The 72,089-nt window shown below is 36.8% G+C and overlaps 1 protein-coding gene, 1 long non-coding RNA gene and 1 pseudogene across 6 annotated transcripts; 1 reads left to right on the top strand and 2 right to left on the bottom strand.

Annotated features, from left to right (window-relative positions):
- Positions 1–772: 772 nt before the first annotated feature.
- ECHDC1 (ethylmalonyl-CoA decarboxylase 1) lies at positions 773–53,820 on the bottom strand. Of its 5 annotated transcripts, XM_077162843.1 has the most exons (8): positions 53,566–53,820; positions 52,032–52,134; positions 38,450–38,621; positions 37,537–37,758; positions 34,392–34,534; positions 24,607–24,659; positions 22,984–23,064; positions 773–1,702 (listed from the first exon to the last, which is right to left on the bottom strand). In XM_077162843.1, exons 4-8 carry the CDS (start codon positions 37,754–37,756, stop codon positions 1,294–1,296), a joined length of 906 nt encoding a protein of 301 aa, XP_077018958.1. In that variant the 5' UTR covers positions 37,757–37,758; positions 38,450–38,621; positions 52,032–52,134; positions 53,566–53,820; the 3' UTR covers positions 773–1,293. The 5 variants fall into 5 exon arrangements, with proteins under 5 accessions (XP_077018958.1, XP_077018960.1, XP_077018957.1 ...); XM_077162845.1 differs by lacking the exon at positions 52,032–52,134; XM_077162842.1 differs by lacking the exons at positions 38,450–38,621; positions 52,032–52,134 and having other exon boundaries at positions 53,566–53,819.
- LOC143685182 (uncharacterized) lies at positions 21,963–25,626 on the top strand. The gene is made up of 3 exons (XR_013176452.1): positions 21,963–22,405; positions 23,390–23,466; positions 25,514–25,626. It is a non-coding gene; the product is annotated as an uncharacterized LOC143685182 (long non-coding RNA).
- Positions 53,821–56,679: 2,859 nt separating the features above from the next.
- Positions 56,680–58,393, bottom strand: LOC143682537 (ubiquitin-fold modifier 1 pseudogene; annotated as a pseudogene).
- Positions 58,394–72,089: the final 13,696 nt, after the last annotated feature.

A 72,089-nucleotide genomic window follows, 5' to 3' on the forward strand; every position in this document is an offset into this window, starting at 1 on the left:
AAAGGGCACCAGGGGACAGTCAACATTCTTCTGAGAGAAATGTTAGCTACCGAAAAGTTCCTAGAAAGGCAACATCCCAGAATCCCAGAGACCCATTTAAGACTGAAGGTAGATAAAAATTGCCAGATCACTTAACTGTTCTCCTGCCAAATCAGAAATACATTTAATAAGCATAGCTTGGGGTAACCAAGTAGAGCAGAGGGGAATTTTGAGGCTTAATAAAAAGAGACTGGAAGACAAAGTGATTGGCATGTTGGGTGACAGAGAAATAGGGAGCAGAGGGCATATTAAAAAGTTAGAGGAGCATGCTGGAGGGAAGGTGGCGTGGCTGGTCTACAGCCAGTGAAAGAGCTTGGTTGGCTGGTTCTTAGCATGATTAGCTAGGTAGGGGTCAAAAAGGGAGAGGTCAGTGTTTCTATTGCAGACCCTGAGGGTGAGGTACAGAGGGGAGGGCAGCCCTGGGACCAGCCAATCAGGAGCACTTAGTAAGAGCCCACGTGGGCACTTGCAGCTCCAGCCTGAATGAAACTTCCTTTTAAAAAATGATTTTTGGTAATAGCCTAAGAGCCACTATAGGACTTGGGGATTTATAGTAACAACTTTAAACCAAAGGTATTGTATATTTTAGCCAAATATTTCAGGGAGCTTGGGGAATACACAGAAACAATGAAACAAGGCCTTGAGTTCAGGTATACAAAATATTAGAAACAGATTTGAATACTAGCTGTTTTGGTTTGCTAAAGCTGCTAGAATGCAACATATCAGAAATGGATTGGCTTTTATAAAGGGGATTTATTTAGTTACAAGTTACAATTCTAAGACCATGAAAATGTTCAAATTAAGGCATCAACAAAAGGATACCTTCTTAAATGAAAGGAATCCCAGTTCCTCTGTCACATGAGAAGGACATGGTGACATATCCTGCCCTCTCCCAACTTCTGGTTTCAAATGGCTCTCTCAGCTTCTGGCATCTGCTAAGCCACTTCCGTTCTGCATCTCCAAATGTCTGCATTCTCTCCAAAATGTCCCTCTCTTAAAGGAGTCCAGTAAGCTGATTAAGACCCACCTTGAACAGGCTGGGTCACATCTACATGGAAACAACCTATTCAAAAAGTCCCACCCACAAAAGGTCTGCCCACATAAGACTGGATTAGAAGAATAGGATTTTCTGGGGTACATAATATTTCAAATCAGCACACCAGCTTTCAAAATAATTCTGATGTTTATATTTAACACCATTTAACATTTATGCATATCAATCATTGGGCCCATGTAATAATTCACGTTTAAAAACTATTTATTAAATTTTTCTTTCCTAGCAATCGCCTCTAAATTTGCAGGTCCACCCCAAACAGTTCCTAAAAGATCTCTTTCCATTTGTAATGCTTCCTTGAAACACAGCTCTTTGCTTGAAGAAACAGATTTTTTCAAAGCTTTAATTACTTCTGGTGGCCCTTTGATAAACTGTTTTAGCCACTCCTTTGCCTCTTTTAGAGATTCGGTTTCATGTGAAGACTGCAAGATTTCTTCAACCAATCCAATTTTTAAAGCTTTTTCTGAATCCAGTTTCAGGGCCCCACTTAACACTTTGAGAGCTTCTCTGCTGCCAATTATTTCAACCAGCCTGGAAGCGCCACCCCAGCTTGGTATTATACCCATCTCCTTATGGACAAATCGGATCACGCTTTCTGAGGTCATTAACCTGCAAAAAGGAAAAAAAAAAAAAAGACATAATTGTAACTACATATACCATAGTCATAAAGTTACCCATTCATGATCTGGTCTTAAATTTCCACAGATCTTTAGATCTTTTTATGTACACGTTAAAAAATGAATGTTAGAAAAATCTGGCTGTTTAACACTAGAATTTAATTACTACACTGAATTTAACACCTTTGAAAGCACTACTTTTGCCATGATTGTTTATTCTTTATAAATAAATAGGAATCTAGCTTTTATTGTTTCTTTAAAAAAATCCCATGTGTGGATGCTTAATGAGAAAACCTGGATTAGTGAATTATGGATGTCCGGGAATGTTAGATATATGCCACCAAAAAAGAATGCATAGTAAATTAAGGTCCTCACTAGCTCACAGAAAAGTCTTTTCAACCTAGCATCATTCAACCTCCCAGGAAAGGGGCTGGGACTACAGTAAGGGTCAAAATGAAATCCTTGTGCTCAGGAGCTTACATTCCAGAGAGAGAAAGGCACAATAAACATATAACATTAGTGGGGATAAGTGCTATAAAAATAAAACAGGGCAAGGGACAAGAGAATAAGGATATATGTATTGGGGTTGTGTTATTTTGGATGGAGAAGTACTCTGAATATGTGAGCAGCAAATGGAAATGCAGGGGGAAAGTGTTCCAGGAAGAGGCAACTGCAAATACCAGGGCTTTAAAGTAGAACTCAGGACAGGCCAATGTTCACTCTGGGACAGAGTAAACAGGGAGAATGATGGGAGATGAAATCGGGTCTACAGTACTTAGTAAGGGGTTTAGTTTAGACTTTGTTTTTAAGTGTGAAGCAATTTAGGGGAGGACCGAGTAAGGGAGAAGCATCTGATTTGTTTTATACAGGTTGTTCTGATTGTGTGAAGATTTATTTAGCCATCTAAAAGCATTTATACCAGTTCCAGTTTGAGGAATTTTAGAAATGTTAACTAATCCTCAGAACAACTTGATGAGGGTAAGTATAGTACTATTATGCTCCTCATGTTATAGATGTTGAAATTGAGGCAACATACCCAGTTTCTAATGTACACCACCCTTGTGTTGTCCACACAATAGTTAGACAGAATGGATGCAGGGGTACCAGTACAAAAATTAATAGTGGCTTGGGTTGGGCTGATAGCAGTAATTTCCTATATAAGAGGCTCATTTTCCCCCAAATTCTAAGATTTTTATGGATAGAGTGATTAAGTACTAAGTGGGACAGGAGAGAGGAGTTAATGCAAAGAAATAGGAGGGCATAGCAACAGGCTTCACATGTGCCCATTAAGTGCTGGCATACCATCAACAGACTGAGCAAATCTATACTAAATGTTTAGGGAGTGCCACGTATCAGTTTCATTATGACTGCATATTTCAATGAGAAGCTTTCACTCCATTAAAACTTCTAATTTCAACCAAATGCACCATGGCTAATTATTTTTTTTAAGAACAGTTAATGCTTTAAAACTACTCATTACAAAAAAGAAGACCTTTAGTTATATGTTTGGCTTTCCAAACTGTTCAGTGTGTAACTGCAGATGGTTTGATCGGCACCAAGAGCGGCAGACTTTAGTCTCTGACCCTTCAATCAGTAGGAGGAATACACCAACGGAGAATTCTCATAGAAGCTTACCATCAACCCTCTGGAAAAAGAACTTTCCCTTTACCCCTATGAATTTGTATAAGGGAAATGCGCCTCAATTATGAATAGTTGCTTCTGGAGACATACTCACTGAAAATAGTTTTCAAAAAATACTAAATGCAGAGGAAGAAAGAAAAGTATAAAAATCTGAATCTGGGTCAAAATTATGAAAGGAATACTGCTCTGTTATAATAAACAGAAGACAATACCAAAAGTTAAGCAAGTGAAAGAGAATTACAGAAATGATGTCAAATATCACTGGAGATGAAAATATTGTTAATAATGAACCCACAATCCTAAAAACTTAACACAAAACAAATTAAATACATCGTGTTCTAAATCACATCCTGGAATTGATACTGATGTTGGATAAGAACTATGTCTACGAAAAGAAAATGATTATGTCAGGAATAAATTAATTTTTTAATAAGTCAAAACAAAAACTGGTTCAAATCCTAGATACTGGGATAATGTAGATGAGATTATGACAACAAAAATGATCAACTGTGTGAACATATTTATATTTAGGAACTCTTTGCTTCTAGAAAAGAACATCATCATCTTCATAATGTGTTTTTCCTTTGTTATATTTTACAAGGTAAGGTACTTAAGCGTTGAGGCGTTTTTAAATCATATTTCAGAACTCTAACAGATATCTTTGTAAAGATACCCATTGTGATCAAACTATGGCATCCAAACTTTATAAATCATATGTGGGTTTGCTTGGGTACTGATACAAATTTACTATGCATTGATAAAAATAAGTAAAAAATCTAATAGTGCAAAAAGAACACAATATAGCTCACTCTAAGAAGGAGAGAAATACAAAACATTCAAATCACAACTTTTCATAAGACTATTAACCTAAAAATTTAAGTTTAAATATGAAATTATAAATGACAAAAGTTATAAGAAAATAAAGATGAGGAAGGCTGAAATAATAAGAAAAGTACTTTACTTTTTTTCACTCATCAAGTTTTATGTATATAAATATAAGTTCAAAAATAAAAGCACTGAGTCCTGATAGACCTTAAAGGGTTTTTACACAAATTCCTTCTGGAGTTGCCTGGCACCACCTGTAATGCAATTTACTGCAAGTGAGACATCTACAGGGCACTGGAAAGGCCCAGCTCTTAAAACTCTTAAGATTTGGATAAGGTTTATCAAACGATATTAAACCGAAAGAAGTATCTTCTGACTTTATTTAGTATTATTAATGTTGATGTTTAAAATTTCCTGGGGCATCCTGGAAGACAAAAGATGAGGAAATTAATGTAGATATATTACATGTTACTGTATGGATGGAAGAGTTTAAGAAAAAAAAACTAATCCTAACTGGGCAAAGAACATTATGTTTGTGATGATACTATTCTCTAATGAGTTAGCTATGAATTGCATGTCTTTAAACAAGTTAAAGTAATTATCAATTTTTACTAAAATAGGAAGTTCTAGCAGAAAGTATGTAAGATGAAGTTGAAAAAAATGTTTATTAACAAGTAAGTTTACTCTTCAGAAACCTAAAACTAAAGTTTACACCTGTGAATTCATTGTAAGGGAAACTCTGAACCCAGAGGTGCCAGTATCTCCAAGAACATCAATTAATTCCATGCCCCATACCATACTGTCAACATCCCTTTCAAACATGAAAAATGTTTAGAATGGGCATAACCCAAATATCTCTAAAGATTAGGAGAAGGATCAAAGGAGAAGGAGTTATAACAGAGAAGTCAGGATTTAACAAGGGAGTGTGACTACTGAATCAATACACGGGTATTTCTTTTTGGCCTCCACTGTCTTGGAGCAGCTAGAAGGAAAAACCTGAAATTGTGGAACTGTAATGCATACCAAACTTTGAAATCAGTTCTACAACTGCTTGTTTAAATGTACTTTGAAATTTATTGTTTTTGTATATATGTTATATTTCACAGTAAAAAAATATATAGTAATGCAAAAAAATGAAAGGTAATTTCAGTGAACTATGTGATAAAGGATGAAAGACAATAATAACTGAGTTGAGAGCCAGAGTGCCTGGGCTGAAATGCTGGCACAGCCACTAGACTGGCTACAGTCTACACCCTATAAAATACAGCAAAGGAAAAACCCATGGGGTAAAGAGGCTGAGGAAGATTCCCAACTAGATCTCAGGAAGTCCCTTAACGTCTCAGGACCTCTATACAAAAGATATAATAATGGTACTTTTATTAGTATAGGTATAAAATATTATGAGTATTAAGAGTTAATATGTGAAAGGTGCGAAGAACATATATAATGCACAATTCTTAATATAATGCTAGAGGGACTGTGTCTATGTATGCAAAAAAAAAAAAGTGGTATCATTTGCTCAGCCGTATCTATAGTTGAACAAGTATGATTTGTCCCTTGACAAATAGTAAAAGTTTTATATATATTTTGTGGACTGACATACATTAAGCTCTATAAATGTTAGCTTTTATTATTTAAGTTGGATACATTATTGATTTCCTCTCCTGACAGGTAAGTCAATACAAATAATAGGAGTACTTCTACTAAAGAGAGAGTGTAATGTTTTCAGGACAAAAATCACTCAGTACCTAAACTATTCAAAGTAAAAAGAGCTATGCTCACCCAAAGACCAGCAAATGATGGTATATTATCTCTCCTCAATGCCTGTTATATAAAATGGAGACTACAAAATATATACAACTTTTATTTTCCCAAATAAGGGGACAAATAATACTGTGTCCAGACAGACAGAAACATCCTTCTAATGCCATCTTAAGGATAATTAAATAATATATTAATACAATATATGTGCAATATATATAAAAGCATATATATTTTAAAATTTTAAAGAAAGACATGTGTTACAAAATTAAATAATAAGAGGATGACAAAAATTTAAAGTTTGGGTTGTTAAGTAAGCTTTAGTTAAAGGCCAGAAACAGAAACTACTAATCCTTTTACATGGCACGTTATAAGCCAAACACAGCAAAAATTGTGCTGACCTGGGGAAATTATAGCATCTTGACATCTTCAACAATTTCTTAAAACCATACTTTGAACATAAACACTTGCTTGCACAAGTAATTTCCTGTCACCTTCTCCCCTCCCAATTTCTACCAGGCATCAAATCACAAGGCAAATTACGGTTTTAATAGAAGGAAAAAACCCAAAGATTCTCTCCATAATCTCACTTTCCTAATTTCCTATTCTCAAAGGCTTGGCTCCATGAAGCTCCACTAATTTTATGCAGAGACTGCTTGAGTAAGAAGGTATGACTGAATGAACGAAAATTTTTATTTTTGCTTATGTGGTTGCGGGCAGAGTGGGTGAGAAGCAGACAGGAAAATATTTAAAAGAGAGACAAATGAGTAATAATATTTCAGTGGTATGTCCAGTATCCCAAAAGGCAGAGCATGTTTAATCAACAATGGTCTTAAATTGATTAATATTACTTTAGCAGGTAATTTCTACATTGGAAACGAATTCATCAGACTGTCATTGCTTGATTACACTAGCCATTAAGACATAAATATTTAAATAAGTATTAAGAGGTAAAATGGCAAGTAAGCCACCTACTCTTAAATTTCTCAGAAAAAATAAGTAGTGAAATATATACATATAGGAAAGGCAGAATGAGAAATATAGCAAAATGTTTAAAGTGTGAATCTGAGTGAATGGTAAGGGGAAATTCTTTGTATTATTCTTGCACTTTTTCCGAAATTTTGTAATTATTTCAAAATTAAGATAAAAAATATAATTCTAGTTTCTCTTTTGCACTAAATTCAATACCAAGACAAATATTAGACATGTAGTTAAATATTTCCATGTGTTTTTGATTGCCAAGTTTATGTTAAAAGCTAAGCACTCAGTTTATTTTCTGTTTTCTGGAATAGCTCTGAGAATTTCTTCTCTGTGACCCCCACCCCCTTTACTGGACGATATGGAGTAATACAGAAGTAAAACTAAAGAATGAGGACTCCAAGTACCTCCTAAAAGGCACATTCTAGAATTGTGAGACTGAAACCAATCTAAGAAACCACTTAAAATAATCTGTATTGGTGGGCCCTTTATAAGTTCTGTATATTTGAGAATACTAATGCTTTCTAAAAAGTATCTCAACAAAAGTTAAGACAATAAAAACCATTTATGATGTTAACTTAGAACAAGATTACCACTTTACACTGGTGATCAAAAGGAATATAAAAGCTAGCAAAATATCTGGCAACTATATTCTCTACCATAAACTCATATGTGTGATAAATATGTGTGATAAGCAGAATAATGGGACCCCAAAGATGCCCTTGCCCTAATCCCTGGACCTTATATGACAAAAGGGACTCAGCAGATGACGTTAAATTCACATACCTTAAAGTAGGGAGATTATCCCAGATTATCTGCATGAACCAATCTAATCACAGGAGTCCTTACAAGCAGAGAACTTTCTCCGGCTAGAATCAGAGAGGTATACGGATGGGTAAGTGAGAAAAGACTGAAAGCATGAGAGGAATTCAAGCTGCCACTGCTGCAGACAGGACACACGGAGGGGATGAGAGATAACGCAGACAGCCTCTATGAGCAAATATTGGTCTCTACCTGATAGCCAGGCAAGGAAGAAGAGACTTCAGTCCTGCAACTGCAAGGAGCTCAATTCTGCCAACAGTGTGAACGATCCTGGAAGTGGACCTTTCCACCCCTCCCCACCCTTCAGCCCCGCCAAGATCTTCAGTGCTTAGGCCAACCAACACCTTAATTTTGGCCTCAAAAGACCAGGTGTAGAGAAAAGAGCTGAGCTCAGCTGGACTTCTAACCTACAGATCTGTGAGGTGATAAATCAGTGTGATTATTATCATCATTATTGCTTCCTAATATTTAAAATTTCTGTTGTCATAACATATACATATGTATTAAAACATTAAATTGCCATTTGAACCAATTTTACGGGTACACTTCAGTGACATTCATTATAACTGCATTGTACAGTCATAACCAAGAACCAAAACTTTCTCTTGCCCATTAAGCAATAATTTCTGATTCCTACCTCCCTCCCCATAGTAACCTGTAACCTACTTTCTGTCTATGAATTTGCCTATTCTAGTAGAATCACACAGTATTTGTCCTTTTGTGTCACTGAGTGTCACGGTGAGATTCATCTGTCAACTTGGCCAGGTGGTGGTGCCCGTCTGTCTAGTTGGGCAAGGGCTGGGCTGTCTGCTGCTATGAGGACATTTCATAGAATTAAATCACAATTACAGTGGCTGTATCCACTGCTGCTTACATTTGTAATCAGCTAAGGGGAGTGCCTTCTGCAATGAGTGATGCTTAATCTAATCACTGGAAGCCTTTTAAGGAGGGTTCAGAAGAGACAGGCTCTCTTCCTGCTTCAGCCAGCAAGCCTCTCCCGTGGAGTTGGTCCAGACCCTTCATCTCCGTCATACGCTTCACAGTCTGCCCTGCAGATTCTGAACTCTACGTTCCCATAGTTACATGAGACACTTTTGTAAACTTTGTATCTATGGATATTTCCTGCTGATTCTGTTTCTCTAGAGAACCCTAGCTAATACACTTAGTATAATTTTTTTTTGCATGTGTGCAGGCTCTGGGACTCAAACCTGGGTCTCTGGCATGGCAGGCAAGAATTCTGCCACTGAGCCACCATTGCATCACCCAGTATAATGTTTTTAAGGTTCATCCATGCTGTGGCACGTATCAGAATATCATTCTTTTTTGTGGTTGAATAATATTCCATTGTAGGTATATACCACATTTTCTTTATCCTTACAGCTATTGATAAACACTTTCGTTTTCAATTTTTGGCAATTATGAATGATGCTGCTATGAACATTGAACAAGTATCTTGGTGTTGTGGTAAGTCACTAAACTTGCAGTATTTGTTACAGCAGCAACAGAAAACTAACACACCCATACACATGTTCGCATGTTCTTTTTTTTTTTTACTTTTTAGAACCGTTTTATTTTTATTTTTTATTTTTATTAATAAAACCAATCAACATACAATATGAACATTTTTTATCACATAGTTGTATATTCATCATGATCATTTCTTAGAACATTTGCATCAATTCAGAAAGAGATAAAACACACAAAAAAATGCATACATACCATATCCCTTACCCCTCCCATTCATTGATCACTAGCATTTCAATCTACTAAATTTATTTTGACATTTGTTCCCCCTATTATTTATTTATTTTTAATCCATATGTTTTACTCATCTGTCCATAAGGCAGATAAAAGAAGTATCAGACACAAGGTTGTCACAATCACACAGCCACGCTGCGAGAGCTATACCATTATACAATCATTTCAAGAAACAAGGCTACTGGAACATAGCTCTACATTTTCAGGCAGTTCCCGCCAGCCTCTCTGTTATGACTTAACTATGATATCTATTTAATGCGTAAGAATAACCTCCAGGATAACGTCTCTACTCTGGAATCTCTCAGCCACTGACATTTTATTTTGTCTCATTTCTCTCATCCCCCTTTCAATTGAGAAGATTTTCTCAATCCCTTAGTGCTGAGTCCCAGCTCATTCTAGGATTTCTGTCCCATGTTGCCAGGAAGATCCACACCCCTGGGAGTCATGTCCCACATAGAGAGGAGGAAGGCAGTGAGTTTGCTTGCCATGATTGGGGTCAGTCTATTGCTTTGGTTGTCCACACTGCTTGTGAGAATATCAAGAATTCAACTTGGGGAAGTTAAATTTTCCCCCTTCCTCACCATTCCCAAGGGGACTTTGCAATTACTTTTTTATTCACTGTTCAAATTCTGGGATTTATCGAGGCATCACTCTGAACAAACCTACAAAATCTCATGCCCTACGCAAGGTTCCATGTACTTATGGTGTTCAATTAAGCTGTCCACATAAGTTATAATAGGAAATGCACTAGTCAAAATATAAATTTTATACCAAATAAACATTTTTTGCTTTAGTCTCACACATAAGTTTTAAATTATTAATTACCATCTGTTTTCAACACCCTGTATTACTGGCATTCTTTTGTTCTTCCTCATGCAAAACTATTTAAATTTGTACATTCAGTCACTATCATTATACACTCCAGGCATTCCTAGTTTATACCATCTCAGTCTTTATCACACATCTTTCCTTCTAATTTCATTGTGCCCCCAAGCCTCCTCCCTCTATTATTCTCACATTCAGCTTCATTCAGCGTTCTAACATTACACATACACAGGTTCTTAATTTATCTTTCATTCTAAATATTTTAATTAGTCAAGACATTAAAAATCAGAAGCAAAATATTTTATCACATTTATAGCTTTGTTTTCTCACATTAATTTTGCCACTAAAAGGGAAATTATAATACTTGATAACTAGAGTTTGAACATTAAGGGATGTCAACTTTTAATTCATAAGTCAATCTTTTGCTTTTAAAAATGTTTTTATAAAATCATTTTCTCTTGAAATGTTTTACGTGAGAAGGATGCTCAACTGAATGTAACTGAATATGAGGGTCTGGTTATGCCAAGTAGACCTGAGTGTTTCTGACATACTTATTCATTACATCTATTTATTAGCTGTTGCTTACAGTTTGGGGATTAGATTCTGGGGACAGAAGTGGGGCATGCTAGAATGCTGTATCTCATTTATTTTGGATTTTCATATTAAGTGTCTCTCTCAACTACTGAAGTACTTTTCATTGGTAATAAAAGAATAGTATGGATAAAAATGACATTTAGGTGAATTCCAGGCCAATTATCCAACGTAAGAAGTTAAAAATGCTAAAAGTGGGCTAACACGTGACTAAAGAAGAAATTAACCTTTTTACAGAACACTATGAAAGCTTTTGGTGTTATACTGCAACAAGCTGATATCTTCAGAATATAATTACAATAATCTGTCATAAATGATAACTGACAAGGCACTGATAAAACTGGGCAAAAATTAGCTCAAGTAATTTATATTATTTATTGCGTTCATGTACTCGGGCTACTCATGTAGTTCATTTGTTATGCAGCCCTCTCTGTTGACCTCTAAATTTGAAACACTATAGTTGCTTTAGGTATGGTTAAAAAGGGCTGAGCAAAAATAAAAACAACAACAACAAAAAACAAAAATAAGGGCTGAGCAATCTGAGACAGAGTGTCTTAAACTTTCATGGTGAACAGTCAGCTTCTTTTCAAAATTTTTATTTGGTATGAACCAATAATCCAAAATAAATTACTAGAAATATAAACCTAAAATCGAGATACACAAGTTTCCTGATGACAGTGCCTGGCATACATGGGTACCAAAAATATGCTTATGAATGAGGATACTACATCCAGAAAAAACAGGGCCACAGATGAGCATGCCTTACTGGAAAGCTGCTCTCAAATGCACCTGGCATATTACCAGAAATATCTAACAGTGGATGGTTCCCTCAGAGATAGCTCATAACCATTAAAATTAAATATTTACTGAGGCTCTAAGACACAGGACCCTTCCTTCATTTAGAGGACAATACAGCAAGCCCTTCTGATTATTTTTTCTGATTTTCCTTTTGTCCTAAACCCTCTCTAACTATCTCCAATGCAGATCAGGAATGAATATGAAGGAAAATGAAACAGCCCAATTAGTGCTTAAAGGTGAACACCAGACTGTGAAAGAGGGTTCCACTTTCTCCAAAGGACATCTATAAAGCCTTAACTTACCTTTACTTTTATGTAATAGTTTCTTAAGGGTAGTATTGAACACTAGCATATAGCTTAAAGTAGTTTAAATATACATAAATATTTTATATTTGTTATGTATATTATATATTACATAAATTATATTTAATTTCTATTTTTCACAAGTAACTGTATTTTAGGGCAAGTAAGGAAGGCTTATGATCCTTTCACACATAAAATACCTGATCTGTAGTCTCTCACCTCACTTATAATGCCAATAACAATACTTCCTCCTCAAGGAGTAAAATATGGCATCCCAATGTAATCTGCACCGAGGACAGCAGAGGGTGCTGTCAGATGAAATCAAAGTTTATCATTGTGTACAATGAGAATCCTTTCCAATAAAGAAGTAGTTAGTTTTTAAAGAGGCTAGGATCTCTGTAAATTATCTTATACATATACCAAAACTATGTTTAATCTCTAGTTAATATGAATACTAAGTGACATATTTTAACTGACAACTTGAAACCTGAAGTCACAAATTATAAAAAAGAAAAATTTAAAGTTTTACTATACTGTATGAATTAACTTACTGCAGCTTTCCTCATACTATTTCTATTTTCTTTACTTGTCTTTAAAATGCATTTGAAGGAATCTTCCATCTCTTCATCATCAAAATTATAAACATATTCCAACTTTGAGAATCGCATTAAAATCAAGAGATGAATTCTGGTAAAAGATCAGCATTTTTATCTCTGCAGGTCATAACTATATAATTTTTGCATGCTACCTCAGAACCCATCTTACTCTAACTAAGTCACTTGCCTTGACACTGACATTAGACCTGGTTAATAGTTTTTCGCCATTAGGGCCTAGACACCCCAGAGAACAAACCAACATCTGCAGCCACCACCCACACACGTTACTCAGAACCCACAGCTGGCCCCAAATGACAAGCTCACCATCCCCACTGCCACTGGGCCCCCAGTGCCTTTAACCAACCAGTCCCTGACTCCCATGAGAAATCAACTAGCTTCTACCCCTGATCCACAATAAAGGCACAAGCCCATGGTCCCTCTCACTCTGCTTGTGTGATCCCCACCTGTATTAGTTAGGGTTCTCTAGAGAAACAGAATCAACAGGGAACACTAGCAAAATATAAAATTTATGAAAGTGTCACATGTGACCATGGGAATGGAGAGTCCAAAATCCGAGGGCAGGCTGTGAAGCTGACAATTCTGATGGAAGGTCTGGATGAACTCCACAGGAGAAGCTCACTAGCCAAAGCAGGAAGAGAGCCTGTCTCTTCTGAATCCTCCTTAAAAGGCTTCCAGTGATTAGACTGAGCATCACTCATTGCAGAAGACACTACCCTTGGCTGATTACAAATGGAATCAGCTGTGGATGCAGCTGACATGATCATGATTTAATTCTATGAAATGTCCTCATCACAACAGACAGGCCAGCACTTGCCCAACCAGACAAACAAGTACCACCATTTGGCTAAGTTGACACATGAACATGACACCACGCAAGCTAACCGTGCCTCCCCTCAATCCATTACTGCTCCCTTTTCTCCCTGGGACCCAGGAGTAACAACTGTCTTTTCTCATGCACATGGTCTCAGTCTCTTAATGCGTCTCGCCTGACCTCCAATGAGAGACAAATTTAAAATCCTACTTAACTAACTGAAAACCAGACACAAATTTAAAATCTTACTTAACTAATTAAAAACACTGTACTATAGCAACTGAATTATATTCTCAAACTAAGCTTCTACATGTAGCATTGTCTATATGAATCCAGTTAATTCTATACATTAAATTTCTAGTGAGAAATGTTAGGACTGACACAACAAAAGAATAAATACTACATGATGGCATTTATATAAAGTTCAAAAATAGAATCTATTGGACATATAAACCATAATGAAATACAAGAAAGTAATTACCATAACATTCAGGGTAATAAACATTCCTAGGTGCAAGTGAAGAGGTTATCACAGAGATCAGGCAAACAGAGGGTGTTCTAGTTTGTCTGCTGCTGGAATGCAACACTACCAGAAACGGATTGGCTTTTAATAAAAGGGGATTGATTTAGTCAGTTCTTCAGAGGAAAGGCAGTTAACTTTCAACTGAGGTTCTTTCTTATGTGGGAAGGCACAGGATGGTCTCTGCTGGTCTTCTCTCCAGGTCTCTGGGTTCCAACAACTTTCCCCAGGGTGACTTCTTTCTGCATCTCCAAAGGCCTGGGCTGAGCTGCGAGTGCTGAGATGAGGTATGCTGAGCTGCTTAGGCTGTGCTATGCTGCACTCTCTCATTTAAGCACCAGCCAATTAAGTTAAACATCATTCATTGCAGCAGGCACACCTCCTAGCCGACTGCAGATGTAAATCAGCAACAGAGGAGGTTCACGTACCATTGGCTCATGTCCACAGCAACAGAACTAGATGCCTTCACCTGGCCAAGCTGACAAATGAATCTAACTAGCACATGTCCACCCGTTGCCAACTTGGCAACTACACCCATCATCTTAAACAATATTAAGGTGAAAAAATTCTCTTCTGGCTGTGGACCTGTGAATCTCAAAACAAGTTGTCTGGTCCCAATATGCAAAAGAAGGACAGTCACAGGATCCACAGGGAGAAAATGGAAGGAAAACCTGCAGGGCAAATACCACTGGATTTCAAGGTCTGAAAGTCATTTATCCTTCAGCTTTACAAAAGTGGCAGTCCCACCCTTTCCAAGGGCCTATGCAGTGGCTCACCTCTTTACAAATCAACCTTGGGGAACACTGAGGAGACCCCTTTTTCTAGGCTCCACTCTCTTCAGGCATCAGGGCCACCCCGGGCTCTCTGCCATTTCTGGGGCACACGCTCAACCTCTCCATGTGGTGGCACCCAGGCTCTCCGAGTCCCCAAGGAGTATGCTATACCTTTCCCAAGATCTGAGGCTGCACAACTGTTCCACTGCAACCAGATGGGAGACTCATCCTCTGCCCTCAGGGCAAACTCACCCTCTCCATGTATATGGGTGGGCCCACTCTCCTGGCCGAGGTTTCTTGGCTTCAGACCCGAGCTTCTACAGTTCTCATTCTGCAAACTCCAATTTGCCCCTTTTGTGTTCCCCTTTGTCCACATTGGCAGTGGTTCCGTTTACACCAACAGTCTCTTCAAACACTCCAGGACTTCTCCATCATTCTCTTCACAGTTCCTCCAAAATCTTTCCCTTAGCCATCCAAAAAACTGTTCCAACATATCTGGTATTTGCAACCGTAGCAGCACCCCACTCTCTGGTACCAGATCTGTTCTACTTTGCTAGTTGCTGGAATGCAACACACCAGAGACAGACTGGCTTTTAATAAAAGGGGATTTATTTCATTAGCTCTTCAGAGGAAAGGCAGCTAACTTTCCACTGAGGTTCTCTCTTGCATGGGAAGGCACAGGATGGTCTCTGCTGGCCTTCTCTCCAGGCCTCTGGGTTCCAACAACTTTCCTGGGGGTGATTCCTTTCTGCGTCTCCAAAGGCCTGGACTGAGCTGCGAGTGATGAGATGAGGTATGCTGAGCTGCCTAGGCTGTGCTACGTTGTGCTCTCTCATTTAAGCACCAGCCAATTAAGTCAAACGTCATTCACTGCAGCAGGAACGCCTCCTAGCCGACTGCAGATATAATCAGCAACAGATGAGGTTCACATGCCAATTGCTCATGTCCACAGCAACAGAACTAGGTGCCTTCACCTGGCCAAGTTGACACCTGAATCTAACTACCACAGAGGGTTTCAGGAATGCTAGCAATATTCCAGTCTTTGACTTGGGCCTTGATTACATAGGTTCCCATTTTATAACAAGTTATTAAACTGAGTATATTTTATATACATAAAACAAAAATATTAGAAGGCCTCAGAACTGGATGTAACCACACTGAAAAGAATTATCTGAAGACAAAAGATAATGAAAAATGTTATATACTTAGAAATATCTATTTCAAAAATTTATAATTATATATTTAGAAATATCTACTTCAAAAATTGGATTTCTTAAACAAGGGTCCATGGATGAGACTTTAGGTGATGTTTCCTCAGAAAGGGTTCCTAGCTTTCATTACATTTTCAAAAAACTAGATGAGCAATGTGAAAATATCATCCAGGAATTAATATTGGTCTGGCAATTTTAAAATTAGTTGAGTTTAAGTTCTAAAACTATTCAACCAACATAGAATAAAATATATCTGATAACCAGAGCTTCTGGCTAGGTGAAACCATTATCTTCATTCATGAATAAAAAAACTCAGATATGCTTAGACTTACTTCTTTCTGTAAAAATGTAAATAAAGACATTTTATTCTCATGTTTACTTCTTTAAAAGATGATTAATTAAAGTAAAAATATTAATAATAATTTGTGGACTTGTATACAGAAGCAAAATGTATGACAACAATAGCACAAAGACAGGTGAGGCCAGAGGGAAACAGAAGTGTATTGTAAGGTTCTTATATGTAGTTTGTAATATGTTTACAATGCATAGTTAACCCTAGACCAACCAGTAGAAAAAAGATACAGACACACACACGTACACACACTGTCTCTCAAAGAGACATTGTTAATGGTAGAGATAAAATGGAATCACAGGGTGGGCCACAGTGGCTTAGCAGAGTTCTTGCCTGCCATGCCAGAGACCTGGGTTCAATAGAGGTGGCCTAAGCAAACAACGACTGAGGGAAGAAGTGGGGAACTGTGGTGTATACATACAACAGACTACTGACCTGCAAGAATGAACGAAGTTGTGAGGCATGCAATTAGGCGAATGAACCTTAAGGGAAGTATGTTGAATGAAATATCAGAAACAAAAAGACAAATATTATCTTGCCTCACTCAAATGGACTAACCATAATATACAAACTTGGAGAACTAAAGTCGAAAGCCTGGGTTATCAGGTTGGGGTCTGTTGTAAACTGGCCCTATATTGTAAGCTCTTACAGCAATCATATATATTGAAGAGTTGTAATTGTTATTTCTAAATTCTGAGATACTGAGCTATTTGTGTATAACCTGATCATATTCTGAAACTCTGGGTATTTATGTGACACCTGAGACTCTGAGTTAGAACTCTGAAGCTAAGAAACTGAGCAGTACTCCTTAAAGGAACTGTTAAAAAAAGTTGAAAAAGGGATCAAACTTCAACTAGAGATATAAATGAAGCTGACATGGACAGGACTAAGGTAATCAGAGTACAGGGTAAAAGATGATATCACCCATATTTTAAAACGTCAATCTCTGTGTGAGACCAAAGGAGGGGATGTTCATTTAGTGCAAAATTTACATTTTGGGTAGCACATTATCTAATTTAACTTGCATGTTCAGTTCAGTTTATTACCATAAGTACATGGAATCTTGAATAGGGTGTGAGATCTCGTTCATTATTCCAGATTAGTGTGATGCTCTGATATATCGCAGAGTAATTTGGGCAGTGAAAAAATAAGTATTTGCAAGGGGCTGGAAAGAAAGGAGGAAATACTCAACTTTCCCATCTAGGGAATTCCTGATATTCCTGCAAACAGTGGGGACAACCCATTCAATAGGCTGTGCCCTCAATCTTGGGGTTTGCCCCCATGAAACCTATTCCTGCAAAGGAAAGGCTAAGCCTACTTATAATTATGTCTAAAAATTCACCCCCCAGGGAATGTTTTTTGTCACTCAGATGTGGCCTCTCTCTAAGCCAACTCAGTAGGTGACTCACTGCCCTCCCCACTCTTACGTGGGACATGACTTCCAGGGGTGTAAATCTCCCTGGCAATGTGGGACAGGACCCCCAGGATGAGCCAGGACTCAGCATCATGGGAATGAGAAACCCTTCTTGACCAAAAGGGGAAAGAGAGAAACAAGAAAAAATATAAAGTTTCAGTGGCTGAGTTATTTCAAACAGAGTAGAGAAGTTATCCTGGACATTATTCTTAACCATTATTTATATATATATATATATATATATCCCCATACAAGTTTGGATTTATTGTACACCCCAGAAAAGCCATGTCCTTTGATTGTCATTCAATATTGCTGGGTGGGAGTTTTCTGATTGTTTCCATGGAGATGTGACCCACCCAATTGTAAGTGGAAACTTTTGATTAGATGGCTTCCATGGAGATGTATCTCCACCCACTCAAGGTGGGGTTGCTTCCTATTAAGAGGAAACCATTTTGGAAAAAGAGCCACCAAAGCCACTGGAAGAGACAGAGCTCAGGGAAGCCTCTGAACAGAAAGCTAGCAGATCTTGCCATGTGCCTTTCCAGCTGAGAGAAAAACCCTGAACATCACTGGCCTTTTGAACCAAGGTATCTTTTCCTGGATGACTTAGATTGGCCATTTTTATAGCCTTCATTAATTTGGACATTTTCATGGCCTTAGAACTGTAAACTTACAACTTAATAATTTCCTCTTTTTTAAAGCTGTTCTGTTTCTGGTATATCACATTCCAGCAGCTTTCAAACTAAACAATCCCTTTTTAGTTTATGGTGTCTTGGAGTGGCTGGAGGGAAGTACCTGAAGCTGTTGAACTGTGTTCCCACAGCCTTGATTTAAAAGAAAACTCAGAAATAACATAGAAATTTCTTTAATCTAATTTTTAAAATCTATGAAAAAACTACAAATAACATTATACTTAACAGTGAAAGGCTCAATGTTTTCCCATAATTCTGGATACATGCTAAGATCATCTACTCTCACCATTTCTATTTAACATTACACCGAAGGCCCCGGCCAAGGAATGAACCCAAAGGAAAGAATTAAAATGCATACAAACTGGAAAGGAAAAATAATTATTTGCAGATGATCTGATTATATATATAGACCATCCTAAATGAGTTTAGCAAGGACAGAGGATAGAAAGTCAATACAGGAAAGTCAATTGTACTTCTACATATTAAAAATGAACTGGGAATTGTTCTAGTTTGCTAGCTGCCAGAATGCAATATACCAGAAACAGAATGGCTTTTAAAAAGGGGAATTTAATAAGTTGCTGGTTTACAGTTCTAAGGCCAAGAAAATGTCCCAATTAAAACAAGTCTACAGAAATGTCCAATCAAAGGCATCCATTAAGGGAATGATACCTTGGTTCAAGAAGGCTGATGAAGTTCAGGGTCTCTCTCTCTCATGTGAGAAGGCACATGGCAAACACAGTCAGGGCTTCTTTCTCATCTGGAAGGGCATATGATGAACACGGCGTCATCTGCTAGCTTTCTCTCCCAGCTTCTGATTTCATGAAGCTCCCCTGGAGGCGTTTTTGTTCTTCATTTCCAAAGGCTGCTGGCTATGGACTCTGCTTCTCATGGCTATGTCATTCTGCTCTACTCTCTGAATTGCTTTCATTCTCCAAAATGTTTATTCTTCTACAGGACTCCAGAAACTTAGACATGCTGTCACCTAATCCAGCTTAACCACTCTTGATTAAATCACATCCCCAGGGAGATGATCTGATTACAGTTTCAAACATAAAGTATTGAATAGGGATTATTCTACATTTATGAAATGGGATTTTGATTAAAACATGGCTTTTCTAGGGTACATGCATACTTTCAGACCAGCACAGGAATTGATATTTACATAATAACATTTCAATAGTACTCAAAATATGAAATAGAGTTTAGAAAAATAATTTACGACTTAGAGAAATTAAAGACCTAAACAACAAGGTATATAATGTTCATGAATAGAAGACAATATTTACCTATCAGTCCTTCTCAAATTTATCTATAATTTTAATGCAATCTCAATCAAGCGCAGCAGGCTTACTGTTGTAGAAACTGGTAAGTGGATTCTAAAATCAACGTTAATTTCCTGGCTTTGCGTAATCACACTATAGCTATATAAGATATTAACCTTGGAGGGATGTTGGAGATTAAATTATGTACCCCACAAAAGAAATGTTCAACTCTTAACCTATCTTTCTGTGGGTGTGAACCCATTTATAAACAGGACCTTTGGAAGATTTTGAAAGTTAGTTAAGGTCTGGGCAGAATGAATCAGGGTGGGCCTTAACCCATATGACTGGAGATCTTATAAAGAGAGTAGATTCACACAGTCAGAAGAAACCAAACAAAACTAGTAGAAATGAGAAATCAGAAGAAACCAGTAGAAGCAAGAAGTAAGAAGAAGCCAAAGAGGAACGAGAGATCACCATATCACCTAGGACTGCCATTCCCATTACTAGTGACCCCTGAAGAAAGCATGGCCATGTCAACATCTTGATTTTGGACTCTGGCCTCCAAAACTACGAGACATAAATGCTGTTGTTTAAGCCAACTCACTGTGCAGTATGTGTCACAGCAGCTCTGGTTAACTAGGACAGGCAGCCTGAGAGACAGGTATATGAGAAATATCTGTATGATTTTTGCAAGTTTCTCATAAGTTTCTAATTATTTCAAAATGAGAAGCTGAAAAAAAATTTTATTTAAAAATTTCTGCTCTTCAAAATACACTAATAATAAAATGGAAAGGCAAGCCAAAGCCTGGGAGAAAATATTCACAACAATGCTATTTGACAAAAATATATATACAGATTTATTTAACTAACATAAAGGATTTTACCCAGGATATATAAAGAACTCCTGCAACTCGATAATAAGACGGCAATTAATTTTTTTAAAATGCGCAATGGATTTGAACAGCAGAAAAGAAGACACACAATATGATCAATAATCACATGGCAAGATGTTCAAGATCGTAAGTCTTAAGGGAAATACAAATTAAAATCATAATAAATACAAATTAATATCACCCCTTAAAAGGCTAAAAGTAAAGAGACTATTAACAAGTGTTGACCCAGATATGATGCAACTGGACCTCTCACCTATTGCTGATGGGAGTGTAAAATTGTACAACCACTTTAAAAGTTTAAAGAAAGCAATTGGGTAGGCAGTTCCTTAAAAAATTTTGACTTACATTACCATACAAATCCACTCTTAAGTTTTACCCAAATGAAATGAAGACACATGTCCACAAACACTTGAACAAAAATATTTACAACAGCTTTATTCATAATAAAGCTTCCTTTATTTCCTAAACAGGAAATAGCTCATGAATCTATCAATATTCTATATTCATAGAACAAAATATTACTGAGCAACAAAAAGGAACACCTAGTGAAACACACAATAATACAAAAGAATCTCAAACACAGTGGTACATCCACACAATAAAATACTTCACTCAGAATTAAAAAGCAAGGAGGTATTGATACATGGTACAACAGGGATGCATATCAAAATAATTACACTTAGTAAAATAAGTCAGACACAAAAATGTACATACTGTATGTTTCCACTTACATGAAACTAACAACAAAAACAAAAAAATCTAATTTAGAGTCAAAAAAGGCATCAGTGGTTGTCTTAGGCTAGTGGTGGGAACTAACTAGAAAGGGGTATACACAAGCATACTGGAGTGATGAAAACGTTCTGTATCTTCATTGAGAAAGTGGTCACAATTCATCAAAATCATTCACACCATACAATCAAAATGGGTATACTCTATTGTATATAATGTATACCTCAGTAAAGTTGGTTTTAAAAATTGCTAAAGGTTAGAAGAGATAAGCCTTTGATTAAATAATAAATACCTTTTAACATCTATAATTCCAGGTCTTTCTTTTTCATTCTGGTATGTCTCTCTAATAATTATTTTTTGTACCATTTTAGTACAGTGGATAGAATTCAAAAGCTAGCTAATAGATTTTTAAAATACGAAAATTTATGTGAATCGAAGAAAAGTTGCTGAATCAGTCATCTGCTTCAACTGTTTTTTTCCCTACAATAGAGTAGGATTACAGAGCAGGTTGGCTTTCTCTTTAGTGTCTAAAAGAGAGTCAAAGTATAAACACTAGGGTGCATGGGTGGTTAAGTGGTAGAATGCTACCGTTCCATGTGGAAGGCCCGGGTTCGATTCCAGGAGCACGCATTTCCCCCCCATGCCCCGAAAAATTATAAACACTAAAAGTCTCCTCTTAATGTATGTGCTCCAATATTTTTATTTGCCAGGATCAAGTTATAATGAATGGAAATAAAGGAGTGAGGGATAGTCCTAACATTGAGAAGTAGCCCAAATGAAGTGAGAATTAATGAGTTTAAAAGTATGCCAGAACATTACCATATGAACACTTCTGCAGATGAGAGAGTAGGATAAGATGATCTTAAGACTCTAAGCAAAAATATTATTGATAACATTTATTATGCTAAAACTTATATATGCATTATCTCATTTAAATCTATTAATATTTAAGGAAATTATTTCTACTTTATACACAGAAATTTAGTGCAATGAAATAGTCATTTTCTCAAAGTCAAACAGACAAAAATGGCAAACTGGGATCGAACCAAAAGCCCCACAGAGGTACTACAAATCAGTAGTGTGAGGATATGAAATGGATCTCAGAAAACCTCCTTTTATGGTAAGAGGTCAGAAAGAGCAGTCTCTCTTTCTCTTGGTTTTTCTTTTTCTTGGTTTCGTTTTGTTTTTACAGTTGTTCACTTTTCTTTATATAGTTCTTTTGGATATTGAAGATACATACATTTCCTTAGCTTCCCTCCCATGTGGTTGTGCTAATAAAGATTTGATTTATTCAAAATAGTTTTGTTTTGTTCAAAATGTAATGGTATAAAAAAAAAAGTAACAGTATCCCCAGCCCATGCACTCCAAAAAACAAACAAGCAAAAAACCACTGTGAACAAAATTCTCTACGACATACAAATCACGTATTTGCCTCTGTGCATGTATGTTTAGATATAAAAATATATATGTGTAGGGAGACACATTTAAAAAAAAGCCAGCCCATTTCTGGTATATTTAAAAAATAACAACGTAATGTTATACTAGAATGATGGAAATTACCTACTTTAATGATTGGCGAAAGAAAAATATTTACTGATTACTCTGCTTAGAAATATACAAGTTATTGGTAAAAATAAAATAAATTTGAGAATATATTGACTACAGTTTTTGTAAGCAGTAATATGATTTTCATCCTACCTGAAATCACAGGCTGTAGTAAGTTCCGCTCCTCCACCTAATGCCCAACCTTGAACCAGTGCAACGCTTATTAAAGGAAGTCTGTGTATTGAAGAAAAAAATAGATGTTAATATTTTTTATTTCACTATTAATTCACAAATATTACAAAAGAACTTAAGATGTAATGGAAATTGAAATTATTGCACAGTGTTTATAAGAAACAAATGTCAAAGGGACAGTGAACCTTGAGCCTATGCACAATAAGGAGAAAAGCCATATAATACTGAAGATACAGACTAATAACTCACACCAACTGCCATGCAAGATTATCAAAATACCTCTTTGATTCATTATATATATTTTAAAACTACAGCCATATTGTAACTCTCTTCCAAATAATGGATGTTTTTTAATATTATTTTACAGTTCTTCAAACTTCTCAGAAGCTGGCCAACAGGAATAACTCAATGTGACAGTCCTAGTCCATTTTTACTGATAACAAGGTAAGGGTGAGAATATTAAGGGTACATCCAAAGGAAGGAAATACAGAGAAGGCTGAGCTCCAAAACTGCATTATGAAGTTACTATCAAAAATTTCCTTATTCCCTAAAATAACTCAAAGACTAATACCACATAAAAGGAATGGTCCCATGATAAAAATAAACCTCTTAACTTTTCATTTGCAAAGGCCCGCTTTGTTGGAGTTTGTGAAAATTAAAGAGAAATATAAAATGTTTTGAAAACAAGGAAATTTTTGAGGCTCTAATCAAAATGCAAAGCTGTAAGTCTAAAGTAACTGAAAACTCTTAATATACTGCAACCAAATAGAAAGGATTATTTAAAAAAAAATAACTTTCAAAATTTATCTAAGAAAAAAAATCAATTATAGTGAGGGGAAGGGAGATAAACAAGATAAAACAGTGAAAAAAGCATCTTAAAATACTAATGTTATAATTCTATTATTCTTCCTAGACTCTCAGATATCACGAGCACAAAAATGCAACGATGTCCAATAGGCATGCTAAATAAATAAGAATTTCCATAATAACCATAATTTTTAATATGTCTACATTCAGAATATGAGAGTAGAAAGCTAATTAACTAATTAGCCCACAGGTACCAGAGTTTGTAACTTCCAATGCAAGAGCAACAGGCCAGCAGAACTTTTTCCCTTCTGCTCCTCACCCAAGTGCAAAGTGAATCCATCTTCCTCAGAAAGCCTTAAAAGCCTTCTCCAAGCCACAGTTCTTTCTCTCTATCCTCTGAATATACACTTACTATACATTCTATTAATTTTGAATATTTGGTAATTCATGTCATTTCTTAATCACTATCTTTATATCAGTGATTAGCAATATTTAACTTTCCCCATGCCTATGCCTTAATATAGCTAGTTAATACACTTGATAAGAGAAAATGACTGTCTTAAATTTTACCTCCATTCCTCTTATTTCTTGAATAATTGTGCATACTTCACCTACACTTAATTATATGACTACCCTCCATTAAACAAAGAAACAGTTCATCATTAGAACAGTAATTATTTTTAAGTCAGCTATTAATTTTTCAGTGGTACAAATAATGGAATAATAAATACCTATTTTTGGTGATTTAAAAAACATTTTAAAACAATGATACATTACCTCATAAATCTTGTTAAGGTGTTTTGCATCAGCATACATAAGGCCATCCCATCCTTTTAATAAGAAAAAAAGCATTAAAAAAGGTATAATGTATATGTATTATGTAGAAAATTAAAAAACAAAAAGAGAAAACATTTTCAGGATTTAGATAGTCGTGCCAAAAATACAACTCACTTTTTAAATGAGCTTTCCATTTAAATATTGTTGATACTGTCTGAAACACAAATTCTGTTATATTTGATTTCCTTGCTCTCTTGAGGCTCCAAGAACTTACCTTTCCATGAGGTATTAACAAGATCTTAAGTGTGCAATCAGGTATGTAAGTCACACCCTCCTAGCAGTATACAGTTCTAGTCAGGGGAGAAAGAGGTATAAAACACAACTACCTATTATTATTACGTTACGGAGAAATTACGTTAAATTTTTATTCTTTGTACCTGTGTTAGTTTGAAAGCTGCCAGAATATAGTATTTCAGAAATGGAACAGCTTTTACAAAGGGAATTTAACGGGTTACAAATTTACAGTTCTAAATAAGTGAAAGTGTCCAAATTAAGGCACGAACAAGAGGTTACTTTCACTCAAGAAAGACTGATGGGTCAGGGACACTTTTGTCAGCTGCAGAGTAATGTAGCTGTCATCTGCTGGTCCCTTATCCCTATAAAATTTACAAGTTTATAGTTCTAAGCCTATAAAAATGTCCATACTAGGAACCAGCCTAAGGTTCCCTTCAGTCAAGAAAGGCTGACGGGTCAGGAACTCCTCTGTCAGCTGGGAAGGCACGTGGCTAGCATCTGCTGGTCCCTTGCTCCTAGGCTCCATTGCTTTCAGCTTCTGTTCCTGTGGGGTCCCTCACTCTGCTTCTCCAGGGCTGGCTTTCATCTCTTGGCTTCCCTTGGCTCTCTCCAGGTTCCGGCTTGCTTAACATTTCATGGCAACAGCTGCTGGGCTCCAAGCATCTCCAAACATCCATGTCTCTGTTCTCCATGTGTCCACATCTGTGTCAACTCTGCTCTGAAATTTGTTGGTTCTGAGACTTCTGTTATTCTGTGGTTTCTGAACCTCTCCAAAATGTTTCTTCTTTTAAAGATGTCAATAAATTAAGACCCACCTGAAATGGGTAAGTCACATTTCCATCTAATCAAACATCACACCCAAGACTGGGTGTGTCACTATCTCTCTAGGGATAATTTTATCAGAGGTTTCCGACCTATAGCACTGAATTAGGATTAAAAGAAAAGGCTGCCCCCACAAGACTGGATCAGGATTAAGACATGGCTTTTCCGGGGTACATAATACTTTCAAATTGGAACAGTACCCTTTGAAGCTTTTAACTTGGTATCTGCACAAATTGTACATTTCTTAAAGAAATTTCTTAATAGCAGTCTAAACTTACTGCCTCTCCTTTTTCTTTTTGCCTCACATACTTTCTTCCACTTGGTACAATGTGGCCCTTATCTTTCTTCCCAAAGACTCCCCTCTAAAGGTTTACAATAATCTCTTATTTGTCAAATAAAATGGCTTTTTCTTATTTTTTATCTTCCTCTATCTCTCCATAACATGTGGTATCTTTGACCAATTTCTTCATTTTGCTACTCTTCTGGATTTCTAATGACATCTCACATTCCTGGTTCTCCCTATTTCTTTTATTGTTCATTTCCAGTTTGTTCCTAGGCACTTTTTATTCAATGAATCCAATAAATGCATGCATTTCTCCTTCTTTTTTATCTACAATTTCTTCTTTGTAACTCTCATCTACTCCCACTGCTTTTATGTAGAGTCCCAAAACCTACTAAGCATTTCCACATTCTGCCTACAGCTCAACAGCAAAATCCAACTAGCAGTGAAAGGAGACGGATTTGAATCAGTTTTACTACACAAGAATAACATGGAAGGAACTTCAGCAACTCATAACTGTGAACTTCAATTTCTTCATCCAAAAAATAGAAAAATACCTGTTTTATTAGACTTAAAGGAAGGCTGGAAGGACGAACATGTACACAGACACTCGGTAAAAAAATATATAAATGTAAAAGCTGAGCTAGTTGAAAAAGATCTGCTGGCTCACAGTTTTGGTATAATCTTTGATCTTTCCTTTTACACAGTTCTCCCACACTTAACAAGTTAGCGCAATTCTTCCCTTGAAATATCTTAAATATTAATCCTTTCTTTTTCTATTTTCACTACTACTACCGTAGTTCAGACCTGTTAGTCATGCCTAGATTATTACAACAGCCTTGCTTCCAAGGCTTATAAGATGAGGAAACCTGGACATGGCAGAGGGAAGAATGCCATGTGACTGAGGCAGAGGGTGACAAAGATTGGGGGCCAAGGCTTTTATTCATTTTCTTTTCTGTCCTTAATCTATCCTGCATGTTACTGCCCAATAAACCTTTCTACAAAATGACTTCATATCACCAACAGAGTAAGTCTGAATTCCTTGGCAAGGCTCTATGGACCACCTGATCCCAAACTATGTTACTAACTTTGACTATCATATACTGCATCCAAGCATCCTTCAGCCACAAAAATGTTTTTGCCTGTAACACTTAATACTTATCCTTTTCCCTGTACTTTTGCTCACATCATTCCCACTATTTGCAACAGTCTCTCCTTTTCTCCACCTGTTTCCAAGAATACACAGATGAAATGTTTTTCCATGATGCTTTTCTAAATTCCCTACTATGAACTGAATGCATTCCCCAGCAACAGGTATGCTGAAGTCCTTATTCCCAGTTCCACCAAATTTTACCTTATTTGGAAGTAGGGTTGTTACAAGTGGAATTAGGCAAGTTAAAATGAGACCATCCTGTCCTTAATCTAGTATTACTGGGGCCCTTATAGGAAGAGGAAATCTGGACACGGCAGAGAGTGACATAGATGGGGGCAAGCCACCACTAGAAGCAAGAGGAGAGGATGGAGTAGATTCTTCCCTACACCTACAAGAAAGTATGGCCTGGTTGACACCTTGATTTCAGACTTCTAGGCTTCAAAACAGTGAGGTAAAAAATTTCTGTTGTTTTAAACCACCCAACTGATAGTATTTTGTTACAGCAGCCCTAGGACAATAAGACATTCCACAATAAGTATTTTCTTCTTTTCACTTCCATGGAATTTTTACTTTTGTACCTTAGTTATAGCAAGTAAGTATTACCTTGAATGAATTATGTGTTTAGATTCATTAGATATTTATTATGTCTGCAAATTGGCGGCAAGGGAACATAATAAACAAAATGTGAACATCCCAAGTCCTAGTCCTTAATCTTTCTAGTTCTTTCTAATTTTAAAATAATCTTGTAATCATATGTTCCACATGCTATGTTTCTTAAAATTATCCATAAAGGGACGCAGCAAAGGCAGTGCTAAGAGGGAAATTTATTGCCCTAAATGCCCATATCAAAAAAGAAGAAAGGGTAAAAATTCAGGAATTAACTGTCCACTTGGAAGAACTGGAGAAAGAACAGCAAACTAACCCCAAAGCAAGCAAAAGGAAAGAAATAACAAAGATTAGAGCAGAAATAAATGAAATTGAGAACATGAAAACAATTGAGAAAATCAATAAAACCAGAAGCTGGTTCTATGAGAAAATCAATAAGATTGATGAGCCCTTAGCAAGACTGACAAAAAGAAGAAGAGAGAGGATGCAAATAAATAAGATCAGAAATGGAAGAGGAGACATAACCACTGACCCCACAGAAATAAAGGAGGTAATAACAGGATACTATGAACAACTTTATGCTAATAAATTCAACAATGTAAATGAAATGGACAACTTCCTAGAAAGGCATGAACAACCAACTTTGACTCGAGAAGAAATAGACAACCTCAACAAACCAATCACAAGTAAAGAAATCAAATCAGTCATTAAAAAGCTTCCCAAAAAGAAAAGTCCAGGACCAGATGGCTTCACATGTGAATTCTACCAAACATTTCAGAAAGAATTAGTACCAATCCTGCTCAAACTTTTCCAAAAAATTGAAGAGGAGGGAAAGCTACCTAATTCATTCTATGAAGCCAACATCACCCTCATACCAAAACCAGGCAAAGATATTCCAAAAAAAAGAAAACTACAGACCAATCTCTCTAATGAATATAGATGCAAAAATCCTCAACAAAATTCTAGCAAATCGAATCCAGCAACACATTGAAAGAATTATACATCATGACCAAGTAGGAGTCATCACAGGTATGCAAGGATGGTTCAACATAAGAAAATCAATTAATGTGATACACCACATCAACAAATCAAAGCAGAAAAATCACATGATCATCTCAATTGATGCAGAGAAGGCATTTGACAAAATTCAACATCCTTTCCTGCTGAAAACACTTCAAAGGATAGGAATACAAGGGAACTTCCTTAAAACGATAAAGGGAATATATGAAAAACCCACAGCTAATATCATCCTTAATGGGGAAAAACTGAAAACGTTCCCCCTATGATCAGGAACAAGACAAGGATGTCCACTATCACCACTGTTATTCAACATTGTGTTGGAAGTTCTAGCCAGAGCAATTAGACAAGAAAAAGAAATACAAGCCATCAAAACTGGAAAGGAAGAAGTAAAACTCTCACTGTTTGCAGATGATATGATACTATATGTCGAAAACCCTGAAAAATCCACAGCAAAACTACTAGAGCTTATAAACGAGTACAGCAAAGTGGCAGGTTACAAGATCAGCATTCAAAAATCTGTAGTGTTTCTATACACTAGTAATGAACAATCTGAGAGGGAAATCAAGAAACGAATTCCATGTACAACTGCAACCAAAAGAATAAAATATTTAGGAACAAATTTAACTAAAGAGACAAAAGACCTATAGAAAGAAAACTACAAGAAATTGTGAAAAGAAATCACAGAAGACCTAAATAGATGGAAGGGCATACCATGTTCATGGATTGGAAGATTAAATATAGTTAAGATGTCAATTCTACCTAAATTGATTTACAGATTCAATGCAATACCAATCAAAATCCCAACAACTTACTTTTCAGAAATAGAAAAAACCAATAAACAAATTTATCTGGAAGGGCAGGATGCCCCGAATTGCTAAAAGTATCTTGAGGAAAAAAAAGAAGCTGGAGATCTCACGCTGCCTGACTTTAAGGCATATTATGAAGCCACAGTGGTCAAAACAGCATGGTACTGGCATAAAGATAGATATATTGACCAATGGAATCGAATAGAGTGTTCAGATAAAGACCTTCTCATCTATGGACATTTGATCTTTGATAAGGCAGTCAAGCCAACTCACCTGGGACAGAACAGTCTCTTCAATAAATGGTGCCTAGAGAACTGAATATCCATATGCAAAAGAATTAAAGAGGACCTGTATCTCACACCCTATACAAAAGTTAACTCAAAATGGATCAAAGATCTAAACATTAGGTCTAAGACCATGTAACAGTTAGAGGAAAATGCAGGGAAATATCTTATAAATCTTATAATTGGAGGGAGTTTTATAGACCTTACACCCAAAGCAAGAGCAGTGAAGAAATAAACACATAAATGGGAACTCCTCAAAATTAAACAATGCACATCAAAGAACTTCATCAAGAAAGTAAAAAGACAGCCTACACAATGGGAGACAATATTTGGAAACGACATATCAGATAAAGGTCTAGTATCCAGAATTTATGAAGAGATTGTTCAACTCAACAAGAAAAAGACAGCCAATCCAATTACAAAATGGAAAAAAGACTTGAACAGACACTTCTCAGAAGAGGAAATACAAATGGCCAAAAGACACATGAAGAGATGCTCAACGTCCCTGGCCATTAGAGAAATACAAATCAAAACCACAATGAGATATCATCTCACACCCACCAGAATGGTCATTATCAACAAAACAGAAAATGACAAGTGCTGGAGAGGATGCGGAGAAAGAGGCACACTTATTCACTGTTGGTGGGAACGTCAAATGGTGCAACGGCTGTGGAAGGCAGTTTGGTGGTTCTTCAAAAAGCTGAATATAGAATTGCCAGATGATCTGGCAGTACCACTGCTAGGTATCTACTCAAAGGACATAAGGGCAAAGACACAAACGGACATTTGCACACCAATGTTTATAGCAGCATTATTTACAAATGCAAAGAGATGGAAACAGCCAAAATGTCCAGCAACAGACAAGTGGCTAAACAAACTGTGGTATATACATACGATGGAATATTATGCAACTTTAAGACAGAATAAAGTTATGAAGTATGTAACAACACGGATGGACCTTCAGAACATTATGCTGAGCAGACTAGCCAAAAACAAAAGGACAAATATTGTATGGTCTCAATGATATGAACTGACATTAGTGAATAAATTTGGAATATTTTGTTGGTAACAGAGACCATCAGGAGATAGAAATAGGGTAAGATATTGGGTACTTGGAGTTGAAGGGATACAGACTGTGCAACAGGATGAATACAAAAACTCAGAAATGGACAGCACAATACTACCTAACTATAATACAATTATGTTAAAACACTGAATGAAGCTGCATGTGAGAATGATAGAGGGAGGAGGGCTGGGGGCATAAAGGCAATCAGAAAGAAAGATAGATGTTAAAGACTGAGATGGTATAATCAAGGAATTCCTACAGTGTATAATAATAGTGACTAAATGTACAAATTTAAAAAATGCTTTTGCATGAGGAAGAACAAAGGAATGTCATTATTGCAAGGTGTTGAAAATAGATGGTAATTAATATTTTAAAATGTTACCTTACGTGTGAGACTAAAGCAAAAAAAAAAAATTTTATATTTTGACTAGTGCATTTCCTAATATAACTTATGTAGATAGTTTGACTGAACACCATAAGTACTTGGAATCTCAGGTATAACATGAGATTTTGTTGGTTTGTCCAGAGTGGTGCCCCGATGAATGCCAGAGTGATTCGATCAGTGTGCTGGTTTGAAAGGAAGTATGCCCCCTAAGAAAAGTCATGTTTTAATCAAAATATCATTTTGTAAAGGTAGAATAATCTCTATTCAATACTGTATGTTTGAAACTGTAATCAGATCATCTCCTTGGATGATGTGATTTAGTCAAGAATGGTTGTTAAACGGGATGAGGTGATGACATGTCTCCACCCATTTGGGTGGGTCTTCATTGGTTTACTGGAGTCCTATAAAAGAGAAATATTTTGGACAATGAGAGATTCAGAGAGAGCAGAACAACGTAGCCATGAGATGCAGAGAATCCACGAGTCAGTAACCTTTAGAGATGAAGAAGGAAAACGGCTCCCGGGGAGCTTCATGAAACCAGAAGCCAGGAGAGAAAACTAGCAGATGAAGATGCCATGTTCGCCATGTGCCCTTTCAGCTGAAAGAGAAGCCCTGACTATGTTCGCCAGATGCCTTCTCACTTGAGAGAGAGACCCTGAACTTCATCAGCCTTCTTGAACCAAGGTATCTTTCCCTGGAAGCCTTTGATTGGACATTTCTATAGACTTGTTTTAATTGGGACATTTTCTCGGCCTTAGAACTGTAAACTTGCAACTCATTAAATTCTCCCTTTTAAAAGCCATTCCGTTTCTGGTATATTGCATTCCAGCAGCTAGGAAATCAGAACAATCACTGAGTGGAAAAGTATTTGCAAAGCCCCTTTTGGGGAATGGTGAGAACAGGGAGAAATTCAACTTCCCCAAGTTGAATTCTTGATATTCTCACAAGCAGTGTGGACAATCAAAGCTATAGGCTGAGCCCCCAGTCTTGGGGTTTGTTCACATGAAACTTAATCCCACAAAGGATAGGTCAAGTCTACTTAAAATTTAGGCCTAAGAGTCACCCCCAAGAGAGCCTCTTTTGTTGCTCAGATGTGGCCTCTCTCTCCAGCCAACACAACAAGCAATTTCACCACCCTTTCCCTATCTACATGGGACATGACTCTCAGGGGTGTGGACCTTCCTGGCAACGTGGGACAGAAATCCTAGAATGAGCTGAGACTCAGCATCAAGGGATTGAGAAAAATCCTAGAATGAGCTGAGACTTAGCATCAAGGGATTGAGAAAACCTTCTCGACCAAAAGGGAGAAGAGTGAAATGAGACAAAAGTGGCAATGGCTGAGAGATTCCAAACAGAGTCGAGAGGTTATCCTGGAGGTTATTCTTACGCATTAAGTAGGTATCACCTTGTTAGTCAAGATGTAATGGAGAAGCTGGAGGGAACTGCCTGAAGATGGAGAGCTGTGTTCCAGTAGCCATGTTTCTTGAGGATGATTGAATAATGATATAACTTTCACAATGTGACTGTGTGATTGTGAAAACCTTGTGTCTGATGCTCCTTGTCAACAGACGAGTAGAACATATGGAATAAAAATAAATAATAGGGGGAACAAATGTTAAAATAAATTTAGTTTGTAATGCTAGTGATCAATGAAAGCGAGGGGTAAGGGGTATGGTATGTATATTCTTTTTTTTCTGTTTTCCTTTTATTTCTTTTTCTGTTGTCTTTTGATTTCTTTTTCTGAATTGATGAAAATGTTCTAAGAAATGATGAATATGCAACTATGTGATGATTTTGAGAATTACTCATTTTATATGTAGAACAGAATGATCATATGTTAATGTTTTTCTTTGCTGTTATTGTTTTCTAATAAATAAATTAAAAAACATAAAAACAAATAAAAAAACAGCTGGAAGCTAAAAAAAAATTATTCATAAAAAAACTTTATTCAAATAATGTTTATGTTGTATAGTTACATGTACATGTAACATTATATATATGAGAATAAATATATGGTTATAAATATATATAAACTTTTTAAATTATGTAAGTATATATTTGTGTGTCTATGTGCGTGTCCATCTATGCCTGTATATAACAATTAGCATGTTTTGTTTTCTTGCTAAATTTAAGAAAAACAGCTTTCTCTGAGGACTGATATTAGAAGAGGATTAGGATTCCTATTCTATCAAGGTAATTAAAAAAAACTCTTTTTATCTTTTAATTGTTACCTATTGTTCTGGCCCACTATGTGCCAAAACTATGCTTAAGTACTTCATATAAACATCTTATTTAAAATTCCTTATCAAATAAATCCCAACTGAGGGGCATTCTACAGGATATCAGACCAACACTCCTCAAAATTCTCAAGGTTATGAAAAGCAAGGGAAGTATAAGCAACTGGTACATCACAGAGGAGCCTAATGAGATATGACTAAATGCAATATGGTATCCTGGATAGCTTCTGGAACAGATCAAGGACATTAGTGGAAAAACTAGTGAAATTCAAATAAAGTGTGGTGTTTAGGTCATTAAATCTGACAAATGTACAATAGGAGAAACTGGGTGTGGGGTACATAGGAACTCTCTGTACTATGTTTGCAACTCTTCTGTAAATCTAAACTTATTCTAAAGTAAAAATTTTATTTTTCAAAAAATTAATAAACCTGGGGGGTGGGGAGAAGAGAGAGGGGGAGGGAGGAAAAGGGAGAGAAAGTGAACACATAATACTGAAAAAGAAAAAGAGAATTTCACCCTTTAAAACAACAAACCAAACCAAACAATTGAAAGTGTTCTGCTAAACCACAACGAAAAGTAATTTCAAAGTTTTTACAGAAGTGCCCCATGGCAGACACCCTAATGGTAAAATCTTAAGGATCGCTTACCTCACCTCTGTTATTCCCCCTATAATTCTCTATAATTCCAAAAAAATCAAAAACCAAAAAAACTCTTATTCTTGGAAAGATATCAGCCGTCATCACAATAATCCTGTAAGTAAAATATGAAATTCTCCACCATAGATATCTGATACATATATACAATTTAATGCATAGTTCATACAACACTTGCCTCTGGGGATCCTAGTGCTTTCACAGCATTCAGATCAAATCCTGAAGAAAAAGTATTTTTTGCCCCACGGACAATAACACCTTTTCCCTCTGTCCAATTTTCCAATTCAATCACTTTTTCCAAAAGTTGTAGCATCATATCACCTGCCAGAAAAAAGAGAGAGAAATCACAAAGACGCATATGATAATATAAGAAAGAAATGTCAAAAAAGGTCACATATTCCACAAGTATTTACTGAATGTCTATCAAATGCCCACTGTGCTGGCACTATGGAGTAAACAAAAGAAATATATATATGACAGTCCTGCTTCAGAAAAATTTTTAATTTATATCTCTATCTCTCAAGTTAAAGAATCACAGAAATATATGATTTGGTAGAAAAATGAGAATACATCATACATATCCTAGGATAGGAAAATTGGAATGGACAATACAGGATTTGGGGGAAAGAAAAATTATTCTTTAGGGTAAAGATAAACTATAGAGAACTGATTTCACAGTGTTTTAAAGACATTAAGTAGCTTAGCCAACAGCTTAATAATAGTTCTGGATAGAATATATGACTATGAGATCACATGATACATTAATGGATATATGGTACACAGAAAAAAGGAGAAATTCTTACCCAACTCTTATCAGAACTAGTTTAACAGGATCAAGAAAGGTAGAATAAATATTATATTGTACCATGATTGATAACTTATGCTTTGAGGAACCTGAAGCATATTATGAAGTGCTTTAGGGACTGCCAATAAGGTGCTTATCAACCATCAATTCTATGATTTCTAGATTAGACTGTTATCGTGATATGATTCTAAAATTCTATTGGAGGTTCTTTAATGGTTGAGTTTAAAACAGAAACAGTAGGAACCATTGTTTTAATATCTTCTAATCAGTAACTTTTAGATATGCATATCTTTGATGATCTGCTGAGTTAATAAAGTTTATAAAGCTCTCAACATAATTAATTATACTTTTTCCATTACCTAAGAAAATGCTTTAGAGGCCACTATAAAGATTCCAGCAAAAGGTTAAAACTGATAGAAAAGCTGTACCCCAAGGTTTCAAACTTACTATATATGCCCCATTAAACCACATACAATTCTTTGGAATAACTGGATTATAAACCTACACAATGTCGAGAACTATTATTTTCTTTGCCATTTCTGAAGTAATCCATAAGGAGATGGTTTGATAATAAATGTTAAGTAACATTATTGACTCACACACAAAAAAATGCAGTTATCTTTTCTAACTGCTAATTCTGGCCTAATTAAAACAGTAATCTTTCCCAAGGATATCCTAGATCCTTCAGAAATATAGTTCCTGATCTCAAAGAATTTACAGTCTAAAGGGAACACCCCAACTCCCACCTCCATGAAAACCACACACTGAGGTAAGAATAAATTTGTTTGGGTAAATATGGACCTTTGACCAGTTATAACACATAAACTTCTAAAAAAATAATGCCGGCCTTAAGTATGAAAACTCTATACCAGTAGTTAATCTTAAACTCATTTTTATGACTTTGTAAAATAAGCCTTTTTAAAAGTTAGAGGGGACCTTAAAGGATATCTGGTTAGGTGATTTTCAAATAAAGGCCTTGGGGGTTGTAGGGAGTGTCAGGCTCACTCTTCATCTCCCAACTCAAACCAAACCCATTACCCAAATCAAAGCAGTTCTGCTTTCATTAGTTTTATATATTATGCAAATTAAAATAGTTTTTATTTGAATAAAAGGTTCTGCTACTGCAAACTATTATCTGTAGCTATACAGCTGTCTGGCCCCCTAGAGGAATTTTTCTTTCTAATTTTATCTTTTGTAAGCCAATATTATTTTTATTGTCTGAAATGTACTGTCCCATATAGTAATCAGTAGCCACTGAGCACCTGAAAAGTGGCTGGTCCAAACTGAAATGTATGAGTAAGTGTAAAATACACACCAGATTTCAAAGAGTATGAAAAAAAAGAGCAGAAAAATTTTATTACTACTATTAATTTAGTACAAGTATTAATTTGCACCTTACATTTTATCTAATTGTCAGCACTGGTACAGAGACAGTCCTAAACTCTTCTGGGGAGAAAGAAAAGTTATCTTGAGTTTAAAGAACCAACATACATAATTTACAAAGTTTATAGTCCACTGAATTGTTGTCCATAGGTATGCAGTAGACACATAATAACTAATTGAGATTTTTTTAGCTAACATATCAAATGCCCTAAAGTACATATTTATCTTCGATGAAGTAGAGACGAACAAAATCACCTTGATATGAATGCTGGGTAGTCATCATGGCTACTCGATAGCTCTTGCTATTCTTGGCAGCATAATTCAAATTTGAGGTTCGGCAAAAATTTTAAATTACCACACGTTCTGACCTTCAGATCTCTTACACATAAAATTCTTACATGACAAGAGTCTTGTCTAGCAAACAGCAGGTATGTACCAGTATATAAAAGTTAGGAAAGAGCAAACAAATATGCGAGAACAGTGTTTTCATTGATTACCAGAATTACATGGTTAAAAACTAATGACAGGAGTACAAAGGCAGTTCAGTGGTAGAATTCTCACCTGCCATGTGGGAGGACTGAGTCTGACTCCTGGCGCACACACTTCCCAAACAAGCAAAACAAACAAAAACTCAAACAAGCAAAAATTCAACAAATGGTGCTGCAATAAGGGGATATTACATGGAAAAAAGAATGAAATGTGATCCCCAACTCATAGCCTACAATGAAAAAAAAACTAATGACAGTCTTATCTAATTTAGACAAAAAAATTCACGCTAGTAAAAATAACTTTCTTCATTATAGGGTTTTCTCTAGTTTCTTAAAATGGTTGAAATCTTTTTCTCCTTCACTCCTGGTGACATTAGCTGGAAAAAAACACAATTAATTTGAAGGTTTCCTTTCTATCATCCTCTATGTGCATGTATATTTTTATACATTAAAATACTTATACTTCATAAGAATGTTCCTAATTCATGCGACAGAGTTTAATAATTTGTTTTTATTTTGTTGTTGTTCTACAAAGAGTATCACAACTTTCAAGAGCTTTGTCATCTGAGCAAGGGTAAAAACCACACGATAGCAGGTTAAGTTAAACCAGTGTGATTCTTTAACCAGTGAAAGAAAGACTTTTATACCTGAAAAGGCATTCAGTTTACTTGGATTGTTTAGAGTAAGGATGCCAATGCCACTGTCTTCCTTCTGAAGGTCAATGGATCCACCAGGAAACTGTCGAAGCTTTTTTTTCACTTCTTCCTCATGGAAACCATGAGATGTATTATAAAGTGACAATCCCGTTTGATGTAGCAATTTTGTCCTTACGGACAGAGATGGTGTCTTCAGAAGACTTGCTGCCATTTCTGGAAAAAAGAGATTAAGTCCAGATGAACTGACAGCCACATAATCATTTCTGTTCAACTGGGAGCACCTCCTCACTTCCAAAAGCAGATTTTTGGGAGACAGTATTTCCTTTCCTTTAATCCACGTTTTCAAACCATATAATTTACAACACATATTTTCTCAATATATCACTGAAAGATCATGACATAATTAAAGTACATTTATTAGGATCCAATACACTAAGAGGTTTAGAACATGTCGCTATTCTGCATTTATTACCGTCTACTGCCTTCAGGTACTTTTTTCCCTCATCACAGCACTTCTCTAACCCTTTAACTTATCCAGAATATAAATTTAGTCCAAATGTTCTCCCCCAACACACAGAAATAGTTTCTATGCAGAAATACCACAAAAAGCAATCCCACTTTCTAACATCTTTTATTCTTAGCTTCTGCAATGCTTTCATAGAAAAGACAGAAAGGGGTCCTGTGGAAAACGGGGATGGATGTAGGAACATGGATGTGGTTTTGTCATCCATCCCCGCCCCCTGCCCCCAGGATTCTGATACCCTTCTTGTCTTCTTACTTTATATAAATATCCTCGAAAACATTCACTTAGAAAAGTATACAAGTCATAAGTCATAGCTTAATGAACTCCCACAAGGTAATGCACCAAGGTAAAGAACACAGAGATGAGGATAAATAACCTTACCTGACCCCAGGAGGCTTCTCGTGCCACCTTCCAATTGCTACCACTCAACTAAGAGTGATGACTATCTTCACTTCTAAGACTCAAAATTAGCTTGCCTGCTTTTCAACTTTATATAAATCAAATAAGATAACATGTATTCTTTTGTGTCTGGTTTCAATTCTGTTTGTGACATCTAGAAATAAAATAAGAAATTTGAGTCTGAACTGCCCATTATCCTCACTGCTATATTCTGGTATATGAATAGACTGCCATTTATCCAATTTACCTACTGTTAATAGACATTTGGGCTGGTTTCAGTTTTTGGCATTACAAATAGTTTCACTATAAACATCTTAGTACAAGTCTTTTACCAACATGTACACATTTCTGTTGGGCATATACCTAGAAAGAGATTTCTTGGGTTGGTGTGTTAACAGCCTAACTCATACTGATTATTAAACATTCAAGAATTGTAATGATTAAGCATTAAAATTAAGCATTAATTAAGCATTAATGTTGGTAGTTTGAAACCATCCATAATGGGAATATCGAACCTGTTCTTTTTCTCTGAGCACTAGTAAGCCAATATACACTAACATAACTACCCTTCTACCCTTGCACCCCACCCCTTCAACCGGTATTTTTTTTTTCCATTTCAGATTTTCTAGTGGGTGGTGTCTCATTGTGGTCTCATCTTACATTTCTATGATTCTAATAAAAGCCCCCTTTTCATAAATTTATTGTCATTTGGATATCTTCTTTTGTGATATGTCCATTCAAGCTTTTTACCTGTTTTCTCTATTTATTTTCTCTATTTCTTATTGATTTATTGGAGTCTTTTACCCTTCTGCCTTTAGCTTTGACCAAAGCCTTTAGACAATAATCTCATATTTCCATCTCTACTTCAGACCTTATACTTATACTCCTAATTAAAAAAAAGTAGTGCTTACTAGAAATGTGCTTCCTCTATCTCTCACCTCTAGATGTGCCACAGGCTTCTCAAATTCATGTCTAAACCAGAACTAAAACTTCTCTCCAAACCTATTATTCTTTCTTTATTACCTTTTCAAACTACTTGTAGCATCACCTACCAGGTAATCCACACCAGAAAAGATCTAGGTCAAACTAACCTCCTTCCCTCCCTCACTTCCCACAAGCAATATACCTCTAAAACGGTTTCTTCTGTCTTATCTTTCCCATCCTCTATTCTTTCTAATACAACCACAGTTCGAACCTCATTACAGGCACCTGGACTAATACAGTAGTTATCAATTAGTTTTATACTCCTCCTTAAGGTTAAAGCAATTTTTATAATCCCATTTTTTTCTTTGTAATCCAAATTTAAGACTTTTTAATAGTTTCTTTACTGACAAAAGGATCATGCACAAAGCTTTTTTATTTGACTCTTCCTTAAATCTTCAATCTTATCTTTCATGGTATCATCTCTACACCCAATCTACATGGGACACCAAACAACCAGACTTCCATGAATTTACTTTGCTATTTTATACTGTCACCTCCCCTTAGAAAGTCCTTTCTTTCTTCATCATTTTCAAAAATCAAATTCCTAAGCTTCCTCTTAGTAGTGATTCTCTAAGCAAAGAAAATCACTCCCTTAATTATCCTAGCCCAGTATTTGTAATATATTATTCTATTTTAACATATTTCACATATCGCTTGTTTTTTCATTTGAATTTCTCATAGGCAAGGAGTTTCTTGAGAACAGTTTTCTGAAGTATACAGCCTGTGTCACTAGAACCTATCATTGCACTTAATTAAATGATACTTAAATATTAATGAAGTGCGGGGAAAGGAAGAAATAAATCATCAGTTAGCCCAACGGAACACCACAAACTTTGTTTTATAGCTTTAAATGTCTCTAATATGTGAGTTATAAAACAGATACAAAACATGGCATCATAAAGGTCATAATACATTCAATCTCTCTTCACTGCACTTTAAACAGCTTCATCCTCAAGTGACATTTCTGTCAAAGTGTCTTTGCACAGCACTTGGTACTTAAAAGTATCTAAAAATGAGTACACAGCAGAATGAGGTTACACTAAAATATATTTTAAGAATCCGGGGTTAGTATTACAAAATTTCTTCCACTAAGGTAACTTACATATTAAGCTTGAGGGAGTTTATAAGTCTAACCTCAGTATTTTTGTATAACTTTATGAATTCATGTGTATCACCTCAGTATGACTGTTGTATAACTTTATGAATTCATGTGTATTCATGAGCATCATTTTATGAATTTATGTATGAAATTATGTACTTCTAAAGTATGTAAAAAGCAGGGAGTAAAACAAAATGTCTGTGGCCATCTGTTTGCCCTTGGTCACATCTGTGGACCCTGCCTCGGGACACGTCCGCAGCACAGGGTCCTCCGCACACGTCCCATCTGAGACAAAAGAAACTGTATACCCTTCCAGTTTACCACCCGTTCCCACAGTGACTCCCCCCTTGCTTACTCGGCCATATAATCTGGAACCCAAGAATATTTGGGGCTCAGACTTTGGACAAAGAGTTTTCTGGGTCTGCCAGCAACAAAGTTTTGGCCACGTCTCAGAGGCTTTCTTGGGAAAACAGTTTTCACTATTTCAAGGTGACCAAGATGTTTTTTAAATCTCATCAAGGAGACCAAAATATTACTAATATTAGATAATGTGTAACCTAATATGCCATAAGATTTTACAGCAAGACAAAAAAAAAAAAGTAGTGACCTGTTTGTTGTCTTGAAGAACTATATCCAAGAATAAAAACTTGACATTATTTTTTCAAATGAAAATGGTACTCTAACTTGCCATCACATGGCCGGGACCATAACTTTGTCTATACCTTAACATCAACCTCCTTATGGTGTCCCTCTTTACTCCACAGTAAATCTTCTTCTTTCTTCCTAGAAAATGCACCAGTTAGTAAATAGCAAGGTCAACAAATTGACATTTCTTCCATGTTATGAGCTTAATTTTATTACAAGAAAATTTGGTTACCCAAGATTTAATATCTCATGGCTGAAGGAACAATTTTTTTTAAACTTTAATTCTGAAATGTCCTAAATTTTTTTTTTTAAATACAGAAAATGATAGTTACCCATCTCTCAGCTACAACGGCTGCTAGCATTCTTATTTCCTTTAGCACCCTCTTTTTAAAAACTTTTCACTTCTGAAGTCTTCTAATTCACAAAAGTAGAGAGGAGAGCATGGAAAATTTCCATCCCCTAGGTGTAACGATTATCAACATCTCTGTAATGATGTTTCATCTAACCACCATCCACACACTCCACAGACTCTACTTTTGCTTCCTTGAGTAACTTAAAGAAAATTTGTAAGATAACTTCTAAGTGTCTGAACATGCAAAACTGAGATCCAGGACCTGTGGCAAAGTAAATGAGAAGAAGCCCTCTGAAGTAACACCTAAAACACATTAAGAGCTTTCTCTCACCACCTTAACTATAACAATATCTGAGACGCCACAAGTTAAGTTACTTATTCCATAGCTGGAGCTTAACACCCTGAGGAACAGCCAGTAACATTTCTTCAGAACACCTCTCATCCATGTTCACTTTTGTGGGGAGGATATGGTTAAAGCATCTCTAAGTTTGCTCTGTGTTTGAATATCCTCAAACAGTGGAAAACAACTGAGCTTCTCGGTCTGTGTGCCAAGCAGAAGGAAGCTTAAGATGTGTGTCTACTTTGTCTATCTGTGCTATTTGCTTATCCATCTGCTTTGCATTTGCTTATCTGGAACATATCTTCCTACTCATGGGGAAATTCCTGCTTTGTTCTTAAAATTAAAGATAACTCCTCAAGGAAAACATGAACCTTCCCCTGGTGTTCGATGGATAGTTTAACTTCAAATGGCCCCTTTACCTGTTAAACAGCTTATAAAAAATAAACTCCGGCTCTGGCAGAGTTTTGGGTCAGAGACTTTTGCTTTCTGACTTTGTGTCATAGGTTTTTTTCTTCCTGCACCGATTCTTTGCTGGACAAAGAATAACTGCCATATCTGGTGTCATCCACACAATTTGTACATACATCAGTCACTACAACAGTTTCCAGATATTTCTGACAACTACTGGGGTTGTTCTGTAAGGTTGTTCTTAACCTACTGAGGTTAAGAATTCAAGGATCCTATGCTGAAGCAAATTCTTTAGGCTTTTATTCCTTCATTCCTAAAAGCTATAGGAAAAAAGAAATGCAGAAAGAAGTTGTATTGTAGTTTAAATTGCAGTAGACCAAGGTAATGTTTACCTATTCTGGAATAAAAATAACTAGAAATTAAGAAGAAAAAATATGAGCAAAATGTTAAAAGAAAAAAAAAAAGGGCAAGTGCTTCCATGTTCCGGGTAAGCAGACAAGTGTTATTTAGAACAGAACACGTTCTTCTCCCCACTCCAAAGAGTTACCAACTGCCTGTGGCTACAGCTGTGGGAAATGATGATGAAAGCGTTGGGTGACACACTTATGGACTGCAATTTATACTGGCCTTGGTCAATGTGGTAAGCAGAATAAACAACCAAGGTGTCATGGTTAGGGACAGGTGTCAACTTGGCCAAGTTGTGGTACCTGTTCATCTGATTGAGCAAGCGCTGGCCTGTCTGTTGCAATGAGGACATTTCATAGGATTAGGTCATAATCACGTCAGCTACATCCACAGCTGATTCCATTTGTAATCAGCCAAAGGGGAGTGTCTTCTGCAATTAGTGATGCTAAATCCAATCATGGGAAGCCTTTTAAGGAGGACTCAGAGGAGACAGTTCCTATTCCTGCTTTGGCTGGTGAGCCTCTCCTGTGGAGTTCGTCCAGGCCATCCATTGGAGTCATCGGCTTCGCAGCCTGCCCTGTGGATTTTGGACTCTGCGTTCCTACGGTCACGTGAGACACTTTCATAAATTTTATATTTGCAAGTGTTCCCTGTTGGTTCTGTTTCTCTAGAGAACCCTAACTAATACATCTTGGTACCAGGAGTGGTTCTTAAGGAACAGAATCTTAAAAATGGGTTTTTATGAATGGTTTTCTACTCTGACTGGGCTCAGAGACACTAAGGACTCTGATTCCCGTAATCAGAATGACACTCCCAATCCATGGACTGAGTTGGCAAAGGAGATAGTCAAAATATCATCATTCGATTCTCCTAATGCTTCGCTTGTACGAAGCCAGACTCTGGGGGATGTTTTTGACACCTTTACAGAGTTTTGTAGGAATAAGAGTTATAGAGATGTTGGTTGGTTATTGTTAGATACACTGTCTACATTAAAGGGTGAAAGGGATGGGCTTAAGGCTTCAAACAAGAAGCTTAAGTGCCGTCTGAAAGATGTAGAGGTTTCTATGAGTATCCTGAAGGAAAATTTTATTTCCTGTAGCCGTAGACTTGAGATCTCTGAAAATCAGATTCAGAATCTTATTGTTAGAGTAGCAACTTTACAACGTAAACTGAAATCTCAGTCTTGCATGGTGTCTGCCGTTAAAGTGAGGGCATTGATTGGAAAGGAGTGGGACCCTGAAAAATGGGGTGGTGACATATGGATTGATAATGATGTTGGGGGTGAGGTTGAAACCCTAGACCATGCTGAGCCTTCTTTAGATAACTCTGTAATAGTCTGCCCTGAGGACATAGCTGCCCCACCTCCAGCCTGCCTTGAGGAATTGGCCACCCAACCTCCCCCTGAAGGGATTAGCCCTAAAGTTATTAATCCTGTTTCACCAGATGAAACTGCAAATGAAAGCCCTGAAGCAAATAGCTTAGAAGATATTTCTAATTCTTTTCATGACCCACCCCCACCACCCCTCATTTCTTCTAGACCTATAACTAGACTAAAGTCCCAACAGGCCCCTAAAGGTGAGGTACAAAGTATCACACATGAGGAGGTACGTTATACTCCAAAAGAACTGTGTGAGTTTTCCAATTTATATAGACAGAAATCAGGGGAATATGTGTGGCAATGGATTTTAAGAGTGTGGGATAATGGTGGGAGGAATATAAGGCTGGATCAGGCTGAATTTATTGATATAGGCCCACTAAGCAGAGATTCTGCATTCAATGTTATAGCTAGAGCAGTTAGAAAAGGTGTTAATAGCTTGTTTGGGTGGTTGGTTGAAACATGGATCAAAAGGTGGCCAACATTACCTGAGGTTGAAATGCCAGAACTGCCCTGGTATAATGTAGATGAGGGGATCCAGAGGCTTAGAGAGATTGGGATGTTAGAGTGGATTTATCATGCAAAGCCTGCTCTTACACCCCAGGAATGTCCAGAGGATGCACCTTTTACCAGAACAGTGAGAAATAAGTTTGTGAGACTAGCACCATCATCCCTCAAAAGCTCTGTGGTTGCACTTCTCTGTAGGTCAGATATTACTGTAGGAACTGCTGTCACTGAGCTGGAATCCTTAAACACAATGGGGATGACAGGATCCCGAGTTGGCAGAAGCCAGGTGGCAGCACTTAATCACCAAAGACAGGGTAGACGTGGGTATTATAATAGACAACAAACTCAAAGGAGGCATCAAAATTATATGACACGCAGAGATTTGTGGCATTGGCTAGTAAATCATGGGGTGCCTAGAAATACAATAGAAGGGCAGCCTACTAAATTCTTGTTGGAGCTGTATAAACAAAAGAGTTCTAGGTCAAGGGAACAGAAGTCTAACCTGAATTACAAAAACACAGAGTCACGGCCCCTTAACCAATTTCCAGACTTGAAACAGTTTACAGACCCTGAGCCCCTTGAATGAAGGGGAGGCCAGGTCCCTATGGGGAAGAAACCTGTTACACTGCCATAAATTTATACTGTTAACCTTCCTCTAAGTCTTCCCCAAGGAGACCGACGGCCTTTTACCAGGGTAACTGTGCATTGGGGAAAAGGAAATGATCAGATATTTCGGGGATTATTAGACACTGGTTCAGAAGTTACATTAATTCCAGGGGACCCAAAACGTCACTCTGGACCACCAGTCAGAGTGGGGGCTTATGGAGGCCAGGTGATCAATGGAGTTTTAGCTCAGGTCCGTCTTACAGTGGGTCCAGTGGGCCCCCGGACCCATCCTGTAGTTATTTCCCCAGTTCCGGAATGTATAATTGGCATAGACATACTGAGCAACTGGCAGAATCCCCACGTTGGTTCTCTAACTCGTGCAGTGAGAGCTATTATGGTGGGAAAGGCCAAGTAGAAGCCACTAGAACTGCCCCTACCAAGTAAAATAGTAAATCAAAAGCAATACCGTATTCCTGGAGGGATTGCAGAGATTACTGCCACTCTTAAGGACTTGAAAGATGCAGGGGTGGTGATTCCCACCACATCCCCATTCAACTCTCCTATTTGGCCTGTGTAGAAAACAGATGGGTCTTGGAGAATGACAGTGGATTATCGTAAACTCAACCAGGTGGTAACTCCAATTGCAGCTGCTGTTCCAGATGTAGTATCATTGCTTGAGCAAATCAATACATCCCCTGGTACCTGGTATGCAGCTATTGATCTGGCAAATGCTTTTTTCTCAATAGCTATTAGTAAGGACCACCAGAAACAGTTTGCTTTCAGCTGGCAAGGTCAGCAATATACTTTCACTGTCATACCTCAGGGGTATATCAACTCTCCAGCCCTATGTCATAATCCTGTTCGCAGAGACCTTGATCGTTTCTCCCTCCCACAAGACATCACACTGGTCCATTATATTGATGATATCATGTTGATTGGACCTAGTGAGCAAGAAGTAGCAACTACTCTAGATTTACTGGTAAGGCATTTGCGTGTCAGAGGATGGGAGATAAATCCAACAAAAATACAGGGGCCTTCCACCTCAGTAAAATTTCTAGGTGTCCAGTGGTGTGGGGCATGTCGAGATATCCCTTCTAAGGTGAAGGATAAATTGCTGCATCTGGCCCCTCCCACAACCAAAAAAGAGGCACAACGCCTAGTGGGTCTTTTTGGATTTTGGCGACAACATATTCCTCATTTGGGTGTGCTACTCCAGCCCATTTACCGAGTGACCAGAAAAGCTGCTAATTTTGAGTGGGGACCTGAACAAGAGGAGGCTCTGCGACAGGTCCAGGCTGCTGTGCAAGCTGCTCTGCCACTTGGGCCATATGATCCAGCAGATCCAATGGTGCTGGAAGTGTCAGTGGCAAATAGAGATGCTGTCTGGAGCCTTTGGCAGGCCCCTATAGGAGAATCACAACGCAGACCCTTAGGATTTTGGAGCAAAGCCTTACCATCTGCTGCAGATAACTACTCTCCTTTTGAGAAACAGCTTTTGGCCTGCTACTGGGCCTTAGTAGAGACTGAACGCTTAACCATGGGCCACCAAGTTAGGTCATGATCACGTCAGCTACATCCACAGCTGATTCCATTTGTAATCAGCCAAAGGGGCGTGTCTTCTGCAATTAGTGATGCTAAATCCAATCATGGGAAGCCTTTTAAGGAGGACTCAGAGGAGACAGTTCCTATTCCTGCTTTGGCTGGTGAGCCTCTCCTGTGGAGTTCGTCCAGGCCATCCATTGGAGTCATCGGCTTCGCAGCCTGCCCTGTGGATTTTGGACTCTGCGTTCCTACGGTCACGTGAGACACTTTCATAAATTTTATATTTGCAAGTGTTCCCTGTTGGTTCTGTTTCTCTAGAGAACCCTAACTAATACACAAGGTAAGAGGTCAAATGTTACAAGCTACAAAATAAAAATAAAATTAAATATCCACATATTTAAAGCCTAGCTTTAATATCCTGATCTGCTTGGTGCCAATTCCATACTACTTTTCCAATATCCTTACTTGTGCACCACTTTCTACCCCACCACCAGTCCTAGCTATCAAATTAGAAAATGATACAATTAAGGTGATAGATTCTATAGTATTAACTAATTTTAAGGCATCTAAGTCCTCTTGAAGACCTAAAAAGCTAAAAGAATGATTATCAAACATGATTTTGCAATATCCAGGATGTTTTCAATTAATTCGATATATTGCAAGACTTTTGAAATACATTTCAAAGTGAACAAAATTCGATTAAAACACAGGAATTTCTAATTACATCGAAAAGGTGAGAAAAAAATGTTTTATATTACAGGTTGTTCCTATCCCCCAAATTAGGGTAATAATAGGTACTTTACTGGTTCTACATTAAATTATTGGGCAAGTTGGAGGGAATTAGAGGATACTGTAAAAAACAAGTACAGGAAGTCAACTTCTAAATGTCAAAAATTACGACCATATATTTGAATAATAAATTATTTAATTTTAATCTAATCATTTGAAATTTTTTTCTACAAATATTACTATCGTTAGTCACTGAACACTATGCCCTATATTTGCTTCATCGCTTTCCCTTCAGAGCCCCAGTTCCCAAACCTCCAACTTGGTTCAAAGACATAGTCCCCCTACTTTCCCAAAGGGGAGTAAAATTTCTATCTATGGAAAAGAGCCATTTCTGAAATTATGGTCATTAATTAGCTACGATGCTGGTGAAAGAGCTATTCTGGTCAACAGCTCTTTAAATGAAAGAAAAATTATCCTGGGCAAAAACAAATCATTTTGTTGGGAACTCTTTTTACTCTCAAGCACACAGGAATGTATTGATAAATATTTCAATTAATTTTAAAATATTTCATTTATTTTTAGACACTATACATTCCTAACCATATATCCCAAATATATGCCCCTAAAAGTAGAAACTTTGAAACTATAGAAAAGTTGAAACCTATATTCAAACTTCCAAAGAAATAAAATAAGGTGGACTCTCAGGAACTGAGCAATACCCTGAAGGGAAAATAAAGTGAGAAATGTAGAAAATCTAGGTCTATGAGAAATGGATGGGAGTGAAAAAACTTCAAAAATAAAATATATTAAAACTAATTAAGAAGTATGCAATGGTTGTAAAACAAATGCAAGAATTGTGGCATCTTCCTAAGTTATCACCCAAAATCAATAACAAGTTGCCTCAAGGTCTCTTAGCTAGAACAAACTGAAACTAAAAATTTCAGAAGTTACTGAGAAATGGCAAGCAGTGGGGCTTGAAACAAGTAAGATAAGCTAACTATATTTTCATAACAAGAATGGACCTCTTCTGAAGTTTAAGTATGTACATACCCCTCAGGTATGTTTATAATTCTCCCATTCCCAACCAATAATTCCTTCTTTTTCACCACCAATCACCATCCCTAGACATTCAGTAATCAAACTCTGGGGAGAAACAGGGAAATATACCTAAATATGTCATTCAATTGACTTCTAAAGCTGTCTTTGTTTTTATAAGTGCAAATTTTGAGAAATATATATGATGGCTAGATTAGCAATTAAGATAAATATTTTAAAACACAGTATTCTTTATTAGATTATTTAAAGTAAATAATAGCTCTAATTTTTTTTTTTAATTTGATTATTTTCTGGTTATGGGCCTTTAAGGAAACTACACTTGCGTGGACGCTTTTAGCATCAAGAAATACATAAAATAGAATTCTAGTGTATAGACAGACATGTAATTTGGTGGCAAGATAGTAGGTATTTCCTGAGTTCCTACTAAGGGTTCTGATTGTTAGCTATTTTGGGGAGAAACATAGTATCTTTATGCTCAAAAAGTTTTCAGTTTCATCAGAGAAACAATACACACACACATAAAGCAAAAATAATTCAAATATCTAATTGAAAACTGAGCAAATCCCTCCTTTTACTAAACTCTGTTAGAGATCTGCATTAAGTTTAAAATATAATCCTAATGTAACAAAAGGATATCTTGTTTTACTTTTATTTTTGCTTTCACCAGTAAAATGTTTATCATAAAATCTAAGGATACTCTATAGACGTGAATGGTCCACCCAAAGACATTAATTACATCAGTGTATCGGATAATGTTACTGTATTTACCTTCTAAATTTTAAAATTCTAAGCAGAAGTACCACAACAATAAAACAATACACTAACTCTGTTGCAGAATAAACCAAATTAAAACAGGACTCAGATCAGCTTTTCTTTGTAGTTCTTATGGTCAAGCTATTGGTAGAGGGAGACACCCCTAAAATGCTATAGTTTTATGAATGCTAGGGTATCATTTTTTCAAAAGAGTATGTCAGTGCTAATCTATTTCAGTTTGAAAATTTTATAGTTCTACTCCCTTCCCCAAAACAAATGTAGAAAATAAGGCCCATGTTTCCATTTTACAATTAATCGGAGCTTACCTTTGTGCAGTTTTCAGATGAAGATAATGGTTTTCAGCCCAAGACAAGAAATTCACCCCACTATAGCTTGGACAAATAGTTAATTTGCATCCACCAGAAATGCCCAGTTTGAATTCCCTTAGTTCTGTGCTCTCTTTGTCATGAGACCAGTGTGGAAAAACAAACTACCTAAGTTGCCTTCAACCTGGGCAGTGACCCATTTTAAGATCAAATAAAATAGGGCTCAAGGGTTCTTTGGGCCTCAACCTGGGGCTACTTTCAGCTTGGAAATTGTCACATTCTAAGATCTAACAGATAAAATTAGTCTAGGTGTGCTGGTTTGAAATGATGTATGTAACCTAGAAAAACCACGTTTTAATCCTAATCCCATTTTGTAAAGGCAGCCACTTCTTATCCTTATTCAGCACTGCATGTTTGAAAATGTAATTAGATCATCCCCCTGGAGATGTGATTTAATCAAGAGTGGACATTAGGCTGGATTAGGTGGAGGCGTGTCTCTGCCCATTTGGGTGGGTCTTGATTAGTTTACTGGACTCCTGTAAAAGAGGAAACATTTTGGAGAGAGACTCAGAGAGAGCAGAGCAGAACAACATAGCCATGAGAAGGAGAGTTCACCAGCCAGTGACCTTTGGAGGTGAAGAAGGAAAATGCCTCCCAGGGAGCTTCATGAAACAGGAAGCCAGGAGAAGAAGTCAGCAGATGATGTGTTCACCATGTGCCCTTCCAGATGAGAGAGAACCCTGACCATGTTCACCATGTGCCTTTCGAGACGAGAGAGCAACTCCGACTGTGTTCACTATGTGCCCTTCCACTTGAGAAACAAATTCTGAACTTCACTGGCCCTTGTGAATCAAGGTATCCTTCCCTGGATGCCTTAGATTAGACATTTCTATAGACTTGCTTTAATTGGGACATTTTCTTGGCCTTAGATTTGTAAACTAGCAACTTATTAAATTCCCCTTTTTCAAAGCCATTCTGTTTCTGGTATATTGCACTCCGGCAGCTAGCAAACTAGAACATTAGGGCTGTTTAAGCTTGTTTCTAGGCCAGAGGGAAAAAAAAAACTTCTCAAGGACACTTCCCAATTCAGCTCATAAAGCTGGGAGACATTGACAGAGATTCAGAGGCCGGAACGCTTATTTCTATACCCCCAGAATCTAGTGCAATAACTGACATATAACAGCCTCTCAGATCTGGAACTGAGAAAAGAACAGAGCAGGAGAGGGTAAAGCAGATGTTCTCCCTAGGAGTTTGCCAGGAATAGTGTTGTGTGTGTTTTGCCTTGGGAATAAGGCAGACAGAGGAAAGGCAACTGAGCAGAGAAAAACAATGGGCAGAGGTCCTGATCTGCTCCACACTCACTGTGACCCTGGTATAGAAGAAAGGTACTAAAGAAATTTGATAAGGAATTAGATGGTTATTATTTAAAAATAAATTTGCCTACGTTTTCCACAACAGTGTTTAGGAAAAAGAATAAGGACTTAAAATAGAAAATAACAGGGAATAAAGGCTTATAAAATTAATATTTTTAATTACTATTGTGTGATAACAAAAATCAATAAACAATATTTGTGCTCTCACTGTAAGGGGTCTTTCTCCTCTGACTTGAACTTCCAACAATACAAGGGCAACGGGTACAGAGGCCATCAGATCTACCCCTTTATTCTTTTTTTTGCAGGGCAGACATCAGAAAGCAAATCTGGGTCTCCCACATGGCAGGCAAGAAATCTGCCGCTGAGCCACCTTCGCAACACCCATTCCCTTATTCTTATAGGTCATTAAGGGTCAAAATATTTATGAAACAGTAATGTCGTTGCCTTATTAGACATCTTTGTTCTAGGTTTGAAGCGCAGATTTTTCCAAGGAAATCCTCTAATACCTTTTCTCTATTAAATCCATTTTTTTCTATTAAATCTTTTTCTCTATTAAATAGTTTTCTCCCTCTCCTCCCCATTCCTCTAGCCCCTTCCCCTAACTTTCCCCTCTTTTCTTTCTTTTCCTCACACTCCCTTGTTTGTGCCACAGAGTAGCATCAGAAAAACAAGGACACTGCTTAAGCTGAGCCCAAGTTCAGATTCCAATTCTAGAATTCACTAAGTCTAATTCACTAAGTCTATTATATATACTTTATTCCAATTTCCACACTAAATTCAGAGACTAAATTAGACAAGAGTTCACTGATAAGACAACAAAAGTTTTACTAGTACTAATCTACTAGAGTATCTGAAAGCACCAGTGAACCAGTATTTAGGTTCTGTATAAGCATGTAATTAAAATGTAACCCAGTAAACAAGCAATATTTTGGATTAGTTCCAGAATCATAAGGCAGTGGGAAAGTTCTGAGGCATTTACGATTGTATTAACTTTCTTCAGGGCAAAACTTATGTTTTAAAACTTGTTATGCTGGATGCCTTATTGTACTTTCATAAGCACTTACAGTCAGCTGAGTGAGCTTCTTGCCAAGCCACTGTAAAAAGGGAAGAGAGCTCCTACGACCACCAGAAATTAAGGGTATTACCCTTTCCAATTTTTTCAGATTCCTGAAAGATGATCAAATAAATTCAAAACATCATCTTAAAAGTGTAGGTCCCCTCAGTGCATAGGAAATTAGCCAGATGTTCTCTCAAAAGTTTTTACCTGTTTTACATAAGTCACTAAATCCAGAAAAGTAATACAAACCCATAACTTAATAAGAAAACAATTAGCTCAAGGCAGGTAGTAAAGAAACAGCAGAAATAATTTATTTTAGACTGTTATATAAGTTACCTTTCAAGTTTCATTATACAGCAGCCATACCTTCCTTCTTCACACAGCCAAAACGAACTTCAGTTCAAGTCCTTCAGGTTTTCTCTTCATTTGTATATGTGATCCACCTGTTACACTTTTTTCTTCCCCAGGGTAATTTCAAGTTACCTCCTCTGACACCTGGGATTACATAAAGTTCCCTTGCTATCTGTTCTCAAGTCTCCTGTTCTGGTAACCTTCACTCATGCTAGATATTGTACCAAGAGAGCATTTGCAGGGCCCAGAACAGTGCCTGACAAATAGTAACTGTCAAAAATGATTTTTTTTCCAAGAGAGCATTTGCAGGGCCCAGAACAGTGCCTGACAAATAGTAACTGTCAAAAATGATTTTCTTCAAGACTAAATTCCACACAAGGGCTTCCAATTCTCCCACTACCCCTTTTAATATTCCCCAAACTCACCCTTCCTCAACTCCATGCCTCTTCACAAGCTGGCTTTCCTTGCAGGAATGCTGATCACTGCCTACGCCTCAACTCATTATATATTCATCCCTCAGGTGAGAACCTCGTAAAGCGTCACTGTCATGCTCCTCCCTTCCCCTGTAAAGTATCACAATTATACCCTCTCCTACCCTTCCTCTTGCAAAAGAGTCCCAGGCCTTCAAAAAATGAGTCCTCGTTTATTCCTGCCCATCTTTATCTCTGTACCTCCAGGACCTAGTGCAACGGCTGATACATAATAGGCTCTCGGAGTTGGAACTGAGAAAAGGACAGAGGAGGAGAGGTTGAGGCAGATGTTCTCCCAAAGTCATCAGCTTTTTTCAACCTCTTCTTATCTAGTAAACTTGTATTAAAACCACTGATTTTACAATCATGAACCCTTAAAAAGATTATTGAAGCTCAACTGCGAAGAATTCTGGAAAGAAAGAAACCGTATCAAACTGAGTTGGCCATTTCTGTATCTAAAAGTTGGCTGCATGAAACAAAAGACGCAAGAAAAGTTTTAGTTAACTAAAATAACTGAACATAAGGTAGCGGAAAGACGATTACACAAGTCCCAGGGACCCTAACCTACTTGGCACAGGGTCTTGAAAGTATTTAGAAGTTGTATTAGTGCGTGGAAATCAGCCCTCCCTCATTCCTTTGAAAATTTTAACGTCGGTTTTGCGTCCAGGTTCTCACGCAAGTTTTACTCATCTTTTGCTACTCCCCCGTTCGAGCACCAACCTAGGCTCTATTATCGCGACTGCCAACAGTTAACGCCTCCTTCAACTCAAAACCTCGGTCCGCGGCGTCCAGCTGCTGCCTTCCCACGTCCGGGAGGCAGTCAGGGCGAGGGGCCGACTGGAATTCTTTGGAGGCAGCGCTGAAGTCCCTCCCTGGGGACAGTCGAGACCTCCAAGCCGTGCCACAACACTCTGCAGGCGCAGCGCGGCTGCGCAGCGCAGGAAGTCGACGCGGCGACTTTCCCCTTCCGCTCTGCGCGTCCCGCTTCCGCTTCCGGACAGCTCCCGCTTCCGGACCGCTCCCTTCCCGCGCTCCCCCGCACCCAGCCCACGGACGTCCCTGACCCGGAAGTCGCGCCCCCGCCGGAAGGCCCCTCGCCCCGCGCCCGGAGCCGTTTCCTGCTGGTGGGTCGCGAGCGTCCCGGCCTGATGTGCTGTGGTGTGATTTCTTTGCGTCTTTATTGCACAGGCATTGCACCTTCGGTTTTGCGTAACCGGCTTAGGGCCGGTGAAGGGACACCTCTGAACCCGGGTTCTTTCCGTGCTCGGACGTAAACGAGGGGACTTGGGGAAAGGGAGTAGGAGAGAAAGCCAGATTAAGGGGCTATCACGAGGGGAGAGAAGATACCGAAGGCTGTCCCCTGTTAGACATCTGTGGTGGTGAGTGAGGAGGGGTGTTTTAACTTAAAAATGTTTTACCTGATATTCAGTGTAAGTCCTGTGTGCGACGTGCTCTTTATAAAAACCAGCAAGCTTAACATTGTGTGCCAGTATTTGTTCTGTGGCCCACAGAGGAAGTGCTTTGGAAGACATCTGAAAGGGGCGGTGGTTTGTCTAAGTGGAGGCTGACTGTAGGTCTTAGGGTGTGGGAGGGTTTGAAAAAGGAAAGGGAATAATCTAGGGGGAGGAACGGAATGTTGCAAAGCACTGGTGCAGGGATGATAGCCATATTTTAGAGTACAGAGATATGTGTGATAGGAAGGGGAGAAATGGAAATCAAGTTTGGACTGGTAGGGAGAAGTCATTTTTTTAAAAACATTTGAGTACCACTAAACATGTAATGGACAACCTAAGCAGTTACACTGCTGAGCAGAGTAAGTTGTACAGTTAAAGGTGATTTGGGAGAATTAATCTATCAGCAGGATGGTGACAGTGACAAATGTAATTATGCTAAAGTTCTGTATGTGGATATTTGGTATGGCAACCTTCCGAGGTTGCAAGTGTCTGTAGCTGAGAGGCTTGAACTTTGGACATTGTTTCATACATCCCTGATAAAATCTGTTAGGGTTCTCCAGAGAAACAGAACTGACAGGTACACGTGTATATAGAGAGATTTATTATATAAATATCGGCTCGTTCCATGTAGGGATTGACAAATCTGAATTCTGTTGGGGAGGCCACAAGCTGGAAACTCCAATGAAGGTGAAATTGTATTTTACAGGAGAAAACATAAATTTATTCTGAAGCGAAGCACAAATTCTTTCTGACTTCTGAAATCTACGGTTCAGTCTTTAAGTTCTGCAGCTAATTGGATGAGGAGATGCCCCTCATTGTCCAGGTCAATCATTGTACATTGTAAATGTAATCAGCTATCGATGCTATCAACCAACGTTAGATGCATATCCAGCTACAAAATACCTTGCCATCAGGCTTTTGCTTCCTTGACCAAACAACTGGGCATCATAACCTAGCCAAAATAGCACATGAAATTAACCACCACAGTATCTTCTTTGTATCTACCAAAAAAATATCTACCAAAGTGTATCATTTGGAAATTCTCTCAAGAACGTAGTTACTTGCCAGGTCTCAAAGAATTTACAAACAAGTGGAGATAAAATATGTAGTTACACAAGACTTCTCAAAAGAGGTCGAAAGCATTTTATGAATTTGGAGATTGGGGAAGAAGCATGGCAGTTGGTGAAGATTCAAGGAAGTCAACACAAAGGAAGGCATTCATTTACAGTACTATGACTGCAATACCTAAACACATAAAACAGCTTTGCTTTTCTCTACTCCCACTTAAGTAGTGCCTATTCACTCACAGCCATGAAAGTGTAACTGGAACAGATGGAAATTTGTAATGAGGTGTTGAGTTGTTAGGTAGTGGACTAAAATAATGAATTCTATTTAATTTGTTTTCATTTCTTAGGCAGTTCTTGTCGTATCCCTATGTATACATTCGTAATTAGCCCTGATATGTTGGAATCAACTTGGTGACTAAACCATAAACAGACGATATTTTGACATTTTAGTGTTCTGAGAGAAGAGAAAGGTGGAAAGCAGGGAGGGCTGAGACCAAAATATCTGGCACTTGCTCCCTATAACCTGTAGACAAATGTTCCCTGTAACCTGTAGACAAATTGTAGACAAAATATTTTCTATCCCAAGCCTTCCTCTCTCAGTTTTTCTTTTCCAGTAATATTCTGATTGCTCAGCTATCTGTATGACATTTCAGTGTATTTACCCATGAAGCTCAGTATAAAAATACTTTTTACTGGAAAATCCACAGTACTAAACTACAAACTATAGATCAATGCACTGTAATATTAGCATCGCAATACCTAGCTACCCTTTAACTGCTGGCCCTACAATAAAATATCACCATTTATGTTTCTTTAACGTTTGAATTTTCATAAAATACATATCCAATTATAAATTTGTTTCCCTATCCCATTTGCGTCATTTAACTGCTAACATTAAGCATTCTTTCCTTTCCTTACCCATATTCAGTTATAATTGTATTCCCCTATCCCACTTGAGTCATTGTTAAATTGTTTACATTGTTAAACCTTTTTTCTCCCTTACCCATATTATGTTCTGCAGTCAGAACTTTTCAATATCCACTCTTCCTGACAGATTAACTCAAAGTAGCTTTCAATCTTGAGGCATGTAATATTTTCTTTTCCATATCACACTTCATTATAATTTTTTTTTTTTTGCCTTTTATAACAATTCCAAAAGAATTTGTTAACCTCAAAATGTATTTTTAACCCTACATTTTGTCTGGGCAGGACATCTATCTGTCCATCCCGTTTGGGAAGAGTTGAATTGCAAAAGAACCCAATTTGAAGGGCAAAAGTGGATACACATGAGTTCCGAGTAGACCACATTAACCTCATCCAATGCGATGCTTAGGGTTAATTCTGAGTTCTGAGCCAAGCCTTAGAAAAACATTTCCAGCAGTCTGTGCAGGGTTTGTTCTTATCCATCCTTGGTAATTATTTCACTTGTAGGAAGTTTAAATTCTTCTGCAGCAAACTTTTAAGTCTGCTGCAAAAGGGGTGCTTTCAAGAACACTGAGTACTTTGTAGGACAGCTGCCGGTGTGACGTCAGTGAAATTAAGAAAGAAACCTTCGACTTGGGGGAGCAGCCCACCAGCTTATTCTTTATCTTTTGACTTTAACCGAAGTTTAATTTCTGTATTTTAACTTTATAATTTTTCCATAGAGTCATTTAAGTTTATGCAACCATATTTATTAATTTTTTGTTTTATGTCTTCTGGACTTACACTGTAAGATAATTTAAAATATTCTCCCTTATTTTTAGTAGTTCTTTTATGGCTTCATTTTAGTATAAAGTGTGAGATAGAGACTCAACTGCTTTGAGACATTTTCTTTATCATATACTAAATTCCGTTATAAGTTAGGCCAATATCTGCCTTTATTCTGTTTTATCCATGTGTTTATTCACAGATCTGCTTTAAATATCATAGCTTACAATAAATTTCAATATAGATAGGGCTAGTCTTTCAGTATTTTTTAAAGTTTTCCTAGCATTCCTTGTTATTCTATATGAAATTTAGAATTCCTTATTTTGTTAAAAAATATTTTGATATTTTTATTGGGATGGCATATAGGCCAAGTTAGGGAGAACTTATAGTTTTATAATATTGAGTTTTCCTATCCGAAATATAACATATTCTCCACCCATGTAAATATTCTTTTGTGTTGAACATTTCAATGATTTTTTTCAAATATAACTTGACATTTACATCTTAAATTTAATCCAAGATATTTTATCTTTTTTATTATTGATATTGTGAATAGGGCTTTACTTTGACTAGTTTTTTATATTATTGTAACTAATGGCTTAGATATCTTAGTACTAGTATTTTTATCAGATCCACTCACAAAATTCTCTTATTAGTTATAGTTATAATAAGATCATTCTGGGTTTCTATTAAGCAACAGTGCTATATGAAAAAGTAGATATTGCTTAATTCCTAATTTTTATACTTATTTATTTCTCTTTACTCATAGTAATGAATAGTAATTTTGGACAATACTAAGTAAGTTGTCATAGCCACACAACTTGTTCTGTTTTAGCCTTGAGCAAGAATGTACTGTTTTCACGTTAAGTAAGGTGCTGATGTTGGGACTGAGATGGATATAATTATCCTTTTTAGGGAGTATACAACTATTCCTATTTTATGAGAGTTTTTATAGAGTTTTATAAGTTTTATAGTTTTTATCCAAATGAATGTTGGCTTTTAAAACAATTAGTCTTCTGTATCTTTTCCTTAGAGCTGTTAATATAATTAATTATAAAAATAAGTTTCCTAATACGAACATTTTCTTAATTCCTGGAATAAAAATATCACTTGGTCTTTGCATTATTTTTTGATGGGCTTCTGTGTTCTATTTGCTCGTATATCTTTTGGATTCTTGCATTGATGTAATATACTATTAATCCCAACATACCTCTCAGAGATATCAGTTTCCCCTGGCAGGTTCCATTGTCAATATCTGTGTTTCTGTGCTTGAAGGTCTTATTTGATCCCTTGAAATGTTGAAGCCCTGTCTGCTCTCACATGCGGCAGATTAGTCATGCTGGGGAATGAACAGTATAACCTGCCAAGAGCCCTAAACCAATGATTACCTGCCTTGAAGGTGAGATGATTCTGAGCCCTATCTTTTACATTCTTTCCCAGAATTTTCCCATGGCATGATACTCCATTTACATACTGTGATAGCTGGTGTACCTCTTATTCTGAAAATTAATTTCAGATTATTTATAATCCATAATGTGTTTTGGACACCAAGAAAATGGCAATACCAATACAAGATTTCATTACATTTTTGTCCATTTTAATCCCTGACAATGATCTTCAATTGACAAATGATGGCAAATGTTAGGAAAATCAAAGGACATTTTTACTAATTTGTATTTCTTCTTTGGTGGCTAGAATTTGGAAGGTAAGTAGGATAATGGCCAACTCTAAAGATCTTCATATCCTAATCCTCAGAATCTGTGAATATGTTACCTTAATTGGCAGGCAGGACTTTGCAGATATGGTTAAGATCTTGAAATGGACAAATTATCCTGGATTCCTCCAGTAGGTCTAATGTAATCACAGGGTACTTATAAAGGAAAGAGGGAGACAGAAGAGTCAGAGAAGAAAACTGATAGTGGAAACAGAGGTCAGAATGATATGGGAAATAGAAGGGAATGGATTGTACTGTACAGCCTCTACAAGGAATTTATTATGTGCCTGGGGTGAAGGCTTACCAGATTTAAGACATAAAATAGAGCACCTGGACTGAGAGGAAAGATTGTTTCCAAAGGGAAAGAGGAGACATTTGGATCCCTGTAAACAGAGAAAATCCTAAGGCTATGAATGCATGCTCAGAAAAAAATGGAAAGGACCCTGCCTTCATCATGGTCTCTTATTCAGGTTTGTTATTAGGATAGGTAAACTCTGAAGGAGAATTCTAGCCATCAGAGTCAATCTGAAAAGACTGAAAAATGTTGTTTTTAGCTACTGGCATTCAAGGAATTCTTTGATAATACTAGCTGGATGCAGACTCAAGGAACAGATGCTCTGGGGTCTAAATTCCAGAGTTAGCACATTCAAGTATAAAAATGTTCACTGTACAACAGAAGATCACAAGGCTTACAGAGAAACTGGAAATGATGATCCATCCAAAGGAGCAAGATAAAACATCAGATACTATCAACATATAATAGCAGACTTTGAACATACCAACAAAGACTTTTTAAAAAGGGATCTTAAGTATGCTCAAAGAATGAAATAAGAACATGGAAAAAGCACTAAAGTAAATCAGGAAAATGACATATATACAAAATGAGAATTTAAATAAAGAAATAGAAATAATAAAAAGGAGCCAAACAGAAATACTGGAGTTGAAGACCGCAATAACTAAAATAAAAAGCTGTCTAGAGGCTCAACAGCAGATTGGAGCTCACAGAAGAATCAGTGAATGTGAAGGTAAGACTATTGAAATTATTCCATCACAGAGACCTGTGGGAAACCATCAACTACAGTAATATATGAATTATAGGTGTCCTGGAAGGAGAAGAAAGAGAAAAGGGGGTAGAAAGATTATTTGAAGAAATAATGGCTGAAAACTTCCCAATCTAATGAAAGATATGAAAATGTACACCAAGAAGCTCAACAAACTGAAAATAAGATAAACTAAAAGATATCACATCCAGACAAATTATAATCAAATAGCGAAAATGAAAGACAATGAGAGACTCCTGGAAACTGCAAGAGAGAAGCAATGCACTACATACAAGGGAGCCAAGGTACTAGATGGCTTCACTGTTGAATTTTACCAAACACACAAAAAATAATTAACACAAACCTTGCTCAAACTCTTACAAAAAATTGAAGAGGAGAGAGCATTGCATAACTCATTCTATGAGGCCAGCATCACCCTAATTACAAAGTCAGAAAAAGATATCATTGAGAAAGAAAATTACAGACCAATATCCTTTATGAATATAAATGCAAAAATCCTCAACCATACCAGCAAACTGAATCCAACAGCACATTAAAAGAATTATACACCATGATCAAGTGCAATTTATCCCAGGAATGCAAGTGTGGCTCACCATAAGAAAATCAATTGATGTTATACAACGTATTGATAGAAGGATGGGGGAAAAAAGGCATGATCATCTTAATTGACATTTAAAAAGACCTTTTGTCGAAATCTAGTAGCTCTGCTTGATAAAAATTCAGAAAATTAGGAAGAGAAGGACACTTCCACAATATGAAAAGAGCATATTGAAAAGACCACATCTGTGTTAGTTTGAAAGCTGCTGGAATGCAGATTACCAGAAATGGAATGGCTTTTATAAAGGGGAATTTAGTTACAAGTTTACAGTTTTAAGGAATGAAAGTGTCCAAATTAAGGCACCAACAAGATGTTACCTTCAGTTAAGTAAGGCCAGTGGATTGGAAACACCTGTCAGCTGAGTAGTCATGTGGTTGGCATCTGCTGGTCCCTTGCTCCCGGACTCAGTTGCTTTCATCCTCTGTTCCCATGGAGGTTCCTCACTTTGCTTCTCTAGGGTTGGCTTTCATCCCTTGGCTTCTCTTGGTTCTCTAAAGGTTCTGGCTTGCTTAACATCTCAAGGCAGCTTCTCCTGGGCTCCAAGCATCTCCAGACATCCACGTCTCTGTTCTCCATATGTCCACATCCGTATCAGCTCTGCTGTGATGTTTCTGCTGGCTCTGAAGCATCTGTCATTTCTCTATTCTTTGTCATTTCTAACTCTCTCTAAAATGTTTCCTCTTTTAAAGAATTCCAGTAAACTAATCACCCCCCACCTGGAATGGGTGGAATCACATCTCCCTCTAATCAAAGGTCACACCCACACTTGGGCGAGAAACGTCTCCATGGAGATAATCTAATCAAGTTTCTAAACTACAGTGCTGAATAGGGTTTAAAAGAAATGGCTGCTCCCACAAGATTGAATCAGGATTAAAACGTGTCTTTTCTTGAGCACATAATATTTTCAAACCAGCACAACATCTAATAGCATATTCAATTGTGAAAGACTGAAAACTTGTTCTCTCAGATCAGGAAAAAGGCCTGAATGCCCATTGCCACCACTGTTATTGGACATTATACTGGAGCAATTAAGCAAGCAAAAGAATTGAAAGCATCCATGTTAGAAAGGAAAAAGTAAAACTTTCCCTATTTGCAGATGATATGATCCTATATAAAGAGAATCTCAAGGATTCTAGAAGAAAGCCAGTAGAGTCAATAAGTAAATTCAGCAAAGTGACAGGTATAAAATCAACATGCATAAGTCAGTGAGATTTCTATATACCTGTTTTGATTGCTAAAGCTGCTGGAATGCTGTGTACCAGAAATGGAATAGCTTTTAAAAAGGAAATTTATTACAAGTTTACAGTTCTAAGGCCATGAAAATGTCCACATTAAGGCACCAACAAGAGATTACCTTCATTCAGGAAAACCTGACATCATCCTGAACACCTCTGTCAGCTGGGAAGGCACCTGGATGGCATCTGCTGGTCCCTTGCTCCTGTGCTCCATTGCTTTCAGCCTCTGTTTCCCGTGGGGGTTCTTCACTTGGCTTCTCCAGGGTTGGGTTTCATCTCATGGCTTACCTTGGCTCTCTAGATCCTGGCTTACTTAGCATCTCCTGGGAAAACACATGGTGACATCTGCTGGGCCATGCATCTCCAAATACCTGGGTCTTGTGTTGGCTTTGTCGGCTCTGTTGCTTCTGCTCTCCAAGCATCTGCATTTGAGGTGTCTCCAAAATGTTTCACCTTTTAAAGGAATTCAGAAAACTAATCAATTAGATGGAGTCATATCTTCATCTAATCAAAAGACCACTCCCACAGTTGGTTATGTCACATCCTATGGAAGTAATCTAACCAAAATGTCACACCCACAACTGAATGTTTCACATTTCCATGAAAACAATACAATCAAAATTTCCCACTCTAAACAATATGTCTTGCCCCACAAGATTGGATCAGGCTTAAAACATGGCTTTTCTGGGGTACATAATAGTTTCAGAAAGGCACAATACCAGTAATGAACAATCTTAAAAGGAAACCAAGAAAATCATTTCATCTGCAGTAGCAACTAAAAGAATAAAATATCTGTAAATTAATTTAACCAATGGTATGAAGGACTAATACACAAAAAATTATAAAATATTGTGGAATAAATGAAAGGACACCTAAACAAATGGAAAGACATTCCATGTTTATAGATTGAAAGACTTAATATTGTTAAGGTGTTAATCCTACTAAAGTGATTTCTGATTCAACACAATCCCAATCAAAATTAGAACACCCTTCTCTGCAGAAATGGAAAATTCAGGCATCAAATTTATATAGACAGACTGGGGCCTTGAATAGCCAAAACCACCTTAAAAAGGAAAAATATAGTTGGAGGACTCACACTTCCCAACTTCAAAACTTATTACAAAGCTACAGTAATCAAAATAATGTGGGTTTGATGCAAGGATGGACATATAAAGCAAAAGAATAGAATTTAAAGTTCAGAAATAAACATTCATATATACGACTGATTTTTAACAAAGGACACAAGTGAATTATGGGAAAAGTAGTCTTTAGCAAATGGTGCTGGGAAAATTGGATATCCACATGCAAAGGTTAAGTAAAGCCCTACTTCACACTATATACAAAATTTTAACTCAATATGGATCAACTCTGATAGATTTAATTATATACCCAGTTAAGATTTGTTCTTAATCTTAATCCACTTTCCTGCATGAATCCATTGTAGTAAATACAGTCTCTTGAAGACATTTTTAATTAAAATGTGGACCAACTGAATGGGATGGATCTTAATCTATATTGATGGAGGCCTTAAAAAGAGCCTGAAGTTTAAGTTATCAGAAAGCCAAAAGAGCAGAAAGGAAAGGACATCCTCATGTTAGAGAAAAACAGGAAACCCCTCAAATATTGCTTACAGCCAGCACCAGAAAGCTATAGTGTTCAGGAGAAAAGGAAGCCTTCCCAATATCTGGATATTGAAGTTCTGAAGTATTTATTGACGCAAGCCAATAAATACTTGCTGTTAAGTCAATTCATTTGGTAGTATTTCTGATTGTACCTCAAGTAAACTAAGAAACTACAAGACATTGTACTTGGTAATGGAATCTTAGACTTTATACCAGAAGCACAAACAATAATAAAAACAGAAAATAGAAATGGATTTCATCAAAATAAATCTTTTGTGCATGAATGGTCATTTACAAGAAAGCTAAAAGACAACTTACAGAATGGGAAAAAATATTTGGAAACCATATGTCAGATAAGGGTTTAATATCCACAATACATAAAGAACTCTTACAACTCAACAACTAATATCTAACAACTCATTAAAAACTGGCAGAAAATTTTACTAGAAATTTCTGTAAGGAAGATATGTGGGAGTGCAAGGGTAGTTCAGTGGTAGAATTCTCACCTGCTATGTGGGAGACCTGGGTTCAATTCCAAGACCTGTGTAGTTCCCCCACCCCACCCCCAAAATTCAACAAATGGTGCTGCAATAATGGGATAGTCATATGGAAAAAGAATGAAATGTGATCTCCACCATACAACATACAAAAGAAAAGATGATGTATGAATGTCCAATAAGTACATGAAAAATGCTCAGTCATTAGCCTTTAGGGAAATGCAAATCAAAACCACGAGATACCACTTCACACCCACTAGAATGGCTATTAGTGAAAAAAAGGAAATTAACAATTGCTGTTGGAGATATAGAGAAATAGGAACCTTCGTGCCTTGTTATGTGACTAGAAAATGGAGAAGTTAGCATGCAAAAGAATTTGGAAGTTCTCATAAAGTTAAACATTATGACCCAGTAATCCCACTCAAACATACTCAAAATAATTTGAAGCAGGAAGTTGAGTGGATATTTGTGCTCCAGTATTCATATTAGCAATATTCACAATAGAAAAAGGTTGGAAGCAACCCAATTGTCCATCAATATAAGAATGTATAAACAAAATGTGGTACATACGTACTGTTTTAGTTTGCAAGCTGCCAGAATGCAATATACCAGGGCTGGAATTGCTTTTAAAAGGGGGAATTTATTACGTTATAAGTTTACAGTTCTAAGGAAGTGATACTGTTCAAACTAAGGCATCCAGAGAAAGATACCTTAATTCAAGGAAGGCCAATGCATCTGCAACACCTCTGTCAGTTGGAAAGGTACACTAGTCTGTTGCTTCTGACTATATTGCTTTCAGCCTCTGTTCCTGTGGGGGTTCCTCACTTTGCTTCTCCAGGGCTGGCTTTCATCTCTTGGCTTCCCTTGACTCTTTCCAGGTTCTGGCTTGCTTAACATCTCATGGCAACGTCTGCTAGGCTCTGAGTATCTCCAGACATCCATGTCTCTGTTTTTTTTCACATATCCTCATCTGTGTCAGCTCTGCTGTGAAGTTTCTATCAGCACTGAAGTTCCTGTCATTTTCTAGGCTCTGTCCTTTCTGTAGGCTCTGTCATTTCTGAGGTTTCTCCAAAATCTTTTCCCTTTTAAAGATTCTAGTAATCTAATCAAGACCCACCTGAAATGGATGGAGTCGCATCTCCATCTGATCAAAAGTTAATACCCACAATTCGATGTGTCACATCCTCCTGGAGAAAATCTAGTCAAAAGATTCCAACCTACAGTATTGAATCAGGATTAAAAGAAACAGCTGCTCCTACAAGATTGAATCAGTATTAAAACATGGCTTTTCTGGGGTACATACTGTTTTCAAATTGGCACATATAGAGTGGAATATTATTCAGCTATAAAAAAGAAATGAAGTTCTGATACTGCCCCTACATGGATTTATCTTGAAGACATCTTCTTGAGTGAAATGATAGCATAACATTGTAAATGTATACAATACCACTAAATTACATACTCAAATGTGGTTAAACTAGGAAATCTTATGTTGCATATGTGTTACCACAATAAGTTTTTAAAACACCGTAGAACCATACAATGCAACGAGCAAATGCTAATGTAAACAATGGACTTTACTTAATAATCTAACTTTAATAATATTGTCTCATCAGTTTTAACAAATGTTCTCCACTAATCCTAAATACTAGGGAAAATGTGTGTATGTGTGTGTGTGGCAGGGGGTATATAGGAACTCTAATTTCTGAAAAATTTTCTGTAAACTACAACTGCTCTAAAAAAGTAAAACCTATTATAAACAAACAAAGAAATTACTTGAGTGTATATGCTAGAAAAATGAGACAGAAAAGGCAGGATTCAGGAAGAGTGGATCCAACTAGGAGAATAATAAAAATCCCCTTCATTTCCTATTTCAGCTGTGCAGCCTTCCAAGATTTTGTAAAACTTATCCTGTTAGTGTCTTTTTATCACCCAGCTCCAGACTCTAAAAGTAGATAACTCATTGGGAGAGTTTGAAGAGGCTGGGAGGGAGAATTTCTTTGGAAAATTATGAATGTTTGGTGCTTCCCACCCTGGGACTAGGTGGAGGCAGTTTTCCTTTTACATGGCAGAAGCACTCAAGAGAACTATTGAGAAATCTTGACATGTACTGGCTGAATTTCAGAGACTCAAGAACTTTTATCTGGCCATCTCCAGAAGTCTTAAGTTGAAAGATCAGCCACAGAGTCCTGGGAGCAGAAGGGAGAGTAAAAAAACTGTACTGGGAGCAAGAGGCACTTCATAGGAGCTGGGCAAAGGTCATGTTGTCCAGCGTACCAAATGCAAACTTGACAATATGAGCCAATTGTAAGCCTTGTTGGAAAGGACTCTGCTTAAGGGAAACCTTGGGAGGAGTAATGTGACCCAGTGGGGAAATGGAACAAGAAAATTCCAGGGCTAAGTGGGGAAGCAAAGCAGCCAACGGAGTTTTCAATACCCTGGGGTCACCTGTGCAACGATTTCTGAGAAATCAACTTGCAAAATTGTTCCATTAAAAAAAAGCCAGAGATTATGCATATGTCATTCCAAGAGAATACCTGCACATTACAACTGCACCTGGCCTCACTATAAAGGGAATAGTGCCCTTCCCCCTAATCCTCAGCCTGACTCTGGAGACGTCTAGGCAGTATGCCCACCACAGATGAAGTGGAGCAGGGAGAAAGGTAGCAGGGCTCCTGACTTCTTTCAGGTGTTCTTATCACTTCTTAGGCAATGCAGGAACCTTACAACACTTTATTTCCTTCATCCTCCCTCCCACCTTTTTGCTATTGATGTTAAGTTAATTCTATATATATTTTAAATACTACACGATAATGTTTTTATGTTTAAAGATTTTAATTTCAAACTCATAAAAGTTATTTTACAGTGAGGACCAATGACAATTTTCTTTTTTTTTTTTAATTTACTTTTCATGGATCATTAATGGTTCAAAGAGTAAATACTGTTGTCATAGTGATTTACATAGCAGCCAACACTGCATTTATTTATTGATTTGGCCATTGTGTTTTCTTTTGTTTATACCCTGTGAAACAGTCAGCTTATATAACTTTGAGAACAGCTTACTCATTTTTTATGGGTAATATTTTTCCAAAGTAATATGTTTTAATTCATTCTATGCTTCTTTTCACATTTACTTTAATTAACAATTTTTTAAATAAAAATGGATAGACTGGAAAACTTCAGTTTCCATCCAAGATGTAGTAACAGGAGCAAATTTATGTTTCTGCATGAACCAAAATTAATTAAAGAAAGAAAGAAAGAATGAGTATTAAAAACAATGGGCATCAAGTAAAGTGTAGTTATTCCTGAGTGACAGGAAACAAACAAAGTGAGATTTGAAGTATTCCCAATTTATTGCCTTCAGAAGGTTGTGCAGAGAAAGAACTCTGGGGTTCTACAGAGAGTGACCCTTGATTTTTCAGCTGGATATTGGTCATCACATGTCTGTAAGGAATCTGTGATTATAAGAAGAGCACCCTGGGGGGTACAAGGGTAGTTCCATGGTAGAATTCTCACCTGCCATGTGGGAAACTGGGGTTTGATTCCCAGCCCATGCACTTCCCAAAACAAACAAACAAACAAAATTCAACAAATGGTGCTGTGATAATGAGATACTCATATGGTTAAAAGAATGAAATGTGACCCCCACAATACAGCATTAAAAATGCAAGCCTCCTGCAAAGATCAGAGGAACAGTATCAAGTTCTCATATAAGGTTGGGTACATTATATTAACAGCCAGACTAGAAATATTCCACATTCACAGTTTATTGGATAAAATACAGAAGGATCTTGCCTCAGTAATGGTAAATAATTAGTCTTATAATATTCCCTGCTCTGGAACTGCCTAACATTCATAAAAGGAATACCTGAGAGGACAAAAGCTGTCTCAAGTAACTTAACTATGTCAATAATATTGGTTTTATTAATATAAACTCAATAATTTTTATAGGAATAAAAAAACTTATACCCTGATAAGTAAAAATATAATATCTGGAATCTAATAAAAGTTACTAGGCATACAAAGAAGCAGGAAAATATCATCTACAATGAAACGATAAATTCATCTAAAGCAGCCAAGAAGTGGCATAGATGTCAAAATTAGTCATCAAGAACACTAAAACAGGTATAACATGTAGGGAATGAAAGATATGTACAAAAGAATTATCTAAAGATGAAGACTTAGATGTCTAAGATAAAAAAAAATACACTGGGTGGCATTAACAGCAGATTAGAAATTGCAGAAAATAAGACTACTGAATTGCAAACATAGCAATAAAAAGTGTTCAAAACAAGTCACACAGGGAAAAGAGAATTAAAAATAATAACAGAGTCTCAGTGAGCTGTAGGGCAACTTCATGTAAATTAAAGTAAATATAATGGAGTCCCCAAGAAAGAAGGGGAGTTTAAAAATATTTGGAGATACATTGACTCAAAAATTTCCCCAAATTTAAGGAAATTATAAACCCACAGTTTCAAGGAACTTGAAGTAAACAAGATAAAGGCAAATAATAAATAATTTGCTCAAAACCAGTGATAAAGAAAAAATCTTATAATCAGCACCGAAGAAGACAGACATTATCCATAATAGAAAGAAAGATAAGGCTGATACCAAATTTCTCCTTGGAAATAATGTAAGAAGACAGTGAAGCAAGATCTTTAAATCACTGAAAGAAAAAAGTGTCTACCTAGTAATCTACACCTAGAGAAAGTACCTCTCAAAAACCAACTTCAATAGACTATTTCATAAATACAAAATCTGACAGAATTCTCCCAGTGAACTCACACTGCAAGAAATGAGAGAGAAAGCTCTTAAGGTAGAAGGAAAATGACACCAGATGGAGATCTGGATCCACAGAAAAGAAAAAGAGCAATGAACATGGTAACTGCAATGGTCTGTTTAAAAGATCATTTAATATTTAAGCAAAAATAATACTGCATTGTGAGGGTCATAGCATATGTGAAATTAACAGATATGACAAGAGTACAAGGATTGGGAAAGAACAAATAGAAATATACTTTTGCAAGGCTCCTACCCTTGAACTGGCATAAAGCACTTGAAGTAGACATTTTAAGTTAAGGATATTATTCATGCTATAAACCTAAAGCAACCACTAAAATAAGAGCAGCAGCAACAACAAAAGGGTTGTAGCTAATGAGCCAATAAAGGAAATAAAATAGAATCATAAAGTATTTGATTAATTATAAATAAGGAATAAAAAACTAAAAGGTTCAAAGAACAAATCAGAAAATAGAGAACAAACAACAAAAAGTAGATTTAAATCTAACCATATCAATGATAACAGTACATGTAAATGATCAAATACCCCCATTTAAAAGGCAGAGATTGACAGATTGGATAAGAAAGGAAGACCCAACTATATGCTCTCTACAAAAAACTTGCTTCAAAAATAGACACAAATACATTAAAATTAAATGATGGAAATATGGATGCCGTACTAGCACTAATCAAAATAAGTCCGTAGGGCTATATCAATATCAGTCAAAGTAGATTTCAGAGTAAAGAATATTATCAGAAATAAAGAAAGTAAATTTTTAGTGATAAAGGGATCAATTATGCATCTTATAACAAAGCTTCAAAATATATGAAGCAAAATATGATAGAAGTGCTAGGGGAAATAAACCCATAGTTACAGTCAAACATTTCAGTACTCCTCTCTGAATAACTGCTACAATAGGGAGCAATAAAATCAGGAAAGATATAGGATATTTGAACAACCAACTTGACCTAGTTTACATTTATAGAAAACGCCAACCCAACAACAGCAGAATACACATTTCTTTTAAGTGAACATGGAAATTTTATCCAGTTAGACCATATTCTGGGGCATAAAATTCGATAAATATAAAGGATTCAGTTACACACAGTATGTTCTCTGAGTTCAATGGAAATAAATTAGAAATCAGTAATATGAAAGTCTCTGAAAAATACTCATATATTTGGAAAATAAGTAACACTTTCCTTATAATCCATAGCTCAATTTAAAAATAAAAAAATTAGAAATGAACTGAATGAAAATGAAATCACAGCTTACCAAAATTCATGGGATTCTGCTAAAGCTGTACTCGGGAGATTTATGGCACTAAACATCTATATTACAAGAGATGGATGGTGATGATGGTAACACAACATTGTGAACATAATTAACAGCACTGAATTATATATTTGAATGTGGTTAAAAGGGGAAATTTTAGGTTTTATATATGTTACAAATAAAAATTTAAAAATAACACTTAAGACTGTACAACACAAACAGGGAACACTAATGTAAACCATGGACTAGAGTACAATAATAATATTCTCTCATCAGTTGTAACTGTACCACACAAATACAAGGTGTTAATATAAGGAATATATAACTATTCTATGATAACTAATATATGATATATATAACTAATATATGATAGTCTAGATAACTAACATATGATATGATAACTCTGTAGTTTCTGCATGACTTTGCTCTAAATCTACAGTTCCTCTAATAGAGAGTAGGAATGAGAGTTCCACTTTTAGAATGGTGACTTGAGGATCCCAGAAGATCCATTCCACAGGGAATTACAAAAAAAGAGAGCAGATGAAAATCCTCAAATAAATGACCTCAACTTCTACCCTTAGAAGCTGGAATGAAAAGGTGAAATTGAACTCAAAGTAAGCAAAAGAAGGAAAGAACAAAAATCAGAATAGAAATCAATATAATAGAAAATAGAAAGCAATGGAGAAAATAAATTAAACCAAAATCTGGATTTTGGAGATTAATAAAGTTGGTAAACTCTAATTAAACTAATAGGAACAAAAAAAGAGAAAACACACATTACCAACATGAGAAAGAGTGAGAGAGGTGACATCACTGCAGAATCTATAGATATTAAAATGATCATAAGGTAATATCACTGTGTCAGTTTGAAAGGATGTATGTACCGTAGAAAAGCCAGGTTTTAATCCTGATCCCGTTTTCTGAAGGCAGCCGTTTCTTATAATCCCTATTCAATACTGTATGTTTGAAACTGTAATTAGATCATCTCCCTGGAAATGTGGCTCAATCAAGAGTAGTTGCTAAGCTGGATTAGGTGGAGATATGTCTCCATCCATTCGGGTGGGTCTTGATTAGTTTACTGGAATCCTGTAAAAGAGAATGACAAGAGAGAAAGCAAGGAGATTCAGAGATAGGAGGGAAGAACGACATAACCACGAGAAGCAGAGAATCCACCAGCCAGCAACCTTTGGAGATGATGAAGGGAAACACCTCCCGGGGAGCTTCATGAAACAGAAAGCCAGGAGAGAAGCTAGCAGTTGACCCGGTGTTCACCATGTGCCTCTCCAGATGAGAGAGAAACCCTGACTGTGTTTGCCATGTGCCTTCCACTTGAACTTCATAGGCCTTCTTGAACCAAGGTATCTTTCCCTGGAAGCCTGAGATTGGACATTTCTATAGACTTTGCTTTAATTGAGACATTATCTCAGCCTTAGAACTGTAAACTAGCAACTTATTAAATTCCCCTTTTTAAAAGCAATTCCATTGCTGATATATTGCATTCCAGCAGCTAGCAAACTAGAACAATTACAAACAACTTTATGCCAATAAATACAACAACATAGGAGAAATGGACAAATTTCTTGAAAGACACTAATTACCAAATCATGCTCATGTAGAAATAACTAACCTGAGGTGCCCTAGAACTATTAAAAGAAATTGTATTGTACTTAAAAAACCCTCTATGAAAAAATAATTCTAGGCCCAGACTGACTCACTAGTTAATTCTAAGAGTCAGGTAAGGAAGAAATAATACCTGTTTTATATAAATTCTTCCAGAAAACTAAAAAGAAGGGGCTACTCCTCTGTTCATTTTGTGAAGCCAGCATTGTCCTAATGCCAAAATCAGGCAAAGACATTATAGGAAAAGGAAATTAAAGACATCCTTCAAGGGCATAGATGCAAAATTATAAAAAAAATGAGAATCCAAAAATATGATAAAAGAACAATACATCATGACTGTGATGGTTAGGTTTGTGTGTCAACTTGACCAGGAAATGGTGCTGAGTTGTCTGGTCAAGCAAGTACTGGCCTGTCACTGTGAGGACATTTCATGGACTAAGTTATCAGTAAGTTGATTGCAACTGTGACTAATCACATCTGCAATCAACTAAGGAGACTGCCTTCAAAAATGAGAGATATGTAATCCAATTAGTTGAAGGCTTTAGAAGGAGAAGAGATGACTTCCGTAGTCAGAAGAGAGAATTTTCATCTCTCCTTAGGCCAGTCAGCATCTCCTAGGGAGATCATGAAAA

The sequence above is a fragment of the Tamandua tetradactyla genome, chromosome 5 (assembly GCF_023851605.1).
Source record: "Tamandua tetradactyla isolate mTamTet1 chromosome 5, mTamTet1.pri, whole genome shotgun sequence".
Classification (NCBI taxonomy): Eukaryota; Metazoa; Chordata; class Mammalia; order Pilosa; family Myrmecophagidae; genus Tamandua; species Tamandua tetradactyla.

Coding starts and splice junctions, on each gene's coding strand:
- ECHDC1 (XM_077162845.1), bottom strand. CDS start 37,756: ATGGCAGCAAGTCTTCTGAAGACACCATCTCTGTCCGTAAGGACAAAA. Junction 34,535..37,536: donor TAAACTGAATGCCTTTTCAG/GTATAAAAGTCT, acceptor TTTTTCTGGCAG/GTGATATGATGCTACAACTT. Junction 24,660..34,391: donor AAGCACTAGGATCCCCAGAG/GCAAGTGTTGTA, acceptor TCTTATTAAAAG/GATGGGATGGCCTTATGTAT.